Genomic DNA, 52,461 nt, shown 5'->3' with positions numbered 1-52,461 from the left:
GTGTGTGTGTGTGTGTGTGTGTGTGTGTGTGTGTGTGTGTGTGTGTTTGGTCTGGCGTCCCAGTGTGTGTGTTACAGCAAAAGGTCCTAGTTAGATGTTTCTTCTTATTGTGCATTTCACCTTTTCATTGCAGTATCAAGGACTCGCGATGTGCTGAAAAAAGCACGGACTAACTTGGAGGTAAGAGATTGTAATTTTCCTCCATACATACTGTATGTTGTATACCAAAGAATTCCCATCTTGTATACCACATAAATGTTGTTAATGTGTTGTGTTCAGTATCTGGTTTCCCAGTCCCAGTGTCAGTACTGTATCTCTAGTGGTGTCTCTGTTTTGCACCCTCCCTGTCTGTTTCACCTGTTCCTTCATCCTTTGTTTGTCTCTTCCCTCCTTCCTCTCCTCCTCCTCCTTTCCCCTGAGTACCTCCAGAAGAACGATCGGAGGATGTCCTCTCTAAGCTCCTCCTCTTCCACTCCTTATGCTGGTAAATGGTTTGCCATACTGTGGCTTGGCCTGTTGTGCCTGTCATGCTGTGTGACATCACTGTTTTACCATCCAATCAAACAACAGAATAATAATATTTAAGGACTATCATATAAGTCATACAAATGGATGAATATAAGTCATAGAAACCAATGCCTTGTCCTAAATCAACACCTCAATGGGTTTTTTATCATCCCTAGAATTATATTTAAATGCTGTTTATACACTGAACAAAAATATAAACACAGCATGCAACAATTTCAAAGATTTTACTGAGTTACAGGCCCAGATACCTTAAAAAAAAGGTAGGGGTCGTGGATCAGAAAACTGCTCAGTATCTGGTGTGACCACCATTTGCCTCATGCAGAGTTGATCAGTCTGTTGATTGTGGCCTGTGGAATGTTGTCCCACTCCTCTTCAATGGCAGTGCGAAGTTGCTGGATATTGGCAGGAACTGGAACGCGCTGTCATACACATTTCGATCAAGAGCATCCCAAACATGCTCAATGGGTGACATGTCTGGTGAGTACGCAGGCCATGGAAGAACTGGGACATTTTCAACTTCCAGGAATTGTGTACAGATCCTTGCGACATTTTTAAAAAACTTTTTACCCCTTTATCTCTCCACTTTTCGTGATATCCATTTGGTAGTTCAGTCTTGTCCCATTGCTGCAACTCCCATACGAACTCGAGAGCGGCGAGATCAAGAAACAGGACTTTGCCAAAGCCACACTGCTTCTAGACACACTGCTTGCTTAACCCAGAAGCCAGCCACACCAATGTGTCGGAGGGAAACACCGTACAACTGGCAACCAAAGTCAGCTTGCAGGCACCTGGCCCGCCACAAGGAGTCGGTAGAGCGCGATGGGACAAGGAAATCCCATCCCGGGGCTGTAGTGACGCCTCAAGCACTGCTGCGCCACTCGGGAGGCCTGATAAAATGCAATCGTGTTCGTTGTCCATAGCTTATGCCTGCCCATACCATAACCGCACTGCCACCATAAGACACCCTGATGAGCTTCCCTGAGACAGGTTCTGACAGTTTGTGCAGAAATTCTTTGGTTGTGCAAACCCACAGTTTCATCAGCTGTCTGGGTGGCTGGTCTCAGACGATCCCGCAGGTGAAGAAGCCGGATGTGGAGGTCCTGGGCTTGCGTGGTTACACGTGGTCTGCGGTTGTGAGGCCGGTTGGACGTACTGACAAATTCTCTAAAACGACGTTGGAGGAGGCTTATGGTATAGAAATTAACATTACATTCTCTGGCAAAAGCTCTGGTGGACATTCCTGCAATCATATTGCCAATTGCGTGCTCTCTCAAAACATGAGACATCTGTGGCATTGTGTTTAGTGACAAAACTGCACATTTTAGAGTGGCCTTTTATTGTCCCCAGCACAAGGTGCATCTGTGTAATGATCATGCTGTTTAATCAGCTTCTTCATATTCCACACATGTCAGGTGGATGGATTCACTTGGCAAAGGAGAAATGCTCACTAACAAGAATGTAAAGAAATTTGTTCACAAAATTTGATGGAAATAAGCTTTTTGTGCATATAAAAAATGTCTGGGGTATTTTATTTCAGCTCATGAAACATGGGACAAACACTTTACATGTTGTATTTATATTTTTGTTCAGTGTACTAAGGATGTTTCCAATTCTGATGTTTTTTTACTCATTTGTCTTTTGACCAATTATATCCGCTCTGAAAAAGATCTGATGTGAAAAGATCTTTTCAATACTTTTACCGGTAGTTACACTTAATACAGGTTACTTACTGAGTGAAGGTTTTTAGATAACAATATACATGCTGCAACTATCACTCCCTCAATGGCATTTTCAGCTTCTCTTCTTCTGCAAGCGGTTACGCTATTGTTGTGGTTTCATGCTAACAAAGCAAAAACATATTTCAAATATTTCATTAACCTTTAACCGCAACAAATCTTCGAAATCGTTGTGGAATAACCTAGTCTTTGCGCACTCTACTCTTCATTGCAGTGTGAAGTTGTAACAATTTTTCCTAAACTTTTTGGCTGTGGCGTCCCAATCTTGGTGTGTAACAGGAGTGTACCAGTGAATAATAGATTTTTTCTTTCTTTCTCCCTGTTTTTCCCTCTTCTCCCTCTTAGCTGAAGACCGAAGTCACGCCAATGAACGGCCTACTGATTGGAGTTTCTTGAAGCCTGGTGACGCCCCGGCAAAGTCCAATCAGCGTCCGGGAACCAGGAAGCGTGGCAGCCAGTGCCTGCTCCAGGTGCTGACCTGTTAAAGAACCAGCCAGCCCAACACCACGACCTCACCGCCAGAAAAGCCACGACCCCACAACCCCTCCTCTGCCTCACCTATCACCCCATCCACCTCTCCGCCTAGTCTATAGCATCGAACGTCAACCCTCAGAGCACTCCATTCTTTCTTTCTCCACCATTTCTCTCCTGCCGACAATTCTTGCCCAAGACGCCTACACCTCGAGCCTTACCTGAACTCTTCCTCCTTTAGTGTTCATTCCTCTACCCCCGTTTGACTGTTCTTCATTCATCCCTTTCTTTTCTCCCACCTCCACCCACCCCTGTTCTTCTGTTAGTGTCTTTTAGCTCCAGAGACTGTTGGTCCAGTCTGATGTTTGCCTTGTGAGTGTGAAGAAGGTGGTTTGAAATGTGCCTCTGATGGTAACAGTAATGTGTGTCCTTGACTGCTGTAGAAGAAGTAGGATTAAGCTGCACCTAGACACTGATCTAAGGTCAGATTTGCTTTTTCCCTAATGGTTAAGGTAATGGGGAGGGTAAGCTGATCCTAGATCTGTGGCTGAGGGAAGCTTCTACCCAGAGCATAGATAGTGTGCTCCTCTGCCTGGTAGCTTTTGGACGGGATAAGTGTCAATGCATGTGAACTCAAGGCTTGAGAATGGAAATGTATACAAACGTATACACACAAAGTACAGTACACACACATACATTCACAGACATACATGATCAATCAATTTCTTTTCAAACAAATCTTCAACTTCGATTGCCACTGAAATGCAAGCTTTCTTCTTGTGGCATTTCATCAATGAGGATTTTCTTTGCAAATACAATGCAAAAAATACAATGACATCCACAATCTAGCATATGTAAATCTGCTGGAATCACAGTGGAGGAATGTATAGGAGTAGCACTTCTAGGTAATTGTGTGCTATATTTATCTGTGGAGGATGATGCCTCTGAATGGTCTGTCTGCCATTAGCCAGGGCTTCTGGATAGCAGAACAAAGGCCCCGTTCCATTTCAATCACTAACCCCTTCCCCTAGCACCTACCCCATCAGTGTTCACAGATCTGAATGGACCAGATAGGTGAAAGCAATATGGTTATGGCTCCACCTAGCCCTCCGATGATCTAACACTGAATGGGTAAGGGCTAAAGAAGGCGCTGGGGGCTGAAACGGCGCCGAGGCCGAACACGCGTATTCAAGCTCCTCTTTAGGAGTCCTCAGACGAGCATGTGCAATAATGAATGTTGGTATTTAAATGATCATGGCGTGCCAGCTATTTTTGCTTTTTGCCTGACACTGGAACTTAAGCATTTAGCCACTCTTGATAAGGTGAAAAAGATCGTCAGTGCAATATTATACTACTTACTATCCTGAATACTACTGAGTGAAGTTAAATGTAGTTTTTGTGCAGTGTCGATGCATCAGAGAGGTTTTAAAAGGAACAGTCTCAACCTTTGTTCGTGGAACAGAGGATCACCATTACTTGCCAAAGTTTGAACTTTGAACTCTTCGCATACTTGTTTGCCTTACCTATGCGAATGACATAGCCTACTATAAGCATGGTGTGACTCTATAGGAAGACATCAGCCTAGTATGAGACCATCTATGACATTATGACGGAGATATAATTTGATTGGCTGCTCTTTGAGAGCCATTTGAAGCAGAGAGACAGTAACCGTCAGATGATTGGTTCACTTTAGTTGGACATGTGCTTTATAAACGAGCACATCTTGTCATTAATGGACCAAACCTTTCAAAAAGAGCATTTTTCACACTAGGCTACTACTGCTTTGTGAATTACAAAAAACTAAATTGGGCTCCTGTGAGAGATGTACCACAAAACCAGAGAATATCATTCTGGATTGTTAAATTTCCATTGGACTTCTTTGAGGTATTTGTCTTGGTTTAGACCGTCATTGCATTCCCATGGTGTTAATGGCAACATGTTCCTTATTATCCTACCTGTTCCAAACTTTGGCAGGCTACTGGTGGGACCAATGTTCTAGATTTCACAATCGGTGAAGGTCGCACCCAAAGGTGTTTCTTCCTATGCTGCTTTTGATTGTTTTAAGTGTTCTTGCTGTACATTTAGCCATTTTCACGCTGTAAATGACTTGTTTTTTCACTGTATTCTGTTTACCTTTTTGTGTGCGGATAATCATGTCAGACTTTTTCTCTATACGCAAACGTTGAATATCTGGGGAGCTGTGCAATAGCTATGCACAATATGCTTTATTTTGATGTTAACCATCATTTTATTAAGAATAGTTATGCTTCCTTGAGTGTTTTCTTTTCTGCTTTGTATGGTTTATTAGATTTTGATTATGCCAGATTGTAATAAAATAGTCACAGCTATGAAATCATAAATGTATGCCTTTTCTTAGGATATGACGGAAACCAAACAGTGGTATTACTTACACGCCCACCTAATATTAAGCTTTGGATAGATAATGTTGCTTTGCTTGCCTTTAAAATTTGCTCCTAACACTCACTTGGAGTTACTAGCGTTTGGTGTCTATCCTAGATATATATCACAGTAGATCTGCCAACAAGGTCTTGTTTGCACTCAACTCAATTGAAAATCCCTAGAGGTAAATTGCCAAACATTCTAAGATAAAACCCCATGCTGTGTGTTTCATTTGACAAATAAGGATTTGATGAGAACGATTAAGGAAAATGAATATTTTATACCAAATCAGAAACACAAACCATAGATGTATAGGATTGTGTCAGATTGGATCAGAGATGAACAGTACATTACCAGAGTACGTGAACAATGAGTTGTGTAGAAAGGAATCAAACAGCAGTATTTAGCTGTGTCGAGTAGTAAATAATTAAGTAAATAACGCTATGTGATTGAAATCGAAGAGCAGCTTGGTTTGTCAGGTTGTGTGTGTGTGATGAAGCTAACTAAGATGCCGACACAGAGCTTGATTATGGGCTCTGTCTCTGAAGATGGTCACTGTGTGTGTGTGTTGCCACAGTGTTATCACAGAGGACTTTTTGTGTTCAAAAAATAATAAAAAGTTTAAAAAAAAGAAAATAACTTGTCACAACGGTTGATGTTATAGGTGTGACTACAGAGCAAGGGGAATGTTCAAAAATCTCCACATTTACTGATTATGTTGATGCTTCTTCTATTCAATATTATCTACAGCTCGGTCAGATAGAACATAGTCAGTCACATCAAACATACTACTTAGGCACGACTGATACTTTAGAGTCAACATGTCTTCCCTTTTTATTTGCAAACAACAGAAACAACCTTCTACAGTACTTGGCTTACAATGATGCTGCAAAGCATTTTGGGGAAAAAAAACATGTTAGCTAACAGATTTAAAATTCAAGTTTTGTTTTTACCTAATCAAGTTACAGAATATCACATATCGTTCACTCAGTGTACAAAACATTAGGAACACCTGCTCTTTCCATGACAGACTGACCAGGTGAATCCAGGTGAAAGCTATAATCCCTTATTAAATCCACTTCAAATCAGTGTAGATGAAGGGGAAGTGACAGGTTAAAGATGGATTTTTAAGCCTTGAGACATTGTGTATGTGGGCCATTCAGATTGTGTATGTGGGCCATTCAGAGGGTGAATGAGCAAGACAAAAGATTTAAGTAGCTTTGAGCTGGGTATGGTAGTAGGTGCCAGGCACACCGGTTTTAGTGTGTCAAGAACTGCAACGCTGCTGGGTTTTACACGCTCAGCGGTTTCCCGTGTGTATCAAGAATGGTCCACCACCCAAAGGGCATCCAGCCAACTTGACACAACTGTGGGAAGCATTGGTATCAACATCCCTGTGGAACACTTGACACATTGTAGAGTCCATGGCCATGCCCTGACGAACTGAGGCTGAGGGCAAAGCGAGGAGTAACTCAATACTAGGAAGGTGTTCCAGTGTATAGTCTCAGAGTGAGATATGGCTTTCAGTAAGTATCTTTACTCTGTTTCTTCAAATAAAATCTCATTACACACACACACACACACACACACACACACACACACACACTCTCTCTCTTTGGAGTATATTACCTACATATCAGCCCAGTATCACAAGCAACAGGTACAGTACTCTTACAAAGTACAAATATGAAATGGTGTATGGTCAAACATTTGAAGTTCGATTCACAGAACACTCAAACGTAACAATCTTGATGAAAGTAAATTACGCTTTTTCACATTCTTATGAAATCCATATTGGCCATTTTATACTTTACTGAATGACATTTTGAATCTTGATTGCAATCCATAATAAGACCACAGTTGTGAAATCCACCACATATTCTACAGTAAACTGTTCGTACTAGACATTCAATTCCTCCACAACATTCAAGACAAACCAGTATTTGGGAGTGTAAGCTCTAAATATGGCACACAGACAAATGGATTCCTATTGGATAAATATGGGCTAGAGAGAGAAACACACGAAGCACAGCCATTTCTGTATCTAGGCCTATAAAATGCAGTCCAATATAAAGCTACTATACAATATTTTTCTGTATACCTGCATAGTTAAAAGCTTATGTCAACAGTCCTGCTCTAAGCATTGTTGGAGACACATGGGTGGGTAACTAAAGTGCTGGCAGCATCGTGTCATACAGACAATAGCAGCACTAAGCACAGGTCTACAGCCACGGTCCAACATCCCACAACAAGAACCCCTAGTTAATATACTCTAATTAATATGAGGCCTCTACAGTAGTTTAAAGGGATTTTCACATTTTCAAAAGTGTGAATCATATCCCAATGAGCACAGACGTACTAACATTGAAATGATGTGGAAACAAAGTTGATTTGGCGAGTGTGTGCCCAGTGGGATGGGCTTAAACGGGCTATACTATATAATACCCATTGTTTCTTATACTTTGACTTCAATACAATTCAGTTCAATTTACAGCCTATCCAATTGCATATCATGGTTCGATTAGTGGTGATCGACCCATTGGGACCAAACAAGGAAGACCCTGCATGAACCTCCAATTACTCCAGTTATTGTCCAACTACAGTAATAATATGGAGAAAAAATGGGAGCGTACGATAATCCAAGCCAGCAACATTCAACGGCCCTCTTTCCGTGTTCATATCCTTTAAAAGCTCATTTAATAAAACATAATCTTGATTATATGCATTTCCAAGTTCCATCAGAAGACTTTTCTTCAAGCCTTCATGTTTTTAATGGAACTAAATGTTCTTTCTACACACCCACATGCAAAGAATCTAAGTGCTCCACACAAACACACAAAGTAGTTTCCTTCTCAGTCCCTTTTCTTATCGCGATCAAACTGTGAATGCTAAGTATTTTCCCTTGTGAGGGTCACACGCTGAGACTCAAATGAAACCCTATCCCCATCAAGTGCATTACTTTGAGCCCTTTGTGGAGCCCTGTAGGTCACTGTACAAGGAAAAGGGTGTCTTTTGAGATTTGTCCCCAGTCTCAGCCACAGGCCCCCAGCTCATCAGTAAACTGTTAGTTTAGTGCAATCTCAGCTACACAATGGTTAAACCCAGTACTGTTTTAACATGCCGCCCTCTATAGCACTCTGCACCTACACAGACAGGTTAGATGGGCTTGTATAGCAGAGATGTGACGTACTTCTTCTTATATCTGTGAGTCGCACTGAGCACCATCACTCCATCCTGAGGGAGGGGAAAGGGAGTGAGTGTGTGAGAGACAGACAGACAGATAATGTAAAGTAATACATTACTAATGCTATGTTATGGAAGGGACTGTTTCTCTAAGTATTGCAGTAAAAAGTGGGATGGGGGCTGTTGAGGCCCTCCTACAGCACCTTTATTGAGAGAGCATAAAGGTGGTTGAGCATCACGTGGTTGGGTTCAGGCAGCAAGGCTGGGTCGCACTGTAGGAGAGGGAAAGACAGAAGACGAATGAGTAATCAAGAAGTTTCCAAATTTGTATTTACAACACGCCGATGGGAGAGAGGGAAAGAGAACAGAGAGCGGGAGAGAGATAGAAAGAGAGGGAGACTGAGGAAGAAAGAAATTTACAGAGATGTTGGTGTCCTTGTTGAGGATGACTTGGAGGAGGTGTGGGGGGAGGATGGGCGGGGCTTTGAAGCGTTCCTCAGGCCTAAACATGTACTGCTCCTGTCCATAGGGCCCTGGAGGGGAGCTAGACAGATCTAAGGACACACACACACACACAGCATGATATTCATATACTCTCAAAGGGTGACACTGATTTCTTGTGTTTTCACCAACTTACATAACTTATCCTAAACACCTGCTCATGATTAATTCTGCAATGGGTTGGTCAAAACAAGCATTGTGATTGGCTTAGAACGCTTCTCAACCATACTAAGAAACCTGTTTATCACGGGTAAGCCTATGACACAAGAACTAGAATCTTGTTTTCTGTTCCATCTGAGAAATCCCTGCTCATCATCTGTCCCATCAGCTCAGCCAGCCAAGTTATTAACTTGATCTCCAATGTAAAAGGCATCTACACATTATTGCCCCTTGCTTCTAGAGGGTGGGGTGGGGGGGGGGTGTACAAACGTTTGTGTCTCTCCACATATGCAACATAGTTTCAATCTTAAAATTCGATCTCCACTGTCCTATTCAGAATTACCGTGTCAGGACATGACAGGCATATTTTCTCAGCCAGTCGAAATCATGAATCAGCATAATTTTTATGGGTATATACAAAATAAATGTCAATAGAAAAACAGGTAAAACGAAATGAAACGCAACTACTTTGCTGTTATTGTAGCTGCACGGTTTGACGTGACTGTGTTAGCCTTGGCACATCTTGGTCAGTACAATGCTATGCTTAACCCAAAAGGGACAACAGAGGATTAGAGAGCCTACTGACCTGAGGTGTCAGTGGACTCCAGAGAGTCCACCTGCAGAGCATCGAACACCTCAAAGTCCGACTGCTTCACCTCGATCAGGTTGTTGATGGTGCCCAACTGGCTGGTCACCACTGGCTGCAGGAGGGAGTGTTATAGCAGGGTTAACCAGGGCTTATAAAGAGTTAATAACAAAGACAGTACAGCTGGATCGCCCAAAACACATGACTGCAAATGGCCATTTTCTTTTTTTGGGGGGGGGAAATAGGCCTGGGTTGCGTCTCAAAAATGACATGGAAATAAGTCAAGTCACTGACTTTATTCTGCTATCCCTGTCACGTTTTTGTACTGTGTGCATATGTAACTCAGTTGGTAGAGCATGGCACCTGTAACACCATGGTAGTGGGTTCGATGCCCAGGACCACCCATACGTAAAACATATGCACGCATGACTAAGTCGCTTTGGATAAAATGGCATATACGTATAGTGCATTCGGAAAGTATTCAGACCCATTCAGCCATTTTATCCAAAGCGACTTACAGTGATGAGTGCATAAGTTTTACGTATGGGTGGTCCCGGGAATCAAACCCACTACCATGGTGTTACAGGTGCCATGCTCTACCAACTGCAGACATCTCAGAACAAATTAGTCAGGATTATTCTTAATCTTCCAGCACTTACGCATCTTGACTGTTCCCACTTTGAAAGCCTTAGATGGCTCAAGGTGGAGGAGCCTCTCAGATTAAACTGTGTCTTGTACATAAGATTGTCCACAGTATGGTCCCCAAAGTATTCACCCCCCTTGGCATTTTTCCTATTTTGTTGCATTACAACCTGTAATTTAAATGGATTTTTATTTGGATTTCATGTAATGGACATACACAAAATAGTCCAAATTGGTGAAGTGAAACAAAATTGTGTCAAGTATCACATGATCTCATATATACACACACACACACACATACATACACACACACACACACACACACACACACACACACACACACACACACACACACACACACACACACACACACACACACACACACACACACACACACACACACACCTGTTCTGAAAGGCCCCAGAGTCTGCAACACCACTTAACAAGGGGCACCTCCAAGCAAGTGGTAACACGAAGACCAAGGCGCTCCCCAAACAGGTCGGAGACAAAGTTGTGGAGAAGTACAGATCAGGGTTGGGTTATAAAAAAATATCAGAAACTTTGAACATCCCACGGAGTATCATTAAATCCATTATTAAAAAATGGAAAGAATATGGCACCACAACAAACCTGCCAAGAAAGGCCCGCCCACCAAAACTCACAGACCAGGCATTAATCAGAGGCAACAAAGAGACCAAAGATCACCCTGAAGGAGCTGCAAAGCTCCACAGCGGAGATTGGAGTATTTGCCCATAGGACCACAGAGTTTGGCTTTAAGGAAGAGTGACCAGAAAAAAGCCATTGCTTAAAGAAAAAAATAAGCAAACACGTTTGGTGTTCGCCAAAGGGCATGTGGGAGACTCCCAAAACATATGAAAGAAGGTACTCTGGTCAGATGAGACTAAAATGAAGCTTTTTGGCCATCAAGGAAAACATTATGTCTGGCGCAAACCCCACACCTACCATCACCCCGAGAACACCATCCCCACAGTGAAGCATGGTGGTGGCAGCATCATGCTGTGGGGATGTTTTTCATTGGCAGGGACTGGGAAACTGGTTAGAATTGAAGGAATGATGGATGGCGCTTAAATACAGGAAAATTCTTGAGGGAAACCTGTTTCAGTCTTCCAGAGATTTGAGACTGGGACGGAGGTTCACCTTCCAGCAGGACAATGACCCTAAGCATACTGCTAAAGCAACACTCAAGTGGTTTAAGGGGAAACATTTAAATGTCTAGGAATGGCCTAGTCAAAACCCAGACTTCAATCCAATTGAGAATCTGTGGTATGACTTAAAGATTGCTGTACACCAGCAGAACCCATCCAACTTGAAGGAGCTGGAACAGTTTTGCCTTGAAGAATGGGGAAAAAGCCCAGTGGCTAGATGTGCCAAGCTTATAGAGACATACCCAAAGAGACTTGCAGCTGTAATTTCTGCAAAAGGTGGCTCTACAAAGTATTGACTTTGGGGGGGTGAATAGTTATGCACGCTCAAGTTCTGTTGTTTTGTCTTATTTCTTGTTTGTTTCACAATAAAAAATATTTTGCATCTTCAAAGTGGTAGGCATGTTATGTAAATCAAATGATACAAATCCCCCAAAAATCTATTTTAATTCCAGGTTGTAAGGCAACAAAATAGGAAAAATGCCAAGGGAGGTGAATACTTTGGCAAGCCACTGTACGTAACTACTTTAACTTGGTACGGGATAACCATAACTATTCCACTAGGAGTGCAACTGACGTTGTTCCTTTTAGATTTAAAAGTGGTATGGGGAAAGAAACTTTTTTATGCTCAGCTGCCATTCTTTGGAATAGTCTTCCGAAGAATCTGAAATGTAGAACCTCTATATGTACTTTCAAGTTCTCACTGAAAAAATGGCTAAATAGTAGCATGTCTCAAAAGTGAGTGGTAAGATTACAGTACGCGGCTGAGAAGGAAATGCCTGGGATTACATATAGTATAATGGTGCCTGTTGTTTATCATATTGTATATATTAGGAATTTAATGTTTTATATATTAAGGGTATGTCCATAGTTGTTTATTAGGCAAGGGAATTGTACTAATTATCTCATGTTATAAAACAAAACAGTCTGTCATTGTCTGTCAATTGCCGCCTAACATTGTTGCATTCCCCTTCCCCTTCAAAAGGACCACAATGGAAATGAGCTGTAAGCTTTATTGTGTTATCCTTGATGATTTTCTTAAATTGTATGTGGAGGCGTCAGCGGCTGGAGCACCCTTATGTATAGATTTAAATAATTGTCAAATAAATTAAATCAATCAATCAACCCCTTGAATTTACGTTACAGACTTATTCTAAAATGGATTAAAAAATATATATATATTAAAATACATTCCCTCATCGATCTACACACAATACCCCATAATGACAAACCAAAAACAGGTTTTTAGAAATTTTGGCAAATTCATAAAAAATTCAAAACTGAAATATCACATTTACATAAGTATTCAAACCCTTTACTCAGTACTTTGTTGAAGCAACTTTAGCAGTGATTACAGCCTTGAGTCTTCTTGGGTATGACGCTACAAGCTTGGCACACCTGTATTTGGGGAGTTTCTCCCATTCTTCTCTGCAGATCCTCTCAAGCTCTGTCAGGTTGGATCAGGAGCGTCGCTGCACAGCTATTTTCAGGTCTCTCCAGAGATGTTCGATCGGGTTCAAGTCTGGGCATTGGCTGGGCCACTCAAGGACATTCAGAGACTTGTCCTGAAGCCACTCCTGCATAGCCTTGGCTGTGTGCTTAGGGTCGTTGTCCTGTTGGAAGGTGAACCTTCGCCCCAGTCTGAGGTCCTGAGCGCTCTGGAGCAGGTTTTCATCAAGGATCTCTCTGTACTTTGCTCCGTTCATCTTTCCCTCGATCCTGACTAGTCTCCCAGTCCCTGCCGCTGAAAAACATTCCCACAACATGATGCTGCTACCACCATGCTTCACCATAGGGATGGTGCCAGGTTTCTTCCAGACGTGAGGCTTGGCATTCAGGCCAAAGAGTTCAATCTTTGTTTCATCACACCAGAGAATCTTGTTTCTCATGGTCTGAGAGTCATTTAGGTGCCTTCTGGCAAACTCCAATCGGGCTGTCATGTGCCTTTTACTGACCAGTGTCTTCCGTCTGGCCACTCTACCATAAAGGCCTGATTGGTGGAGTGCTGCAGAGATGGTTGTCCTTCTGGAAGGTTCTCCCATCTCCACAGAGGAACTCTGGAGCTCTGTCAGTGACCATCAGGTTCTTGGTCACCTCTCTGACCAAGGCCCTTCTCCCTTGATTGCTCAGTTTGGCCGGGCGGCCAGCTATTGGAAGAGATTTGCTGGTTCCAAACTTCTTCCATTTAAGAATGATGGAGTCCACTGTGTTCTTGGGAACCTTCAATGCTGCAGAAATGTTTTGGTACCCTTCCCCAGATCTGTGCCTCGACACAATCCTGTCTCGGAGCTCTACGGACCTCATAGCTTGGTTTTGCTCTGACATGCACTGTCAACTGTGGGACCTTATATAGAGAGGTGTGTGCCTTTCCAAATCATGTCCAATCAATTAAAGTTACCACAGGTGGACTCCAATCAAGTTCTAGAAACATCTTAAGGATGATCAACGGAAACAGGATGCACCTGAGCTCAATTTCGAGTCTCATAATAAATAAGGTATTTCTGTTTTTTTATTTTTAATAAAACTGCTTTCGCTTTGTCATTATGGGGTATTGTGTGTAGATTGCTGCAGAATTTTTTTTTAAATCCATTTTAGAATAAGGCTGTAACGTAACAAAATGTGGAAAATGTCAAGGGGTCTTAATACTTTCCGAATGAACTTTATATGCATTTTTTACTGGAAAATAAAATCAATCAATCTAGTAGTCTACTTTAGGCCAGAGCCCTATGTAGGGTTTACCTCTGAGGGGTCATGGACCCACTGTCCATCCACAAAGAACTTGTACTGGTGCTCTCCTTCTGGCAAGTCCAGGATCGCTACAAAGTCATTGTGGCTTGGGGGGAAAACAATCTGTGTTAATGTGCTATTAAATGTGTCAAAATGTTGTCACTAATAAAAGGTAGACCTTTTTGGTAAGCCAGGGCCTCTCCTCTCCTACCTCTTATTGAGGGGGATCTTGTTGCCCCAGTTGTTGAAGGAGCCCGCGATGTAGACCTCCTTCCCTCCTCCGGCCCAGCGGATGACTGTAGGCCTGGACTGAGGCCCTGTCTTCACCAAGTCATCCAGGTCAGGCTCCTCCTTGTCCGACGCCTGAGGGGAGAATCAGCTGAAATCACACTATGGGAATGACAGGGTCTAGGTGTTCTTAGCTCTTGTCCATGGCGTTTACGTGCGGCCTGGACCTGAGCTAAGGTGGCGTCATCTCCTTCAAGTGGGCTGGACATTTCCCCCCACCTACATCTGTTTCCACACTCCTAAAACTGATTACATCCAACTGGTTTCATTACAACTTTTTGATGGGTTAGGGTAAAGGTTGGAGGTAGTGTCTGGGTCTTCACAGCCCTCCATAAAATAAATCCTATGATCCAGTGCAGTGCTGAGGTACCTTGGAGGACCCCAGTCCGTGTGTGTTGAAGATGTTAGGATCGTCTGTGCTGTCCACCATCTTGCTGGGCTCATGGTCTTTGTCGCTGCCTCTGCTGTCCGATCGATGGGCCTTAGCGCCATGGCGATCACCGGACATCCGGTCACCTGTGTTACCCATGATCCTTCACTCAGTCTCCAGCCAAGACAAGCTGAAAGAAAACATACACAGTCATCATCACCCGTAGCACGCGCTCCAGCAGGTATATTTCACTGGCCATCCCCAAAGCCAACAATCTTTTGGCCGCCTTTCCTTCCAGTTCCCTGCTGCCAATGACTGGAACGAATTGCAAAAATCACTGAAGTTGGAGACTTATATCTCCCTCACTAACTTTAAACATCAGCTATCTGATGTTAGGATGAAACAGTCAGAGGTCACCAAGCGCAACATAGCTTCAGCGTGTAAATCAGCTAGAAAGATGTGTCGGCATCGATTAATTGTCTCTGGCCCCCTCCCAGTTAGGGGGAGTGATGAGCTCTACAGCAGACTCTCACAACTCAATCGCTGGTTGAAAACTGTTTTCTGCCCCTCCCAAAAGATAGAATTTGTAGATAATTGGCCCTCTTTCTGGGACTCACCCACAAACAGGACCAAGCCTGGCCTGTTGAGGAGTGACGGTCTCCATCCTAGCTGGAGGGGTGCTCTCATCTTATCTACGAACATAGACAGGGCTCTAACTCCTCTAGCTCCACAATGAAATAGGGTGCAGGCCAGGCAGCAGGCTGTTAGCCAGCCTGCCAGCTTAGTGGAGTCTGCCACTAGCACAGTCAGCTCAGCTTTCCCCATTGAGACCGTGTCTGTGCCTCGATCTAGGTTGGGCAAAATTAAAAATGGCGGTGTTCGCTTTAGCAATCTCACTAGTATAAAGACCTCCTCCATTCCTGCCATTATTGAAAGAGATTGTGATACCTCACATCTCAAAATTGGGTTACTTAATGTTAGATCCCTCACTTCCAAGGCAGTTATAGTCAATGAACTAATCACTGATAATAATCTTGATGTGATTGGCCTGACTGAAACAAGCCTGATGAATTTACTGTGTTAAATGAGGCCTCACCCCCTGGTTACACTAGTGACCATACCCCCCGTGCATCCGGAAAAGGCGGAGGTGTTGCTAACATTTACGATAGCAAATTTCAATTTACAAAAAAAAAAAACAATGACGTTTTCGTCTTTTGAGCTTCTAGTCATGAAATCTATGCAGCCTACTCACTCACTTTTTATAGCTACTGTTTACAGGCCTCCTGGGCCATATGCAGTGTTCCTCACTGAGTTCCTATCGGATCTTGTAGTCATAGCAGATAATATTCTCATTTTTGGTGACTTTAACATTCACATGGAAAAGTCCACAGATCCACTCCAAAAGGCTTTCGGAGCCATCATCGACTCAGTGGGTTTTGTCCAACATGTCTCTGGACCTACTCACTGCCACAGTCATACTCTGGACCTAGTTTTGTCTCATGGAATAAATGTTGTGGATCTTAATGTTTTTCCTCATAATCCTGGATTATCGGACCACCATTTTATTGCGTTTGCAATCGCAACAAATAATCTGCTCAGACCCCAACCAAGGAGCATTAAAAGTCGTGCTATAAATTCTCAGACAAGCCAAAGATTCCTTGATGCCCTTCCAGACTGCCTCTGCCTACCCAAGGACGTCAGAGGACAAAAATCAGTTAACCACCTAACCGAGGAACTCAATTTAACCTTGCGCAATACCCTAGATGCAGTTGCACCCCTAAAATTTAAAAACATCTGTCATAAGAAACTAGCTCCCTGGTATACAGAAAATACACGAGCTCTGAAGCAAGCTTCCAGAAAATTGGAACGGAAATGGCGCCACACCAAACTGGAAGTCTTCCGACTAGCTTGGAAAGACAGTACCGTGCAGTATCGAAGAGCCCTCACTGCTGCTCGATCATCCTATTTTTCCAACTTAATTGAGGAAAATAAAAACAATCCAAAATTTATTTTTGATACTGTAGCAAAGCTAACTAAAAAGCAGCCTTCGCAAATGGAGGATGGCTTTCACTTCAGCAGTAATAAATTTATGAACTTCTTTGAGGAAAAATAGATCATTAGAAAGCAAATTACAGACTCCTCTTTAAATCTGGGTATTCCTCCAAAGCTCCATTGTCCTGAGTCTACACAACTCTGCCAGGACCTAGGATCAAGGGAGATACTAAAGTATTTTAGTACTATATCTCTTGACACAATGATGAAAATAATCATGGCCTCCAAACCCTCAAGCTGCATACTGGACCCTATTCCAACTAAACTACTGAAAGAGCTGCTTCCTGTGCTTGGCCCTCCTATGTTGAACATAATAAACGGCTCTCTATCCACCGGATGTGTACCAAGCTCACTAAAAGTGGCAGTAATAAAGCCTCTCTTGAAAAAACTATCGGCCTATATCGAATCTTCCATTCCTCTCAAAAAATTTTGAAAAAGCTGTTGCACAGCAACTCACTGCCTTCCTGAAGACAAACAATGTATACGAAACGCTTCAGTCTGGTTTTAGACCCCATCATAGCACTGAGACTGCACTTGTGAAGGTGGTAAATGACCTTTTAATGACGTCAGACCGAGGCTCTGCATCTGTCCTCGTGCTCCTAGATCTTAGTGCCGCTTTTGATACCATCGATCACCACATTCTTTTGGAGAGATTGGAAACCCAAATTGGTCTACATGGACAAGTTCTGGCCTGGTTTAGATCTTATCTGTCGGAAAGATATCAGTTTGTCTCTGTGAATGGTTTGTCCTCTGACAAATCAATTGTACATTTCGGTGTTCCTCAAGGTTCCGTTTTAGGACCACTATTGTTTTCACTATATATTTTACCTCTTGGGGATGTCATTCGAAAACATATTGTTAAATTTCACTGCTATGCGGACGACACACAGCTGTACATTTCAATGAAACATGGTGAAGCCCCAAAATTGCCCTCGCTAGAAGCCTGTGTTTCAGACATAAAGAAGTGGATGGCCGCAAACTTTCTACTTTTAAACTCGGACAAAACAGAGATGCTTGTTCTAGGTCCCAAGAAACAAAGAGATCTTCTGTTGAATCTGACAATTAATCTGGATGGTTGTACAGTCGTCTCAAATAAAACTGTGAAGGACCTCGGCGTTACTCTGGACCCTGATCTCTCTTTTGAAGAACATATCAAGAATGTTTCAAGGACAGCTTTTTTCCATCTACGTAACATTGCAAAAATCAGAAACTTTCTGTCCAAAAATGACGCAGAAAAATTAATCCATGCTTTTGTTACTTCTAGGCTGGACTACTGCAATGCTCTACTTTCCGGCTACCCGGATAAAGCACTAAATAAACTTCAGTTAGTGCTAAATACGGCTGCTAGAATCCTGACTAGAACCAAAAAATTTGATCATATTACTCCAGTGCTAGCCTCCCTACACTGGCTTCCTGTTAAGGCAAGGGCTGATTTCAAGGTTTTACTGCTAACCTACAAAGCATTACATGGGCTTGCTCCTACCTATCTTTCCGATTTGGTCCTGCCGTACATACCTACACGTACGCTACGGTCACAAGACGCAGGCCTCCTAATTGTCCCTAGAATTTCTAAGCAAACGGCTGGAGGTAGGGCTTTCTCCTATAGAGCTCCATTTTTATGGAATGGTCTGCCTACCAATGTGAGAGACGCAGACTCAGTCTCAACCTTTAAGTCTTTACTGAAGACTTATCTCTTCGGTAGGTCCTATGATTAAGTATAGTCTGGCCCAGGAGTGTGAAGGTGAACGGAAAGGCTGGAGCAACGAACCACCCTTGCTGTCTCTGCCTTGCCGGTTCCCCTCTTTCCACTGGGACTCTCTGCCTCTAACCCTTTTACAGGGGCTGAGTCACTGGCTTACTGGTGTTCTTCCATGCCGTCCATGGGAGGGGTGCGTCACTTGAGTGGGTTGAGTCACTGACGTGGTCTTCCTTGTCTGGGTTGGCGCCCTTGGGTTGTGCCATGGCGGAGATCGTTGTGGGCTATACTCGGCCTTGTCTTAGGACGGTAAGTTGGTGGTTGGAGACATCCCTCTAGTGGTGTGGGGGCTGTGCTTTGGCAAAGTGGGTGGGGTTATATCCTGTCTGTTTGGCCCTGTCCGGGGGTATCATCGGATGGGGCCACAGTGTCTTCTGATCCCTCCTGTCTCAGCCTCCAGTATTTATGCTGCAGTAGTTTATGTGTCGGGGGGCTAGGGTCAGTCTGTTACATCTGGAGTATTTCTCTTGTCTTATCCGGTGTCCTGCGTGAATTTAAATATGCTCTCTCTAATTCTCTCTTTCTGTCTTTCTCTCGGAGGACCTGAGCCCTAGGACCATGCCTCAGGACTACCTGGTATGATGACTCCTTGCTGTCCCCAGTCCACCTGGCCGTGCTGCTGCTCCAGTTTCAACTGTTCTGCCTGCGGCTATGGAACCCTGACCTGTTCACCGGACGTGCTTGTTGCACCCTCGACAACTACTATGATTATTATTATTTGACCATGCTGGTCATTTATGAACATTTTAACATCTTGACCATGTTCTGTTATAATATCCACCCTGCACAGCCAGAAGAGGACTGGCCACCCCTCATAGCCTGGTTCCTCTCTAGGTTTCTTCCTAGGTTTTTGGCCTTTCTAGGGAGTTTTTCCTAGGGAGTTTTTCCTAGCCACCGTGCTTCTTTCACATGCTTTGCTTGCTGTTTGGGGTTTTAGGCTGGGTTTCTGTACGGCACTTTGAGATATCAGCTGATGTACGAAGGGCTATATAAAAAATAAATTTGTTTGTTTGTTTGTTATCTGAGCAGCTAACCGATCGCTGCAGCTGTACACAGCCCATCTGTAAATAGCCCATCCAACCAACTACCTACCTCATCCCCATATTTGTTTTTGTTTTTCTGCTCTTTAGCACACCAGTATTTCTACTTGCACATCCGCATCTGCACATCTATCACTCCAGTGTTAATTGCTAAATTGTAATTACTTCGCCACTATGGCCTATTTATTGCCTTACCTCCTTACTTCAGTCGCACACACTGTATACAGATTTTCTATTGTGTTATTGACTGTACATTTGTTTATCCCATGTGTAACTCTGTGTTGTTGTTTTTGTCGCACCGCTTTGCTTAATCTTGGCCAGGTCGCAGTTGTAAATGAGAACTTGTTCTCAACTGGCCTACCTGGTTAAATAAAGGTGAAATAAATAAAATTAAAATAAAAGTCATCACCACCATCTTATAAACAAGACATACAGTGCCTTGCGAAAGTATTCGGCCCCCTTGAACTTTTCGACCTTTTGCCACATTTCAGGCTTCAAACATAAAGATATAAAACTGTATTTTTTTTGTGAAGAATCAACAACAAGTGGGACACAATCATGAAGTGGAATGAAATTTATTGGATATTTCAAACTTTTTTAACAAATAAAAAACTGAAAAATTGGGCGTGCAAAATTATTCAGCCCCCTTAAGTTAATACTTTGTAGCGCCACCTTTTGCTGCGATTACAGCTGTAAGTCGCTTGGGGTATGTCTCTATCAGTTTTGCACATCGAGAGACTGAAATTTTTGCCCATTCCTCCTTGCAAAACAGCTCGAGCTCAGTGAGGTTGGATGGAGAGCGTTTGTAAACAGCAGTTTTCAGTTCTTTCCACAGATTCTCGATTGGATTCAGGTCTGGACTTTGACTTGGCCATTCTAACACCTGGATATGTTTATTTGTGAACCATTCCATTGTAGATTTTGCTTTATGTTTTGGATCATTGTCTTGTTGGAAGACAAATCTCCGTCCCAGTCTCAGGTCTTTTGCAGACTCCATCAGGTTTTCTTCCAGAATGGTCCTGTATTTGGCTCCATCCATCTTCCCATCAATTTTAACCATCTTCCCTGCCCCTGCTGAAGAAAAGCAGGCCCAAACCATGATGCTGCCACCACCATGTTTGACAGTGGGGATGGTGTGTTCAGGGTGATGTGCTGTGTTGCTTTTACACCAAACATAACGTTTTGCATTGTTGCCAAAAAGTTTGATTTTGGTTTCATCTGACCAGAGCACCTTCTTCCACATGTTTGGTGTGTCTCCCAGGTGGCTAGTGGCAAACTTTAAACAACACTTTTTATGGATATCTTTAAGAAATGGCTTTCTTCTTGCCACTCTGCCATAAAGGCCAGATTTGTGCAGTATACGACTGATTGTTGTCCTATGGACAGAGTCTCCCACCTCAGCTGTAGATCTCTGCAGTTCATCCAGAGTGATCATGGGCCTCTTGGCTGCATCTCTGATCAGTCTTCTCCTTGTATGAGCTGAAAGTTTAGAGGGACGGCCGGGTCTTCGTAGATTTGCAGTGGTCTGATACTCCTTCCATTTCAATATTATCGCTTGCACAGTGCTCCTTGGGATGTTTAAAGCTTGGGAAATCTTTTTGTATCCAAATCCGGCTTTAAACTTCTCCACAACAGTATCTCGGACCTGCCTGGTGTGTTCCTTGTTCTTCATGATGCTCTCTGCGCTTTAAACGGACCTCTGAGACTATCACAGAGCAGGTGCATTTATACGGAGACTTGATTACACACAGGTGGATTCTATTTATCATCATTAGTCATTTAGGTCAACATTGGATCATTCAGAGATCCTCACTGAACTTCTGGAGAGAGTTTGCTGCACTGAAAGTAAAGGGGCTGAATAATTTTGCACGCCCAATTTTTCAGTTTTTTATTTGTTAAAAAAGTTTGAAATATCCAATACATTTCGTTCCACTTTATAATTGTGTCCCACTTGTTGTTGATTCTTCACAAAAAAATACAGTTTTATATCTTTATGTTTGAAGCCTGAAATGTGGCAAAAGGTCGAAAAGTTCAAGGGGGCCGAATACTTTCGCAAGGCACTGTAGCTTGCCAGCCACACCAACCTCTGAGCATTTCTTACATATTTCATATTAGGGCCGTTCCAGGTCATTTCAGCAAGGCATGACACCCACCATCGCAGAGCGTTCTCAAATTATTTCTGTAGTTAGAAACAGATCAAATAAGCATTCCGGAAACATTATTTTGTTGAAATGTAATTTGATCTGAGAAATTAAGCTAAAAGATTGCACACAAATTGTCCATTTCAATTTATAGGATTCATATAATATTAAATAATTATAGTACCTAACATCCGATTTGGACCAAACTTTTCAAATGCAAACTTATTAGCATTTGTGACAATAAATCCAATGCATGTCAATGGTACTTATATTAGCATTTTCATGCTTAATATCCAAATCATCTATTTGTAAAATCATTGAGTTACACAATCAATTTTTAGATACTTTAGGATGATTTGGACATGAACTGTGAAAATGCTAATATAGGTACCACGGAATTGCATTGGATTTGTGACACAATGTTAAAAGGTTCGAATTTGAAAGAGTGGCCAGAAACGAAGCCAAAGCATGGGTTGCTATCATACCTGGTCCATAGACTGCTTACAGGGTAAGAAAACCAATGTCATTTTGTAATCACCTAATTGCAAGAAAATCTCCATCTAGTGGTCAGAACCTGGTAATATCAGGGTGTAGGATGGGACATAAACCCAACAACTAATGACTCATTTCTCTGAACAGGTTAAAAAAAACATCACCAAATTCACTGAGAGCACATTATATAGGATAAAGAAACAATACCCTGAGCCGCAGCCCCATACTACTTGTCAGACATAGAGAACTGATACTGTATACTCATTGTTGGGGTAGGATTGGCATGGAGTGTGGCTTTTGAGCATTTCTTTGGATTCCTCTAGTCTAACTCACTGTTAAAAAATTTTTTGGGTCCAAATCGGATATTTGGTACTATGTTTATTGAATGTTACATGAATCCGAGAACCAAAAAAATTGGCCAATTAGGGTGCAATCAATCGCTTAATTTCTCAGAGATCAAATTATATTTTTAACAAAATAATGTTGCAGGAATGCTAATCTTATCTGTTTTTCTTACAACTGAAACATTTTTTATAACAATTTGAGATGGTGGGTGTCGAAATTCACTTTCTTGTACTTTTTGAGGTGGAACAACCCGTTAGGGCTCCTGAGTGGCGCAGCGGTCTAAGGCACTGCATCTCAGCGCTAGAAGCGTCACAACAGACACCCTGGTTTGAATCCAGACTGCATCACAACCGGCCATGATTGGGAGTCCTATAGGGCGGCGCACAATTGGCCCAGCGTCGTCCGGGTTTGGCCGGTGTAGGCCGTCATTGTAAATAAGAATTTATTCTTAACTGTCTTGCCTAGTTAATAAAGGTTAAAAAAAAATAGATTAAGGTCAACAACAAAAGTTAACAGAAATACAAAAGAAAACAGAATGCTTGATGTAGGCCTAGACCTCTTGAACTGAAGTGGAAGAGGCTGAGAGACCAAAGAAGGGGACTGAATGTTGAAAAGGACAATGCAGTCAAAAACATGATTTTCCTGTGCTTCATATAAACTCAGCAAAAAAAGAAACGTCCCTTTTTCAGGACCCTGTCTTTCAAAGATAATTCGTAAAAATCCAAATAACTTCACAGATCTTCATTGTAAAGGGTTTAAACACTGTTCCCATGCTTGTTCAATGAACCATAAACAATTAATGAACATGCACCTGTGGAACAGTCGTTAAGACACTAACAGCTTACAGACGGTAGGCAATTAAGGTCGCAGTTATGAAAACTTAGGACAATCAAGAGGCCTTTCTACTGACTCTGAAAACACCAAAAGAAATATGCCCAGGGTCCCTGCTCATCTGCGTGAACATGCCTTAGGCATGCTGCAAGGAGGCATGAGGACTGCAGATATGGCCAGGGCAATAAATTGCAATGTCCGTACTGTGAGACGCCTAAGACAGCGCTACAGGGAGACAGGACGGACAGCTTATCGTTCTCGTAGTGGCAGACCACGTGTAACACCTGCACAGGATCGGTACATCCCAACATCACACCTGCGGAACAGGTACAGGATGACAACAACAACTTCCCGAGTTACACCAGGAACGCACAATCCCTCCATCAGTGCTCAGATTGTCCGCAATAGGCTGAGAGAGACTGGACTGAGGGCTTGTAGGCCTGTTGTAAGGCAGGTCCTCACCAGACATCACCGGCAACAACGTCGCCTATGGGCACAACCCCACCGTCGCTTGACCAGACAGGACTGGCAAAAAGTGCTCTTCACTGATGAGTCGCGGTTTTGTCTCACATGGGGTGATGGTCGGATTCGCGTTTATCGTCAAAGGAATGAGCGTCACACCGAGGCCTGTACTCCGGAGCGGGATCGATATGGAGGTGGAGGGTCCGTCATGGTCTGGGGCGGTGTGTCACAGCATCATCGGACTGAGCTTGTTGTCATTGCAGGCAATCTCAACGCTGTGCGTTACAGGGAAGACATCCTCCTCCCTCATGTGGTACCCTTCCTGCAGGCTCATCCTGACATGACCCTCCAGCATGACAATGCCACCAGCCATACTGCTCGTTCTGTGCGTGATTTCCTGCAAGACAGGAATTTCAGTGTTCTGCCATGGCCAGTGAAGAGCCCGGACCTCAATCCCATTGAGCACGTCTGGGACCTGTTGGATCGGAGGGTGAGGGCTAGGGCCATTCCCCCCAGAAATGTCTGGGAACTTTGCAGGTGCCTTGGTGGAAGAGCAGGGTAACATCTCACAGCAAGAACTGGCAAATCTGGTGCAGTCCATGAGGAGGAGATGCACTGCAGTACTTAATGCAGCTGGTGGCCACACCAGATACTGACTGATACTTTTGATTTTGACCCCCCCTTTGTTCAGGGACACATTATTCAATTTCTGTTCGTCACATGTCTGTGGAACTTGTTCAGTCTATGTCTCAGTTGTTTAATCTTGTTATGTTCATACAAATATTTACACATGTTAAGTTTGCTGAAAAGAAACGCAGTCGACAGTGAGATGACGTTTCTTTTTTTGCTGAGTTTATATTCCCACACTATGAGGTTGGATTAACACTGTGAAATTGTGAAAATGATAATGCCATTTTAGTGTAAGAGCTATTTGAAAATACAGCCTGAAACTCCATCCCTGTTTTGTTGGGATGGAGATTTGGCCTGCCTGGTGACATCACCAGGTGGTAAATTAGTCAACAGACCAATAAAAAGAGAGAGTTCCAAACCTCTCTGTCAATAACAGCTAGATTTCAGTTTTACCCTCCCCACTCAGACCATCCCCAGACAGTCCATGCTAAATTCTTACTTGAGAAATAGCTCTTTGCTAAGAAGCATTTTATTTTATTTTTTCATTTTAATTTAAAACAACCACAGTAAGGGATGGATCAAAATATACAGAATGGTTACCTGGAGGAAAATGTCATATGTAATTGATGAAATGTCAATATTTCTCAGTGTTTTAGAATTAGTTGCTTATTAGGCCATAAATCGATGCCTGCCTGATGCTGCCCTTCATCTGTGATTCAACACTCGGCATTTCCAATATCAAGTGCGCCTATAGGCTATTTAGCGTGGTCTCAATCAAATTATCCATAGCCTATAGGCTACGAAGTGCATGCCCGGAGAAGCACAGAGCAAAGTTATATTTTATTGATTAAGCTATTCATTCACTTTCTGTACAATAGAATATGTTTAAACCCAGAGAGCTTTAAGGGAAACACTTGTGACCTTCTCTCATTGGGTTAAGCCACGGAAGAAGAGCAGCCAGCAGTTAAAGCTTACATTTTTCTGCATCAGTAGGCCGACTCTGTCTGGGGTGGAAAGCTAGGCCTAACTTTTGAAAGTACCATGCTCAGATTCCTACTAAGTTTCAGATTGAATTATTTGCAAACAGGGAGTGTTTAGTTTCAAACAAGACGCACTGATTTGTCCTTGGATAAATATGATAAGATGAACACATACTGTAGGCTTACCTCTCTGTCCATTCTTATCCTGTAACTTTGGTCATTTGTGTGGTATTACATTTTTAAAAATACGATAATATGTTCATGCAATGCTTTTACTATAACGGAGATCTTTCCACCCCTACTCTTGTCCACGGTGGTCTTCAAACCCAGAACCTTCTGGCCCGCAGCCCTATCAAAATTCCTGCTTTGCCATGTAATGCTTACAGGACGAAGAACAGTAAAACTGCATATCTAAGGCTCTGGTCTGTCCAAGAAGTGAGGGTAAACGTTAGACATGTTTTAATGCTATCCACTTTCTGTTTTAATTATTATTGTGGGTATAGGGGAGGGTCACTTGTTTGTTTTTTTAGCGTTCAGTTAGGGTTTAGGTAAAATATATTTAGCTGAAGAGAGGGCAATACATTTTCATTTCAGAGGTCTGATTTTCTCCATGTAACCCTTGTTATAAATAAGAAATTAAAAAGGTGCAATATGTAGAAATCACTCCAGCATTTCCTGGTTGCTAAAATGCTAATAGTTCGCATAATTTCAGTTTAGAAGGTACATCTAAACCGCTGTGAAATATCTTTTCAATGACCCCAAAAAATTGTATTTTCAGCTTTTTGAAGCTGGTGTAGAAAACCGAAAATAAAGTAAAAAAATGTATTTAAGAATGGGAAGGATAGAAATAGCACACATAGAACTGATCTACCACTTCTTAGACTTGCTATCAATGAGAATAACAGATCTATAAGTAACTTTTCTATGTGATTTTGGTCGGGTTACATATTACAGCTTTAATTATTACACAGAAATTATATAAAAATGGCTACATTGGACTTTTAAGCAACATGTTTTGCCTTTTCATGTGCTACCCTGTCATTTGCATAACTAGCTAGCTAGCTATACAGAACAGCCAGCAAATCTGCGAACAATCAATGTCTAAAGTTGGCGATAATGGTAACAGCTGAATATAGACTGTACTTAGCTAGCTAACCTTAGTTGCTACGTAAATGGAAGCGCTCTGCTTGGCCCACCAGCTGTCTAGACACTTCTGACAATCAACAAGTCGGCCTTGGATTTGCTGCTCCAAAATAACGAAGAAACAAACTTGAACGACCAAGCAATCTGGCAATTATTGTCTAGAGATGTAGAGATTATAGTCTAGAGATGTAGTTAAATTGCTCCCTGATCGCAGCAGGGAATATTTTTTCTGGCTCAACACCTTTCGTGGGCTAGGCTATACTTAGGGTGTGAAATGCCAACACGTGACTTTATGATAACATCATGACACCACATTTTAATCAATCGAGTCTGTATGTGGCAGTTACTCACCAAATTACACGATTTGAAGTTTGTTTTACCACGGAGTCTTCCTCTTCAACTTTGACAACATCAACATTCTTCTTCACAATGCGTATCACCAACTACGGATACCCCACCAGGAAAAACTATACATACATTGGGGCAAATATAGAAACCCGTTTCTTGAACTGAAAAGGTGATACACGTACACCTAACCTGGGCACGGTTTCCCGAATTTAGGCTTACGAGTGTTTTAACGATGCATTTTTCCTTCAACAGTCGAAGATGGATCATGTGTTTCCCAAAACACTACGCAGAGAGAACTGTCGCCGTGCGTCATTGGAGCATGTTTCGATACTGATAGGATAAAAACTTTTTAAAAACGCAGCACTGCTTTCTCCCTATAATTATTTTTCAATAGTGCACGGATCAGCTCCTAGAGAAATATTACCACATATGGCAGCATATTCTAATGACCCAATAAAAATACACTAAATGAACGATTTGGCACATCATTGTACAGATTATAAACAAAACAATCTTGGCTGAGGTGAGTAAACGGCATCCCTAGCCGCGTCCTCAGAGCATGCGCAGACCAGTTGGCTGGTGTTTACATACATATTCAATCTCTCCCTATCCCAGTATGTTGTCCCCACATGCTTCAAGATGGCCACCATTGCTCCTGTACCCAAGAAAGCAAAGGTAACTGAACTAAATGACTATCGCCCATAGCACTCACGTCTGTCATCATGAAGTGCTTTGAGAGACTAGTCAAGGATCATATCACTTCTACCTTACCTGACACCCTAGACCCACTTCAATTTGCTTACCACCCCAATACATCCACAGACGATGCTATCACACATCTGGACAAGAGGAATACCTAAGTAAGAATGCTGTTCATTGACTATAGCTCAGCATTCAACACCATAGTACCCTCCAAGCTCATCATTAAGGTCGAGAACCCTGGATCTGAACCCCGCCCTGTGCAACTGGGTCCTGGACTTCCTGATGCCCCCCCCCCACAAGGATGCGTGCTCAGCCCCCTCCTGTACTCCCTAATCACCCACGCTTCCAACTCAATCATCAAGTTTGCAGACGACACAACAGTAGCAGGCCTGATTAGCAACAATGACGAGACAGCCTACAGGGTGGAGGTGAAGGCCCTGGGAGTGTGGTGCCAGGAAAATAACCTCAACCAACAGCAACAAAACAAAGGAGCTGATCGTGGACTTCAGGAAACAGCAGAGGGAGCACCCCCAAATCCACATCGATGGGACCGTAGTGGAGAAGGTGAAAAGCTTCAAGTTCCTTGGCGTACTCATGTAACCGATGTGAAATGGCTAGTTAGTTAGCGGTGGTGCGCGCTAATAGCGTTTCAATCAGTGACGTCACTCGCTCTGAGACCTGAAGTGGTTGTTCCCCTTGCGTTGCAAGGGCTGCGGCTTTTGTGGCGCGATGGGTAATGATGCTTCGTGGGTGTCAGTTGTTGATGTGTGCAGAGGGTCCCTGGTTCGAGCCCAGGTTGGGGCGAGGAGAGGGACGGAAGCTATACTGTTACACTCATCACTGACAAACTGAAATGGTCCACCCACACAGACAGTGTGGTGAAGAAGGTGCAACAGCGACTCTTCAACCTCAGGAGGCTGAAGAAATTTGGCTTGGCACCTAAAACCCTCACAAACTTTTACAGACGCACAATTGAGAACATCCTGTTGGCCGTATCACCGCCTGGTACGGCAACTGCACCGCCCGCAACCGCAGGGCTCTCCAGAGGGTGGTGTGGTCTGCCCAACGCATCACCGGGGCAAACTACCTGCCCTCCAGGACACCTACAGCATCCGATGTCTCAGGAAGGTCAAAAAGATAATCAAGGACAACAACCATCCGAGCCGCGGCCTGTTCACCCCGCTATCATCCAGAAGGTGAGGTCAGTACAGGTGCATCAAAGCTGGGACCGAAAGACTGAAAAACAGCTTCTATCTCAAGGCCATCAGACTGTTAAATAGCCATCACTAACACATTAGAGGCTGCTGCCTTATATACATACACTTGAAATCACTGGCCACTTTAATAATGGAACACCAGTCACTTTAATAATGCTGAAATATTTTGCATAACTAATAGTCTATGCCGCTCTTAGTCTATGCCGCTCTGACATTGCTCATCCAAATATTTATTTATTCTTAATTCCATTCCTTTACTTTAGATTGTGTGCATTGTTAGATATTACGTATTCGATATTACTGCACTGTTGGAGCTAGAAACACAAGCATTTCGCTACACCCGCAATAACATCTGCTAAACACGTGTATGTGACAAATAAAATGTTATTTGATGTTAGGCTACCCATTATGAAATTTACTGAGACAAATTACAGACAGTAGCGTACATTAGCAAAATATAACTCAATTGAGTGAACATTAAATGTTTTTCAATATGATTGAATTATGCAACTTTTTATATTTTATACCTTTATACGTTGATGGTTTGTATCAATTGCAGACATTGGCAACTTTGTTGTGAAGTTATGGGCGGTTACAGAGAGACGGATAAACCATGTGATTCTATATTTAGCAGATATTTTCTGTGAGTAAAGTGACGCGGAAGGGCTAAAAAGTATTTAACAATGTTCTACGAGGGAAGCCAGTTTGGAATTGGCGTCACTCCTATCAAATCGCATTGAGAGCATACGTTATTAACAGAAACAACTTGAATTGTTGCATCTTGTTGTGTTGTTGTCCTCCGGTTGCTAGCCAGCCAGCTAAAATTGCCCCATTCCTAAATTAGCAATGGATGTGAGATAGGGATTTGGACTTAATTCTCCGTATTGGCCAATGATTATAACAGTGATCCTGATCCAAACATTAATTCATACATTGTGCCCCTGGCCTGAGAGTTCAATATGTAGATATATGTTAGAAGGCTAATGTTAACTAGCTAACGTTGCCCATGAAAGGAAGTTAGGCTCGCAAGCATGCATTTTAGCCAGGTAGCCTAGGAAAACAAAAAGTAAAAGCCTGATATGTATGACGGAGTGATAGACACTTTTGTCAGCATGCAAGAGAGGAGGATGGCATTGGTGTTTCTCTATAAGATGGTGGGTAAACATGCTTTTTCTACTTGCACACAAAAATCAGAACCATGGACAGCCACATCATATTAACATTGATTGGACTAAATCGTTATTGCTATCTTTAAGTTGTCACTGAATTAGACTAAGCATAGGTGATTTGATGATGTTGAAATGGTGCTGGAATAGTGGAGGCAGCTGCTGTTTTCTTTGCGACTTGCGGTAACTCTCGGTGGTTCTAAATCAATAGTTGTTTAGTGTTCCGAAAATGATTAGTGCTCTCCGGCTGGAGAAAAAAAATCCTCAGAGTTGGGGAACATTGTCAGAGCAGAAGGAAGCAAGTTATCTTCCAGGACAACCTTGTACGTAGCTTGATTCATGCGTCCTTCACAAAGACAAATCTGCCCGATTCCAGCCTTGCTGAAGGACCCCCCCCAGATCATCGCCGATCCTCCACCATATTTCACAGTGGGTGCGAGACACTGTGGCTTGTAGGCCTCTCCAGGTCTCGCACCCACTGTGGCTTGTAGGCCTCTCCAGGTCTCGCACCCACTGTGGCTTGTAGGCCTCTCTAGGTCTCGCACCCACTGTGGCTTGTAGGCCTCTCTAGGTCTCGCACCCACTGTGAAATTTGGTGGAGGATCGGCGATGATCTGGGGGTGCTTCAACAAGGCAATGCTCCAATGCTCTTCAGCAAGGCAATGCTCCATGCCACACAGCCAGGTCAATCAAGGTGTGGATGGAGGACCACCAGATCAAGACCCTGTCATGGCCAGCCCAATCTCCAGACCTGAACACCATTGAAAACCTCTGGAATGTGATCAAGAGGAAGATGGATGGTTTACAAGCCATCAAACAAAGCCGAGCTGCTTGAATTTTTGCGCCAGGATGACATCAAGTCACCCAACACCAACGTAAAAGACTGGTGGAGAGCATGCCAAGACGCATGAAAGCTGTGATTGAAAATCAGGGTTATTCCACCAAATATTGATTTCTGAACTCTTCCTAAGTTAAAACATTAGTATTGTGTTGTTTAAAAATGAATATGAACTTATTTTCTTTGCATTATTCGAGGTCTGACAACACAGCATCTTTTTTTTTTTGACCAGTTGTCATTTTCTGCAAATAAATGCTCTAAATAACAATATTTTTATTTGGAATTTGGGAGAAATGTTGTCAGTAGTTTATAGAATAAAACAAAAATGTAAATTTTACCCAAACACATACATATAAATAGTTAAACCAGAGAAACCGATCATTTTGCAGTGGTCTCTTAATTTCTTTACAGAGCTGTATATCACGGTCGCAATGCATATGAACTAACAGGATTTATAGAGCAGACAACGCAATTATCACAACACATAGGTTGTAATATGTCTTTTTTTCTGGCTTCCCCAGTGATTCCACCCACACATCGCTACTCCCAACAGAACAGTTGTATTATTCATTTGTATCCTTTTTATAAGAGAAACATATCCTCTGCTAAATATTATCCATACAAATGCGGTTGCCTTTTTGTCTGAATGTAGCTCACAAATGCCAGTTAGTGAGTGGATGTGGAGGAACCATAACCATGTTGAGTGTGTCATTGGATGGGGTCACACTTCGCGCAATCCCTCCATCTCCAGTATGGCCATCTTTTGTACGCTTTGGGAGTTTCATGAAAAGTAAAAGAGACATGAAGTCATTCATTATTTCATATAAATAAGGAACTTACAATGACTCAATCAATAGACCACGGTATTGTAACGTGTTTTGGAGAATACTGTAGACCAGCAGAAGCATAGCACTGATGGAAAACTTGTGTGGTTATTTCTTCTAACAATACCAATTACACGCACAGTTAAGGTCTCATACCAGACACAGAGAAAAAAGCAGTAAAAAAATTCATAAATTAAACGTACTAACCAACAGTCCAGTCAGAGCCTTGGTGAAATTGCGAAAGCCTTGCCTGACTTTACATTTGGACTTATTGCTCTTTTTGACATCATCTCCGGAGACATCAGGTTTGGACTCACTGCTCCCCTTGACGACCTCATAAATGGTTGGCAAAGATAATAATGACGCTGATGAAGATGTTCGAATGATGTCACCACCGGCCTCTCCGGCTGTAATCATATGTCGCGACCAGTCTCGCCTCAGGGCCTTATCTGATTGGGTAGAGGCCAGGGGGGATCCATCCTCATTGGCAGACTGGGAGCATGATGAACGCAGTCGAGTGGAGCTCTTCCTGGGAATCTAGGTGCAGTCAAGGGGGAAAGTAGCACATCACAGTTGTGGCAGCTCATGTAGGATTCTGATATAAACATATATCTTCAGAGGCGCAGGGTTTTCACACATATCTATGCTGACAAACTAGCGATCAACAGCCCTATGGTGGAGAGTTCTAAGTGGCCGCCAACCCTGGTCCTGGAGAACCATAAGGTGTACAAGGTTTTGTTTGAAGCCCAGCACTAACCAACCTGGTTCAGCTAATGAAGGTCTTGATGATCAGTAGAATCAGTTAGTGCTGGGTTGGAACAAAGGTCTAGGGTTGGAGACCACTGGTCCCTTCTCTGACCCATACCTTCATCTCTTCGAGATCCTCTGCGATAGAGTGGAACTTTTCAGTGAATGTGTCCATCATGGCTCTGGCTTGCTCATGGCGTTCCCTGGCACTGGAGACCCTCTCCTTCCGGTCTGTGGCCTCCTCATCATCACTGGTCCCAGGGGACTCCAGCTCCCCCAGAGCTATAGGGACAACTGGGGTCATCACTGCCCTGCTTCTGGAGGAGTGGGAATAGGACTGAGGGGCAGAGAAAATGTAGACAAGGCATACCAGTTATATGTTAGGACTTTCTTTTGATTATTCTATCAAAGTTGTGTTTTGAGCTTAGATCTTAGAAGCCTAATACATTTCATTCACAAAATAGCACAAGGCATTGTTAATCTATTGATTGTATGGAAGTGTTGTATAAAAGAATAAACTGTGGATGGCATCATCAGCATGTAAAAGATATAGCTAGATACCTTCTCTGACTTTTGTTTGGTTCTCTTCTTAACCTTCAGATACTCTTGATTATCAGCAGTTATGTACTGTAAGAAGAAATGTCTTTACTTAGAGAATGCGTATCAACTATAAGGATTCTGGAAGAATAACGTGTGCTTAATACATAATCTTCTCCAGAATCACCAATAATGCAGACCTAAATTGATCTCATTAGCTACTTCAAATCAAATCAAACTTTATTTGTCACATGCGCCGAATACAACAAATGTAGACCTTACCGTGAAATGCTTACAAGCCCTTTACAACAGTGCAGTACAAGAAGAGTTATTTACCAAATAAACTAAAGTAAGAAATAATAAAAGGTAACACAATAAAATAACACTAACGAGGCTATATATACAGGGGGTACCGGTAACGAGTACAGGTTAGTCGAGGTAATTTGTACATATAGGTAGGGGTGAAGTGACTATCCTTATGTGTTAAATGTATAGTTAATTTCCTCCATATTATGGTTGATGGCGCATTTAGAAAGGTCTTACAATTTTCTTAACTTTGGTCCTGCTGCTTGGTCGATAGACATCTTTCCTAGGGTCATCCTTCAAATCCTCTAGTACCCATTTCAATTCTTTCACCCAGGGTTTCTCCTATACAAATAGCGAGAGACAGATTACAAATATAGTACATTCTTGAAAGCTCAGTAAACATGATAAATAACAATTTACCATATTCAGTAGTCAGCTGAGCTCTATAGCGAACAGTTATATATGAATAAACGTTTTTGTGGCACTGTTTAAATCTATATTTTGTTTAATTTCAAAAACATTTGTTAGTTCATCGCGTTCGATCGATTACGACATCAACATACTGTAATGAAAACAGCAGGCAGGGAGCAGGTCTCGAACCCTCGACCTTCAAGCCCGAAGTTCGGCGCGCTATCGACTGTGCCGCAAAAGCATGCTCAAGCGGCAGAGTCGATTTCCGCCCATATAAACCCAGGGTCGTTACAATACATTTGCTTCAATCGGTAAACTTTTTGGCTTCGGTGAAAATTTTATCAAAATCATTCGTATGTTTTACAAATATAATATATAAATAGTTCTGTGTCACTAAACCTTAATACATCCGAAAGATTCAGTATCGACAGAAGTGTACGACAGGGATGCCCAATTTCGCCATTTGTATTCATTTTGGTTGTGGAACTTCTGTCTCTAGATATTCTGAATAATACAAATCTGTATGGCTTAACAATTTTTAACAAATAAATCAACATTTCCCAACTGGCTGATGATACTACTCTTTTTTAAGAGACAAAGACCAGGATGCCCTTAATGCTATAACTGCATTCTCTATTGCATCAGGATTAAAACGGAATGTTTCTGAATGTGAAATCTTATGTTTATATGACTCTGATGATAAAGAAATAGAAAACATTCCTGTAAAGGACTGTGTTAAATATTTTATAATTGGCTACAAAGGGATCTTTCTATACTTGGGAGAGTACTTCTGTCCAAGGTAGAGGGACTGTCTCGCTTTGTGTACCCCTGATTATCTTTATTTGTAAGTCCCTCTAGTTGTAAAGAGATCAATAAGACCTTTCTTGACTTCATCTGGAAAAATAAGTCTCACAAACTAAAAGTCAGTCCTCTCTAATAAAAGAGCTGAAGGAGGTCTGGAAGTGTTGGATTTTGTTGACATAACATTTTCAAGATCAACTGGTTGAAAATATGATTTATAGTACTGATTCAATATGGTATTTCATTCCAAATAATGTGTTTAATAAGTTACATTTTTACTGAAATGTAATTATATTCCTGAATGATTACCCACTAAATTGGCTAGGTTTCACCAACAAGCTTTAATGGCCTGGAAAATATGTTTCCTGCACAATTTTTCCCCACGTAAAGCTCTGTAAGGAATAAGTAATTGTTCTACCCCAGCTGGCATGAGAGGAATATTGACTTTGTTCTTGATGTTTTTGACATCAGGGGTAATATTCTTACATATGAACAATTTATAACATTGAATGAGTTTCCAATACCTTTCAGAGTTTATTTCTGTGATCAAAGCCATTCCCAGTGGTCTAACTACACTAATGAAAACTCATCTTAGCTTTGGTAATGATCACAAAGCTTATCCAGAACTCAGTTTGGAAGGCATGGGCTTACTTGAGAAATCTTGTTGTAATAGACTAATTCTCCATTCACAGAACCAACTTACACCTAGAGGAACATTTTTATGGAACGTGCTTATTCCTGACATTGGTATACAATAACCAAGCTTTTTCTAGACAAACAAATTTAAGGAAGTGCACTTCAAAATTCTACATAAGATATATCCATGTAAATTCTGTGGCTATTGATGATATCTGCGTTTTCTGTGAAAAAGGTGAGAATCTGACTCACTTGTTCTTTGAATGTAAATTTGTGTCAGAATTCTGGGAAAACCTTGCAGAATACATATTTACCATTATGAACACTACCCATGTTTTTGACATGAAGGACATAACATGCTACTATTGCAATGATAACAAGACCACTGAAATGATTGAGATTTTTTTTTTTTATCTTGTTGCCAAATACTTTATAAACAAACAAAAATTCCAGAATGCTATACCAAATTACACATATTTTTGATTGAATTTAATTATCTTGTTAAGACATTATCCCTAGTGAATAACAACAAGAATAACATCTTCCTGAATCATTATAATGAGATTTTTTTCAGAGTGAATACAATTGCACTAGAATAGTTATTTATTTTTTTATTGATATTTTTTGTATGTTTTAGTATTTTCTTGTTAATACCTGTATTTTGTTTTGTTAGACATGTTTGATGTAAGTTGTTGATTTTTGTATTATGAATAATAATTTTAAAAAGATACACTGTAAAATGATTGGATAGGTTTTTGGATGTCCGCACAGGGATGACGATGATCTAGAGTTGATTGACACAGTTCAATTAAATCATTCGCGGAATAAGCATTCACAAACGTGCACTGCAAGACCTCTAGATGCGACATGCACACAGCATTGAACATTTGGATTTGGCTTTGCCAAGTTGAAAATATTCCATTATGAATATTGATTTATACGTGGACAACCATCTGTAAACATTTGTTTCGACCCATAAGACATGTATTGCTTTTCTTTCTGTCTAAGCTTTGTGAGAACATCAACATTCAACTCTCACAATGTCAATCGATTCAGGTATAGTAGACCTATTACATATTCAAACATAATTAAGACATAAGACATTGAGGCAACATAACAACCATTGGCCTCAAGTAGTAAAAATGTTTAGTGGGTGCATGGCATGCATATGGAGTGTGTGTGTGTGTGTGTGTGTGTGTGTAGGGGGGACCCTGAAGTGATTATGAATTGGAAACCAGTATTGACAGTGTACACAACCTACTTGAATTTCAGTCAAGCTTAGCAAAAAATGAGGCAGCATTTTTTAAGACTTCCCCCCTCAGCTCCAGTAATGATTCATAGACAATATTTGCATGCGAGCTTTTGTAACTATGAATATTTTTGCTTGAGATTCAGCTTAACAGTCAACAACAACAAGGTAGTCATTGTCTTTCAAGAAAAGCATAAAGTAAAAAAATACATGTTTGTAAATCATCTGCTAAAACACATGAAAACATAGCATTGAAACAGCAGTTGTAAATGACACTAATCTGTAAAAAATAAATAGAACGAACCAAATAAAATAGAAAAATATGATATTGAACTGAGGGTAAGGCACACTTATAAATACTGTAGTATTACTATAGTTTAAAAAACTATAGTATGTACTGCAGTGTTCTGTGGACATTGCTGTACTGTTTTATGCATATATATTACTAATATACTATAGTATTTACAATTTATTATATCATAAATACTGTAATATTACTATAGTTTAAAAATTGTAGAATATAAACTATAGTATTTACTGTGGTGTTTTTTTCAGACATTACTGTAGTATTTACTATAGTGCTTTTGTTTTATTATCTTTGATATAGAAGTGGGGGCTTTCTCCTTGAGGAAACCTACTGGACAAATACTAAAAGAGCACATTTTCCATAACCTGTAGGGAACACAATATGTGGTCTATACTTGGCATGTAGGCTTCTCACTCACGGGTGGCACAAATTGGAATATGGGGAGGGGAATTGACTGGGCATATTCAAATGAAATATGATCATATTAATACAGTGTATAGTATTTTACAGTTCACTACAGAATTCTACAGTAAGTACTACACATGAATTAGGGATACCACACTGTGTAGTATAGTATTCTACAGTATACTACCAAATTATATATTAAGTAATACCCCTGATCGAGGGATACTAGTGTGTAGTATAATATTCTACAGTATACTACCAAATGATATATTAAGTAATACCCCTGATCGAGGGATACTGGTGTGTAGTATAGTATTCTACAGTATACTACAGTTTACTTAGCCTGGGTACCAGTCTTTTTGGCTAACATTCCACTCCTCGATAGGTCGACATGGATAAAAGCTGTCCATGACGAAGTGGCATGGTACAAAGAAAATCTCTGCCGTGCCGCAGAGGACAAGCGGCAACTTCGAAAGGAGAGACTTCCCATCAAGAACGCCCACCCACCACCACCACTCACCCATGCCCATACCGCATCAAAATATGTGGCTCCCGGATTGGCCTCGTCGGCCATCTGAAGACCCACAAGCAGGACCCACCAGGAGGATAATCATACTCAACCCCGAGTGATCGTTGATGATGGGTACCAGTCTTTTTAGCTAACATTCCACTCCTTGTAGCCTACTCCATGTCATATGCCAGAGAGACTGGTCTTTCTTCATTCTTTAAATATATCTCTGGCATATGACTCGGAGTACAGCTAGTGGAACGTTAGCTAAATTGACTGGTACCCAGACTACAATTTACCACAGAATTCTATAGTAAACTGTAGTAGTGTGGGATTCTCTCAAAAGTGCGCATGGAGCGTCTAATATTACAGTGGAACAAAAATACTTTTGACAAAGCTCTTGAACCTCGTCCACAGTGTTCACCTGAAGACATCAATACCTTGTCCTCTCACCCTCTATGTTTTAAGATCCATAACGCAGTTCTTAACAGGTATATTGCACCATATTGGAATTTCACCTTGAGTTAAAGAGGAGAGCATCATTTTTGGAGAGTCTACTGCTATGGCCTATCTCAGACCCAACCTTGATTTCATGGTTCTCCTCGTAAGGCTCAGTACACAGAGTGATCACAAGATGGCAACGTTTGGTTGTCTACATGAGATCAAAAAAGTCTGTGCGGATCACTAAGTTCCAACTAAACTGCCCAAAAGACCTAAAGACTTAACATCCTGTCTGACTGTCCCTGCATCATTTGGAGATCCCCAGGCCGGTTTTCATGTACTCGTAGACCACATAGCTGATGCTCACAGCAGGAATCACTTTCATGAAGTTAGGCAGGATACCCCGGTACAGTCCAAAGAAACCCTCGTTAGCCATGATCCCCTTCATCAGTCCAGTCATGGTGGACTTGTCCGATGCTTCCAGAGTTGCTGAGAGACAGTAAATGAAAAAAAGGATGCAGAAGGAAAGAAAAAGGTTACACAGCCTACATATCAGGACAGAAAAAGGTTACACAGCCTTCATATCAGGACAGAAAAAGGTTACACAGCCTTTATATCAGGACAGAAAAAGGTTACACAGCCTACATATCAGGACAGAAAAAGGTTACACAGCCTTCATATCAGGACAGAAAAAGGTTACACAGCCTTCATATCAGGACAGAAAAAGGTTACACAGCCTTCATATCAGGACAGAAAAAGTGTACACAGCCTACATATCAGGACAGAAAAAGGTTACACAGCCTTCATATCAGGACAGAAAAAGGTTACACAGCCTTCATATCAGGACAGAAAAAGTGTACACAGCCTACATATCAGGACAGAAAAAGGTTACACAGCCTACATATCAGGACAGAAAAAGGTTACACAGCCTACATATCAGAACATACACCATCTGTAGCAGCTGGTTTCATTCGCCAAAGATTTCTTTCTGTGCTGCTGGAGAGAAGATGTGGAATGTTTTTCGGCTTCAATAAGTAAAGAATATCTGATCTAGTTGCAGATGTATTTATTACCTTGTGCCTGCATGCGTGTGCGAAGCAGGGCGAGGGGGTAGCTGGCCAGCTGGCCACAGGTGCTGGAGATGGTGCCACAGCCCAACAGCACCAAGATGCCAGGGTTGGCTGTGTCTTTGGCATAGCGGGACAACCATGCATTCTTCAGGCTCTAGGGTACACAAAGAGAGGGTGGGGTAAAGGACAAGGGAAGTATCATCATTTAGGGAGTGTGACTGGCGCCAAAGAGAATCTGTGTTCAGACATTGGTCACATTAATGTGGTAAGCCTTCTGTCATTTAGTATAACACAACGTTTGATGAACGCAATTTACTGGATTCACTGGATTGTAATCTTGAGTCCTGAAAAACGTCCAAGATTATGGAATTCTCTGTTTTCGGCAATGCACGTCAGTGAACTGTAAATCACTGCAGTACTACAATGTGGAATGAGAAACAGCATTGACTCTGATAGAAATCGTCAGCCTGCATACCTCGTAAACAGCAAGGTCGATGCCAGCATAGGGAATGATGCCTATCATGTTGGGAGTGTAGCCTTTATAGAAGGCTTTGATGCCCTCTTTCCTCAGAATCTTCTTGGCACAGTCAAACATTCCATTATACTGGCCAGTTTTCCCCAGAGTCAGTCTGGTCTTCATTACCTAAAAGGAGAAAGAAGACAATGGAGAGATGATGCTCAGCTATATAGAATTAATAAGTACTGATAGTTTATGAGAGGTAGTGGAAATGCTGTCATAATTTGTGCTGATCCTACAGATTGCAATCTTTCAATGAGAAACTGATTTTAATTAGGTCAGTTAAGGGTGTTTGCCAAATAATTACATTAACATACACTACCGGTCAAAAGTTTTAGAACACCTACTCATTCAAGGGTTTTTCTTTATTTTTACTATTTTCTACATTGTAGAATAATAGTGAAGACATCACAACTATGAAATAACACATCATGTAGTAACCAAACAAAGTGTTAAACGAATCAAAGTATATTTTATATTTGAGATTCTTCAAATAGCCACCCTTTGCCTTGATGACAGCTTGGACACTGAATAATAATGACTGTATAAATGAAAATGCACAATGTAATCATGTCAAAGTGTGTCAAATACAGTATGAAAGTTGAAAACACTACGTTAAAGCACTGTGCGTGCGTGCGTGTGCACTAACCTTGACAAAAACAAAGATCAGTGGTTCGCCAATCAGGGCCTTGATGGGCTCAACAAAAGTAACAAGGTGTGATATTTAATGAACAAAAACGACGATTCTTTGGGACCATCAGGTGATGTCCTGACAACTGATACACAGAAATGTTCCTGCAACGTTCCCATGAAATGTTTGTATGTTCAGTTACACTAACGTTTTAGTTTAAACTTTTAGGTTCAAAATGTACCTGAGAAATATATTTTCAGGGACATATTTCTTCCTGAGATAAAATGTTTCCTATGTTAAATTAATTGAATACTACCTGATAACGTGAATGCAGTTGACTGATTAATGTTGCTGTATTATGGGAATGCTACTTGATCAAATGAATTCCAGGGATCTGACAGTGGCGGAGACCCTCTGTAACAGTGGGTTGTCCTCTCACCTCCATGGGGTAGATGGATGACTGGGCGGTGGCTCCTGCCAGAGAGCCAGCCATGAACCTCTGGTGGGTCTGGACCTTCCCTCCCTCTGGTGTCAGCAGCTTCTTATACTGATGGGGGAGAGAGTTGAAAAACACCATGAGGATAACACAGAGATACTATTAGAACCCCTCTCTCTCTCTGTGTAAATAACAGCCGTAGACTAGCAGTGAAAGGTAGAGGTAGATATGTACATACATGTAGGGATAAAGTGACTAGGCAACAGGATAAATAATGAACAGTAACAGCAGTGTATGTGATGAGTCAAAAGAGTTAATGCAAAAAGGATGAATGTGGATAGTCCGGGTAGCTAACTATTTAGCAGTCTTATGGCTTGGGTGTAGAAGCTGTTCAGGGTCCTGTTGGTTCCAGACTTGGTGCATCAGTACAGCTTGCCGTGAGGTAGCAGAGAGAACAGTATATGACTTGGTGGCTGGAGTCTTTGAACATTTTAAGGGCCTTCCTCTGACACTGCCTGGTATAGAGGTCCTGGATGGCAGTGAGCCTGGCCCCAGTGATGTACTGGGCCGTACGCACTACCCTCTGTAGTGCCTTGAGGTTGGAGGCCGAGCAGTTGCCATACCAGTCAGGATGCACTCGATGGTGCAGCTGTAGAACTGTTTGAGGATCTGAGGGCCCATGCCGAATATTTTCAGCCTCCTGAGGGGGAAGAGGCATTGTTGTGTCCTCTTCATGACGTGTGTGTGTGTGTGTGTGTGTGTGTGTGTGTGTGTGTGTGTGTGTGTGGACCATGATACTTCCTTAGCGATGTGGACACCGAGGAACTTGAAGCTCCCGACCTGCCCCATTACAGCCCCATCGATGTGGATGGGGGTGTGCTCGGCCCTCCGTTTCCTGTAGTCCACGATCAGCTCTTTTGTCTTTCTGACAGGTCTCTGACCTCCCTGTAGGCTGTCTCATCGTTGTCGGTGATCAGGCCTACCACCTTCGTGTCGTCTGCAAACATAATTGTGGTGTTGGAATCGTGCGCGAACAGGGAGTACAGGAGGGGACTAAGCACACACCCCTGAGGGGCCCCGTGTTAAGGGTCAGTGCGGTGGACATGTTGTTGCCTACCCTCACCACCGGGGCCGGCACGTCAGGAAGTCCAGGACCCAATTGCAGAGGGAGGTGTTTAATCCCAGGGTCCAGGGTTCATACAGACAGTCAAATTCAAGGACTTCCAAGTACTTTTTCAAGCACTAATATTTATTTTCAAGGAACATCAATTTCTAATAGTTCATATTATGCAATAGTTTCTAGTCACCATCAGATGGCAGTATAGCACCACAACCTCATGTAAAGAAAATAAACATAATATTCATCACTACCTTACAAGTTCTACTCAATAATTCACTACTTATTTACTACATACATGAGTGGTAAGTCAGTACTGATGATTTTGACATTTGAGTAGTGATGAGCAGAGTTTTGGGACATGCCTACTGGAGAAGGGCGGGAGGGCTGTATGAGGAAAACGGCACGTGAACGGCCACCAGAACAGCAGAAGCACAGCTGCCGCTTGATAAAGTGGAATATAGCGGGCGCCCTGGGAATTTTAGCTATCGATGTGACATTTGGCCGCGCCTAATCAGTCAGTTCTGTACCTGCCTGGCTGAGTGGCAGTGTGGGTGGAATGAGCGAGCTCGCCTGGCAACCACAGCGCGAAACACGAGAGGAAATAAAACTTGGTAGTCTGCCTGGAAAATAGTGTGCAAAACCAATACATTTTTCTAATATTTTTCTAAACATATTTGATCATTATCTGTTCTCCCCTCATTTTAATTCAAGTACTTTCAAATGCCAACTTGAGAAAATGTCTGATTTTCAAGGTATACCAGTACTTGAATTTCAGAGTGCCAAATGAAAGTACTTTAACCTACTCTTGAGGGTCCATAGTTTAGTGATGAGCTTGGAAGGCACTATGCTGTTGAACGCTGTGCTGTAGTCAATGAACAGCATTCTACTGTAGGTGTTCCTTTTCCATGTCTGTCTTCCCCTCTCTGACACATTTCCTATTCCCGCTATCATTGTATTATTTACTTCCTGTTTTAAATATCTCGCTATAACTTCCTCTATACTTCCTCTATAGGTCTCTCTCTCTCCCCCTGCTTGTCCCCCTCCGTCCATCAAATGTGACAACTAAACAGAAAGAACGGTGTCCAACCTGTTCGTAGGCCATGAATTTGATAGCAGTCTCAGGGGCTATTTTTAACACGTTGACCCCGTTCCCTCGCCATAATGAGGCCACACCCCCTTCCTTAATCATCTGCTTGAATCCTCCCAGCAGGGTGATCCGGTCGGACTTGGAGGAGTGGACCTGAAACACAACCACAGGGGTTGGAGAACACACCATTTCGATGAAATGTTTGCATTCATATACTGTAGTTTCTTTCACTAGGTATGAGGTTAGGAATAAGGGTTGTGGTTAAATCATACTTGTAGTTATAAAGCATTATATTCCCATCCTCTTTAGTAACGACCCTTCCAGTACTCAACCTGCATGAAGACTTTCACCCTGTCCAGGGGGGCGGTGCCTGTGCGAGAGACTGCCCCAGCCATCGCCCCGGCAGCCAGCTGTTTCCACCAGCCACCCGAGGTCTTCTCCTCCTCTGTGAACTCATCAGGGATGGCAATGCTCTCACCTATGTCTAGCACCTAGTGAGCGAAAGAAGAATTAGGTTAAATTGTCCTTATACCCGTCAACCGCCACCAAGAGTTTTGAACGTTTTCATAGCATTTTGCACTCAAGCATACATCGGGAAAAATATTTGAAAACTTGTGCGGTGGTGATCAATAGCCCCCATGCACTGCAGCCTTTTATATTGCTGCAACTTTGTCAGTCAGGTATGTAAGATAAACTGCATGCTATTGTAAGTAACACATGTGGTCAACAAAACTTTCTGTAGACAAACACACACTACCACCTACCCTACCAACAGGCCTATTCTCACACACTGCTGAGAGAGGAACTTCTTATCCAGACCTGCTATCTCACCAGTTGTGGCTTGAGAAGTTGCAGCAACACCAGCCTAGCATGTAGTGTCTCAGCAAAAAGTTATAAAAGGGACTCGCTATTTCCTAGAAACAGAATTTGTAAGATGATCCACTGGAGATAAACAATCCACTGGAGATGAACATTTTGTCCAAAGAAAGTCAATAGGATAGGAGTTTCTCCACAATATTGCTTGTACATATCTTGTTTTTCAAGGGGTGTGTGGTTGCAGGTTTGAATCTGGACTCCGGACTGGGTAACCCACTCACCGAGGAGTGTTTCCAGTAGCGTATGATCTCGTTCAGGTTATGGGCAGGATTGAACAGGAAGTGATCCCTCCACTCGTTCCAGTCCACCATCATGGTGCCATCGATGTCCATGCTGCACAGACAGGATATGAGGTCACAGAGCAGGTAGTAACAGTACTAGCCTGGTTACCATTCTACTTCTGCTTTAGCCAACTTGACAATTTTTGTTCCAGCCCACCACTAAATTAACTAATAAAGGGTTTGATGATTAGTTGAATCGACTAAAATGCTTATAGTTTGTAAGAAATGACATGGCTAATGAAGGGACACTTAGCTTATGAGGACAAACCTTTGAAGGATGGTCTGGGCCTCTTCCTTGGTTATGTCCATGCCCAGCTCTTCAAGGGACTGCTTGATCTCAGAGGCATCGATGTGCCCTGGAGGAAATGATATAAACATTTCAAGGTTTTGTTTAAGTACATTCTCTAGTTCATAAGTATATGTTCATAAGTATAATGCATGTTCTATCATGCCTTGTTGTTGTAACAGTGATATTACATTGTTATGAGAATCATGTGCAGTCATTCGGACAGAGACAGGTCTCATCACAACAAGATCTCACAGTCTCACTTCAGTATTCAAAAATTGTCCAGGGAGGGATAAACATCTATGGGTGAAGTGAAAGTAGGTAAAAGGTGAAGGTTGTTAAAACAGAACAAATTGACAGTTAATCATAAAAACTGGAGGATTAAGTTTAGGCATTAATTCTGACTGGTTAAGGTTTGGGATAAGGTTAAAATAGAAGAAAAAAATGAGTGCCAAGCTGGGATTGAAGCCGTGACCCTTCCTGTATCCCCATCCACAACGCCCTAGCAAACTGGGAGCCAGACGGTAATACGTGCTCACGTAGCCCCTAGTGGACGGTATTGAACGCATCTCCCGTCATCCTAGGGTCCTGGACAAATGTCAAGTACTGAAGTCTATCTGTAGTGATCTTGCTGCTCATCAAGTACTGTACTTCCCTAAAGTTTGTGTCACCAGTGATCCCCCCCAAAAAATCACCAGTGCTTTGTGGAGAAGGATATGATATGGTAACCTACCATCGTTGTTTTTGTCCAAGCTCTTGAACGTCAGGCGCAGTTTCTTCTCGTGTTCTTTCAGATATTTGTTGAACTCATTGAAGTCAAGCCCTCCATCTTTGTTTTTGTCACCAGACGATACAATTTTCTGCACAAACACAAATGACAGGATTAGTTTATTTGCCTCACTGTTGGAAGGTGAATCATTGAAGCAGAACTTTGTACATTGGCAAGGTTACTCACACACGACTACGACTCATAGGCATCACATAGGCTGCCTCACTAATTCAAGCAGTTGCATACTGACTCACACAGGAACAGTATAGTTTTTCAATGCTATCATTAAATGGTAGGCTAATGTTATAGCGTTACTATGTAACTATAAGAGCATGTTGTGCACATTAATGAATATTGAATGGTAATGAATATTGCATAATGACTGGAGATGGCCAAGTCAATGGGACAGGTATCTTCCACTCTAGTGGTGCTAGTAGCAACACAAACCAATATCTGTTTTCATTCCCTGATACTGGGGATGAGTAATTTGTAGATGTCCTAATGTAGATGTCATATTGATGATGAAACCTGTGTCCTGCCGGACAATCTGTAATACATTTTTTAACTTTTAAATTCATGATACATACTCATTGATTCTTGAAGAATCTGACTTATAAAAGCCTCATGAGATTCAACTGTCTAACCCCATCAGAACCAAAAACATAAGCTTGATTTACTTTAGTTATTTCATTGTAAACAAATACTGTATAGCCTCAAAACATGGTTAAAACAAGGCAACAGTAAAAATGTCGTCCTCCAAGAATGATGCAGCGCCCCCATTGGGCCAATCAGTGTTATTTTGTAAATGTCACATCTCAATGGCAAGACACATCATTCACCCAAGTTTCGTCAAAACCGGGCCAATAAATCAAATGTTGTACTAACATATGGATGGAGACAGATCTGGGGCCCCTCCCCCTTTTTATATAACATTTATCCAGTCTCATCCCTCAGCTGAAACAGTGGTGGGATGTCCGCTTTGTTGTTTTAATCGCAGATTGCCCCTTTAAACCAGCCCTGCTCTGATACTAACACTGTTACTACTGCTTTATCGCTCCAGGATGTGACAGGGAGAAACTAGTTAGTCGGCTAAAGTTTAGTATTTAGTATATATAAAGTGTAGGTTGTTTTATTTACAGGGAAATGCCCACAAATGGGCGAATAGGCCAAGTGAATGAGAATGGCATATTTCTAGGTCTGTGTTGCGTATATTTGCTACACATGCTGTCCCAATCCCAAATCCCAAATCCTTCACGTCGGGAAACCGCATGGCTCCGCATTGACATTTACCTGCGCTGCACCTTTACGGAATGATATGCCCATTGCGGTTAGGCCCGCTCTCAATTCGGCGACGTCGACCTTCCCATCCTTGTTGGTGTCCAGTTTATCGAATAGGTCTTGGTATGACCTTTCACTATCGTGATCCAAGCATCGGGATTCTGTTAGAACAAGTCCTTTTATAACATGATACATTGTTGCTGTTGGCAAAGAGGCTACAGATAGCCACGGCCCAATGTTTTTCAGAAAGTTGAATACATAGTGCTCAGTCAATACGGAACCGCGGTTTGAGAAAAGGGTCGGTCGTCGTAATCCGTTGCAAAATCGCAATTATCTCCGTGGTCGACAAGGAACATACCCGTACACGAAATTTGAGACGACAATCTGACACAGCTTCATATCTCCTACAAATACTGCTGCATATCAGTAAATAACGTGAAATGCACTTGTCGGGATTACTGCAGTCAAATTGAGGGTGGGCGGTATAAGGAAGGACGCACTAGTATTCTGCCAGCAGCACAAATGATGACGCCACGTTTGGATGGAATTTTCGAAACCTTTCGAAATGTATATCTTTTTTTTATCAATGGCCACTTGTATTGTACCAAGAAGAAAAGGCAATAAGTAATTGATGAAAATAAAGACCAATAATGAAAAAATACCATGTTGTCACCGGAATGTTAATAGTATTGGGCTGTAGAGGGAACTTTTCTACCTCAGCTAAAGTGGAGTGGAAAATACTAAGGTCTCGACTAACCAAATATGTGTAGTTTGGAGGGGACTGAGTCATACATATCCAGCAACACTTCGAACTCCACTCCCTCCATACAGTGCAATACACTGTAATAGACTACATGGGATACATATGGACTTGTAGAGAGAACTTTTCTACCTGTCTCAGCTAAAATGGGTTGGAAACTACAGTGTAGGCCGGGTCTCTGCTAACCAAATATGCTTCGTTTTTGAGGGAGACTCAGCAGGATCTCTACCCAGGTTATTATAGTTTTGTGATTTAATTTGCTGTTATTTATATTCGTTTTAGTTCGTTTCAGTTAATTTTCAGATTTGATTTACTTGTTTTTATTTAGATTCAGTTTGATAAAAACATTTCTATTTAGTTTTCGTTGATGTTTTAGTGTTAGGGAGAGAAAGTAGCCTATGCGTGGGAGGGTTAGGAGCCTTGTTATGTGTTGCCATCTAATGCACATTCAAATGTCATAAATCAACACTGCAGAGCTCTCCCTGTCCTATGCCGTGCCTTGATTATATTACTGTTGATGATATCTGGAAATGTGCACGTACACCCTGGCCCATCTACATTTTAGTCATTTAGCAGACGCTCTTATCCAGAGTGACTTACAGTAGTGAATGCATACATTTCATAAATGTTTTGTTCTTCTCCGTACTGGTCCCCCGTGGGAATCAAACCCACAACCCTGGCGTTGCAAACACCATGCTCTACCAACTGAGCCACACGGGACCACACGCACTTGACATCTACTATTGCTAGCCCGAATTCTGATTTGTGCTCTGATATCTGTTTCACTGATTTCTGCTCTCGTAAAAGCCTGGGTTTTCTGCACGTTAACACTAGAAGCTTATTACCTAAAATGGATCAATTGAAAGTGTGGGTTCAAAGCTCCAATCCAGATGTGTTGGTTATTACTGAGACGTGGCTAAGGAAGAGTGTTTTGAATACTGATGTTAACCTTTCTGGTTATAACCTTTTTCGGCAAGACAGATCTTCCAAAGGTGGGGGAGTGGCAATCTTTACCAAGGATCACCTTCAGTGTTCGGTTGTCTCCACCAAGTCTTTCCCCAAACAATTTAATTTGCTGGTTTTAAGCATTAAACTTTCAAATAGCTCTTTGTTGACTGTTGCTGGGTGCTATCGTCTTCCATCAGCATCAGCCTGTACCCTACCTGCCCTAAGCTCTCTCCTGGCCCCTTACACTAAGTCTGAATTTGTCCTGCTAGGTGACCTAAACTGGGACATGCTTAAACCACCTGACCAAGTCCTAAAGCAATGGGACTCCCTAAATCTCTCAGATTATTACCAATCCCAGTTCACAGCCAGCCAGTTTGTGTGTGTGTTTCTGTTCAACCAAACAAGATTCTCTGGTTTATCTTTAAGAAGACTGCATTCCAGAGAAGTGGTTGTTCAGTTTCTCAAGTCTGATGACAGTTGTCCACAGACAGAATACTGTCTCCACGAACACTTGGGATTCAGGAGCACAAACCAGATCTAGTGCCACAGGGCACAGCTTTAGATAGTGATAGTGATGCACAAGCTAGGCCTATTTGAAACATCGACATCTACTTGCAGCATTTACCCGGCAGATTCAGAAGCTTGAAAACACCATTAGAAAAGTTTAGAAGAAAAAAACGAAATCTAAACATAATTTATGATGGTTTATTATTTTATTTTAGTTCGTTTTTCAGTCAAAGATAATAGTTTCAGTATAGTTTTAGTTTTTCAAAAAAGGGAACTGTGTCGTACTTATCCAGCAGCACTTTGTTCTCCACCCCTCTCCATAGCCCCCAAAGCAATACACTGTAAAATATTATACATGGGATACATATTGGCTCATAGAGAGAGACCTTCTAGCTACACTAGCGGTTCTGGGAGGGGGCCAGGGGGGGCCAGTGCCCCTGTGACAACAATTTTGGACCCCCTTGTGGCCCCCCTAAATGTGGAGTATGAAATCATTTTTACATAACAAATTTTTGCTATCGTTCTTTTTTTTTACATCCGTTATTAGACAGTGGCAACAATGATATTTATGAACATGGTCTTTTGCCTGCTAATGCCTGCTATGCAGTGAAGAAAACAATATGACAACAATAACGTCTAAGGTAACTGGCCCCTCTAACAGTACAACTGGCACCAGCTTTGCCCCCGCAGTTGAAATGGTCTAGAACCGCCACTGTCTCAGCTAAAGGGGTGGGAAATACTCAGTAGCGTCTCTACTAACCAAATATGGTTAGTTTTGGAGGGGGACTTTGTCGTACGGCCTGCTGCTGACTTTTCACTCCGTCCCCTCCATAGCCCCCAATAAAATACACTGTAATATACTGTACATGACATACATATATTCTTGTAGAGAGAACTTTTCTATCTGTCTGAAATATGACTTGGCTCAACTATTCGTTATTTACCCTGGCTATCAATGGCTTTCTTGCACTGACTGCAATTTTGAGAGCGTTAACTTTAGATGTGGAGGAGATCATTGGGTAAGAAATTTGCAGGTAGCATTTCCTTCACAAAAGATTATTCTAATGTCACACATATAGCTGTTTTGAAGCCTCTGTTGAAGCAATGGTTGTGTAGTCTGTCCTGTTCCACTGAATTTTTTTACTTACGGAAAAGTGGTGATTCCTAAAAATAATTGTATGATAGAGATTTGATTCCTTTACTTCTGCTGCAAATAAGCCTTCCCAGCTATATGTCTTAACATTCCTGACACCTCTTTGTGAATGGACCTTTTCCCATTCATTAAGGGTCAGTGTAAACACTGACTTACTTGCAGTTTCCTGCCTAAATTGCTTAAAAGTTGTTTCAGCTGACAAAACACACTGGAGTGTTCTTGACCTTGCTTATTTGAATTATTGGCTGTTTATCTACTTCATCCTCAGAATCATTACACTCAAGTGTTTCCTTGCTTATCAATGGTCCTACATCTATGTTTCTGATTACCGTCTGTTTATCTCAGTCATCTTCACAATAATTTACAGTGTGTACTGGTTCCTTCTCAGTTAAACTACTATCTGACATGTATTGCATTGGGGGCTATGGAGGGGTGGAGAACGAAGTGTTGCTGGATATGTACGACACAGTCCCCCTCCAAACCTGCACATATTTGGTTAGTAGAGACAACTGGGTATTTTACACCCCACTTTAGCTGAGACCGGTATATACAGTTGAAGTCAGAAGTTTACATACACCTTAGCCAAATGCATTTAAACTCAGTTTTTCACAATTCCTGACATTTAATCCTAGTAAGAATTCCCAGTCTCAGGTCAGTTAGGATCACCACTTTATTTTAAGAATGTGAAATGTCAGAATAATAGTAGAGAGAATGATTTATTTCAGCTTTTATTTCTTTCATCACATTCCCAGTGGGTCAGAAGTCTACATACACTCAATTAATATTTGGTAGCATTGCCTTTAAATTGGGGCAAACGTTTCGGGTAGCCTTCCACAAGCTTCCCACAATGAGTTGGGTGAATTAAGGCCCATTCCTCCTGACAGAGCTGGTGTAACTGGGTCAGGTTTGTAGGCCTCCTTGCTCGCACACGCTTTTCAGTTCTGCCCACAAATTTTCTATAGGATTGAGGTCAGGGCTTTGTGATGGCCACTCCAATACCTTCAATACCTTGTCCTTAAGCCATTTTGCCACAACTTTGGAAGTATGCTTGGGGTCATTGTCCATTTGGAAGACCCATTTACGACCAAGCTTTAACTTCCTGACTGATGTCTTAAGATGTTGCTTCAATATACAGTGAGGGAAAAAAGTATTTGATCCCCTGCTGATTTTGTATGTTTGCCCACTGACAAAGAAATTATCAGTCTATAATTTTAATGGTAGGTTTATTTGAACAGTGAGAGACAGAATAACAACCAACAAATCCAGAAAAACGCATGTCAAAAATGTTCTAAATTGATTTGCATTTTAATGAGGGAAATAAGTATTTGACCCCTCTGCAAAACATGACTTAGTACTTGGTGGCAAAACCCTTGTTGGCAATCACAGAGGTCAGACGTTTCTTGTAGTTGGCCACCAGGTTTGCACACATCTCAGGAGGGACTTTATCCCACTCCTCTTTGCAGATCTTCCCCAAGTCATTAAGGTTTCGAGGCTGATGTTTGGCACCTTCAGCTCCCTCCACAGATTTTCTATGGGATTAAGGTTTGGAGACTGGCTAGGCCACTCCAGGACCTTAATGTGCTTCTTCTTGAGCCACTCCTTTGTTGCCTTGGCCGTGTGTTTTGGGTCATTGTCATGCTGGAATACCCATCCACGACCCATTTTCAATGCCCTGGCTGAGGGAAGGAGGTTCTCACCCAAGATTTGACGGTACATGGCCCCGTCCATCGTCCCTTTGATGCGGTGAAGTTGTCCTGTCCCCTTAGCCGAAAAACACCCCCAAAGCATAATGTTTCCACCTCCATGTTTGACGGTGGGGATGGTGTTCTTGGGGTCATAGGCAGCAATCCTCCTCCTCCAAACACGGCGAGTTGAGTTGATGCCAAAGAGCTCCATTTTGGTCTCATCTGACCACAACCCTTTCACCCAGTTGTCCTCTGAATCATTCAGATGTTCATTGGCAAACTTCAGACGGGCATGTATATGTGCTTTCTTGAGCAGGGGGACCTTGCGGGCACTGCAGGATTTCAGTCCTTCACGGCGTAATGTGTTACCAATTGTTTTCTTGGTGACTATGGTCCCAGCTGCCTTGAGATCATTGACAGGATCCTGTAGTTCCGAGCTGATTCCTCACTGTTCTCATGATCATTGCAACTCCACGAGGTGAGATTTTGCATGGAGCCCCAGGCCGAGGGATATTGACAGTTCTTTTGTGTTTCTTCCATTTGCGAATAATCGCACCAACTGTTGTCACCTTCTCACCAAGCTGCTTGGCGATGGTCTTGTAGCCCATTCCAGGCTTGTGTAGGTCTACAATCTTGTCCCTGACATCCTTGGAGAGCTCTTTGGTCTTGGCCATGGTGGAGAGTTTGGAATCTGATTGATTGATTGCTTCTGTGGACAGGTGTCTTTTATACAGGTAACAAGCTGAGATTAGGAGCACTCCCTTTAAGAGTGTGCTCCTAATGTCAGCTCGTTACCTGTATAAAAGACACCTGGGAGCCAGAAATCTTTCTGATTGAGAGGGGGTCAAATACTTATTTCCCTCATTAAAATGCAGATCAATTTATAACATTTTTGACATGCATTTTCTGGATTTTTTGGTTGTTATTCTGTCTCTCACTCTTGAAATAAACCTACCATTAAAATTATAGACTGATCATTTCTTTGTCA

The 52,461-nt window shown here is 42.1% G+C and overlaps 3 protein-coding genes and 1 non-coding gene across 4 annotated transcripts; all 4 read right to left on the bottom strand.

The window, feature by feature from the left end:
* Nucleotides 1–5,944: 5,944 nt before the first annotated feature.
* On the bottom strand, nt 5,945–27,510 carry LOC106600564 (5'-AMP-activated protein kinase subunit beta-2). The gene is made up of 8 exons (XM_014192021.2): nt 26,978–27,510; nt 14,755–14,944; nt 14,308–14,459; nt 14,109–14,202; nt 9,565–9,679; nt 8,739–8,872; nt 8,522–8,590; nt 5,945–8,369 (listed from the first exon to the last, which is right to left on the bottom strand). Exons 2-8 carry the CDS (start codon nt 14,911–14,913, stop codon nt 8,292–8,294), a joined length of 801 nt encoding a protein of 266 aa, XP_014047496.1. The 5' UTR covers nt 14,914–14,944; nt 26,978–27,510; the 3' UTR covers nt 5,945–8,291.
* A 3,698-nt stretch (nt 27,511–31,208) lies between these two features.
* Nucleotides 31,209–33,966, bottom strand: LOC106600566 (uncharacterized). The gene is made up of 6 exons (XM_014192023.2): nt 33,732–33,966; nt 33,549–33,653; nt 33,030–33,095; nt 32,587–32,805; nt 31,929–32,258; nt 31,209–31,667 (listed from the first exon to the last, which is right to left on the bottom strand). Exons 1-6 carry the CDS (start codon nt 33,732–33,734, stop codon nt 31,551–31,553), a joined length of 840 nt encoding a protein of 279 aa, XP_014047498.1. The 5' UTR covers nt 33,735–33,966; the 3' UTR covers nt 31,209–31,550.
* Nucleotides 33,967–35,755: 1,789 nt separating this feature from the next.
* Nucleotides 35,756–46,938, bottom strand: LOC106600565 (calcium-binding mitochondrial carrier protein SCaMC-1). Its single transcript, XM_014192022.2, has 10 exons — nt 46,433–46,938; nt 45,107–45,233; nt 44,356–44,443; nt 44,028–44,139; nt 43,263–43,421; nt 42,931–43,083; nt 40,727–40,834; nt 39,615–39,782; nt 39,143–39,293; nt 35,756–38,558 (listed from the first exon to the last, which is right to left on the bottom strand). Exons 1-10 carry the CDS (start codon nt 46,613–46,615, stop codon nt 38,377–38,379), a joined length of 1,431 nt encoding a protein of 476 aa, XP_014047497.1. The 5' UTR covers nt 46,616–46,938; the 3' UTR covers nt 35,756–38,376.
* LOC123741934 (U7 small nuclear RNA) lies at nt 37,020–37,072 on the bottom strand. Its single transcript, XR_006769458.1, has one exon. It is a non-coding gene; the product is annotated as a U7 small nuclear RNA (small nuclear RNA).
* Nucleotides 46,939–52,461: the final 5,523 nt, after the last annotated feature.

Source organism: Salmo salar, chromosome ssa03 (genome assembly GCF_905237065.1).
Source record: "Salmo salar chromosome ssa03, Ssal_v3.1, whole genome shotgun sequence".
NCBI classification, from domain to species: Eukaryota; Metazoa; Chordata; class Actinopteri; order Salmoniformes; family Salmonidae; genus Salmo; species Salmo salar.
Note: the sequence above shows the minus strand (reverse complement) of the source record. Positions and strands in the feature narration are given on the sequence as shown.

Bases quoted from the DNA above. Each gene is read 5' to 3' on its own strand.
- LOC106600564 (XM_014192021.2), bottom strand. From the start codon at position 14,913: ATGGGTAACACAGGTGACCGGATGTCCGGTGATCGCCATGGCGCTAAG. The intron at 14,203-14,307 runs GTAGGAGAGGAG...TTTCCCCCCAAG, and splicing joins AAGATCCCCCTCAATAAGAG to CCACAATGACTTTGTAGCGA. The intron at 8,873-9,564 runs GTCAGTAGGCTC...GTGTGTCCTTAG, and splicing joins GGAGTCCACTGACACCTCAG to ATCTGTCTAGCTCCCCTCCA.
- LOC106600566 (XM_014192023.2), bottom strand. The intron at 33,096-33,548 runs GTAAGACCTTTC...TTCTTCTTACAG, and splicing joins GGACCAAAGTTAAGAAAATT to TACATAACTGCTGATAATCA. The intron at 31,668-31,928 runs GTTAGTACGTTT...AAACTCCCAAAG, and splicing joins AGGCTCTGACTGGACTGTTG to CGTACAAAAGATGGCCATAC.
- LOC106600565 (XM_014192022.2), bottom strand. From the start codon at position 46,615: ATGTATCATGTTATAAAAGGACTTGTTCTAACAGAATCCCGATGCTTG. The intron at 45,234-46,432 runs GTAAATGTCAAT...GTGTTTGTGCAG, and splicing joins TCCGTAAAGGTGCAGCGCAG to AAAATTGTATCGTCTGGTGA. The intron at 40,835-42,930 runs GTTGGACACCGT...CTCCCCCATCAG, and splicing joins AATTCATGGCCTACGAACAG to TATAAGAAGCTGCTGACACC.